At 37.7% G+C, this 72089-nt stretch overlaps 1 non-coding gene across 1 annotated transcript; it reads right to left on the bottom strand.

The window, feature by feature from the left end:
• Nucleotides 1-48938: 48938 nt before the first annotated feature.
• Nucleotides 48939-49046, bottom strand: LOC112745491 (small nucleolar RNA R71). Its single transcript, XR_003173417.1, has one exon. It is a non-coding gene; the product is annotated as a small nucleolar RNA R71 (small nucleolar RNA).
• Nucleotides 49047-72089: the final 23043 nt, after the last annotated feature.

Genomic DNA, 72089 nt, shown 5'->3' with positions numbered 1-72089 from the left:
TCCCACTTGAATATGGGCTACTGGAGACGGATGGTCAACTTAGAGCTCTTTGTGGCATTAAGAGTAAGAGGAAGATGGCCAGTGGTAAGAATTGTCAAGCAAGGTTCAACATGGTTGTGTGCTCAAAGTTTAAATGCAAAGGTTGGTGTAAAGCTCAACTGAATGGGTCTAGGAAGTTGTTTGGCCACTTACGTGAGAATTCAGACTGCTTGCCACCCGGATGGAACAATATTGCTCAACCAAAAGACGGGTGCAAAGGCAAGGTCTAGGACCCCGGAATCCATTTTGGCAATCAACACTCTTGGGGCCCTGTCACTTGCTTTAACTTACTTGAAGGCTTTCTGCGCCAAGTTTGGGACCCCGGAGGTTACCGGAAGTACAAACATTGGTGGAGATTCCTGGATGAATACAAGCATAAGCCACCATAATAGGGAGCTCACCAAATGTCCAACTTAAGGACTTTAACTAAAAGTGCTAGGTGGGAGACAACCCACCGTAGTATGATCGTTCCTATTTCATTTTTTAGTTTTATTTGTTTTTGAGTTTTATTTTATTTTATTATATTGAACCTGGAGTTTTGCATCACATTCATATTAACACTACATTCTGCATTTTTTCAGATAAAAAAAAAAAGATTTTCGCACGAGACGCGACTGCGTTGCCGACGCGTCCGCGTCGTATGTGCGTTTGGAATAAAATGAGGTTGAAAAGAGAGTCACGCGAAAGCGTGGCAGGAGGCGCGCCATTAGCACAAATTGACTCCACGCGACCGTGTCACCCACGCAGCCACGTGACCTGAAATCGGCGTAAAAAGGGTGTATGGCAGAAAGTTGAGCTGGAGTTGGGCTGGACTCGTGCTGGAAGCCCAAGCCCTACCACGTGAACGCGTGGCCCACGCGTCCGCGTCATTTTTAAAAGAAAGGCCACTCACGCGATCGCGTCGACCACGCAATCGCGTCACCCAGAATTTTGGCAAAAAAAGTTTCGAACAGAGAGTTGCGCGACCGCGAGGCTGCACTCGCGCCAATCGCACAAAACAAGCCACGCGATCGCGTGATCCATGCATCCGCGTCGTCTGACCTTATCACGCACCACGCGACCGCGTCACTTACGCGTCCGCGTCACAAGCGGCGCACAGAATATCCAGATCAGCCAATTTTCTTATCTTTTCTTATCTAATCCTTATTTTTCTTATCTTTTCTTATTTCTTTCTTCTTCCTTTCTTATTTTCTTTCACCTCCATTTTATTTTACTTAATTTATTTACATATATTCATTCATTGGATTTTAAATTTGTGCATATTTTTATTTTCTTTTCTGAATTTTTTATTTTTCTATTGGTGTTAAAAATTTTTTATTCAACTGTTGCATCTTTTCTTGAATTTATTTTGGTAACTTATTTTACACTGTGGGATGATATTAATTATCTGCCAATGCCAATCTTTTATGATACTTGCAGTCCATTTGTATTGACATGAGCTTGTATTGATACTTTCATTATCCACACTCATCCCCTATACAAATTTTATACCACTGGTATGCCATGGCTTCTATTGTTTTCTCACTTACATGTTGTAGCTACCATGTAAATAAGACCCTTTTCATTTGGCATTAACCCAACCATACTTCATTTATTTTCTTATCTCTATTATTGGGTTACTTTTCTTCCCTTTTTTCTTTCAGGATGGCCACCAGGAAGAGAACCGGAAGACGTTTACATGGGGAGACAGACAAGTCCATCTGCACAATCCTTAGAGAAAAGCAACAGTTGAAACAACCCGTCCACCTGCACATCTAAGCATGCACCGAGGATGGTGTAATCTTTAACTGTGGGGAGGTCGATACCGATCTCCGTGGGTTAGTACATTCCTGTCTCAACACCAATGTTTTAATTTTCTTTGTTAAATTAGTTGTTGCATTTGCATATTTATTTGATTTTATGCATTTAGTTACTGCTTGGTTAAAGTAATAAAATTCTTTTAAGACCCTATCTTTAAAAATTTTCACAAATTTAAATTGAAAAAAAAAATTTGTTAAAACTTGTTTGAAGTTGTATTTGGAACATGGTCTTTGAGCCAAAGAACACACAGCCTGTGAGATTTTGAGCTTATTTATATGGTTACACTATTTAACCATAAATATTTTATTCCTGTGTGTTTCCTTCTCTATGATTGTAATCCATATTTTGTTCCAATCTATATGTCCATTATTTAGTGTATTTACATGCTTGCATATGATTGAGGCCATTATTTAATTTTAGCTCACTTATCCCAAATAAGCCTACCCTTTAAATCACTCTTGTCAGCCACTTTGAGCCTTGTAAACTTCCATTTATTCTATATTTTACCACATCACTAGCCTTAAGTGGAAAATAAATTAATTATCCCAATTGAATCTTTGGTTAGCTTAAGATAGAGATTGTGCATCAACTAAGTGTGGGAAAACTATGGGAACATGGGTTAATAAGGGAATGTATTATATTTTTAATTTGATAAAATATTTGGAATTTGGGTACCTACTCATGTGAGACTAGAAAAATTAAAAATCCATGTGCATTGATAAGTTATGTTTATTTTTCTATAAAAAAAAGAGAAAAAGAAAAAAATATATATATATATAAATAAATAAGGGGACAAAATTACCCCAATGTTAAGTTAATGAAAAATCAATGCACATGTGATAAATTAAAAAGAAAAAAAAAGTTGATACATGAGTATGTGATGTAAAAGTGGGAATTTTGGGTAGCTAGGCATGATTTTAGAGTTATATAGAGTATATGTATGTTAGGTGAAAGCTTAGGTTAATTAAAGATTCAATTTATAAAGCTCACTTAGCCATATACATATACCCTTACCCTTGCCTTAGCCCCATTACAACCTTGAAAAGACCTCATGATGTTTGCATTGATATACTAAATATTGTTGATTGGTTAGGTGAAAAACAAATTTTAGAAAGCATGACTAGAGAAGAATAGAGTGATTGACCCTATACACTTGAGAGATTAGAGTGATATACACTACTAGTAAGGGTTCAAGGCTTAATTCTATGTTCCCTACTTTCATGAGCTATCTTCTTACAAGTTTACTTGCTTTTTATTGTATGATTTAAATTAGTGGAATTTGAATTACTTTTGTCTTATAGAACTTATTTACTCTTAACCAAGTAAGTAAAATCATTTAGCATGTAGTTGCATTCATAGGTTGCATTTCATGCATTCCACCATTCCTCTTCATCTTTATAGCTTCTCTTGAGCTTAGCATGAGGACATGCTAATGTTTAAGTATGAGAAGGTTGATAAACCGCTATTTTATGGTTTATCTTGTGCTCAATTGAGTGAATTTTATCAACTCTTTACCCACTTATTCATAATATTTGCATGGTTTTATATTTCCTTCCTGATTTTGTGCTATGATTGAAAACATGCTTCTTTGATCTTATATTTGCTTATTATTAATCCTCTCTTATTATCATTAGATGCCTTGATATGTCTGTTAAGTGATTTCAGAGATTACAGGGTAAGAATGGCTCAGAGGATGGAAAGGAAGCATGCAAAAGTGGAAGGAATACAAGAAGCTGGAGAAATTGCTAAGCTGTCCAGCCTGACCTCTTCGCACTCAAACGACTCTAACTTTAGCTACAAAGGTCCAAACGACGCGGTTCCAGTTGTGTTGGAAAGCTAACATCCGAGGATTCGATTCGATATATAATATGCCATAGTTTCTTTGACGCTAGGCGACGCGACCGCGTGACCCATGCGGCCGCGTTGCAGTGACGGAAATTCAGCATGTTTGAATTCGCAACCAGCGAATTCTCGGCTGTCTCTGACCTAGTTTGCGGCCCAGAAAACACAGATTAGAGGCTATAAAGTGAAGGAATGCATCCATTTATAAACAGGCTTTCACATTCACAATTTTAGGAGTAGATATAGTTTTTAGAGAGAGAGGCTCTCTCCTCTCTCTTAGGATTAGGATTTAGGACTTCTCTTAGTTTTATGAGTGACTCTCAATCCCAGGTTCAATGTTCTTTTTATTTATTTCTCTAATTTAATTTATATGTGAAATTTAAGTTCTTTTGTGAATGCAATTCGAGGTATTTTCAGTCTTAATTTTGCTTTGCTTTATTTATATGAATGCTTTTAATTTAGATATCTTCCCTTTTGGTCTTGGTTAAGAAATCAGTAACTCAGGAATTATCCAAGTCAATAGCATAATTGATAATTGTTATCCTTGCTAATTAAATTGATGTTCAATAATCCCAATCTTTTCTTAGGAATTAACTAGGATTCAAAGTTCTGACTAATTAGTCCCTTGACTTTCCTTTGCTTTAGTGAAGGTTAACTAAGTGGAATTAAGATTTAAATTTCATTATTATTGATAAGGATAACTAAGTCTGGACTTCTAATTTCTCATACCTTGCCAAAAGTTTATTTTTCAGTTATTTATTTATTTTTATTGCTTTGAAAATATACCTGTGCCCATTGCCCAAACTCCAAATTTCCCCAATTTACAAACTCATAACCAATAATAAGAACATACCTCCCTACAATTCCTTGAGAAGACGACCCGAGGTTTGAATACTCGGTTAACAATTTTTAAGGGGTTTGTTACTTGTGACAACCAAAACATTTGTACGAAGGGATTTCTGTCAGTTTAGAGACTATATCTACAACGCGACTGTTTTTATCAAATTCTTTACTGGCAAAAATCCTAACGTCACTAAACTAGAGAGATGAGATGTAGAGGAACAAGGATTTGTAAAGGAAAAGTAAATCAAAGCAAGAATTAAACCTAGATCCAAGAAATCTTAATCTAGCCTAATCCTAATTCTAGAGAGAAGAGAGAGCTTCTCTCTCTAGAAACTAACTAGAGCATTCCTTGCAAAATTCAATTATGACTTTCCCCCCATTTGACTCCTTTCGATTTCTGCATATAATAGGCTCTGGAAACAGTTGGATTTGGGCTTGGAAAGCCCAGAATTCGCCCCAGCGTTTTCACTTTAATGTAGTCACGTGCGAGCATCGACGCGTACATGTGAGTCATGCGTACGCGTCGCTTGGCAATTTGCGTTCCACGCGTACGCGCCACCTGGCAACTTTCCTCTTCCACGCGTGCGCGTCTGCTACGCGTGCTCGTGGGGTGAATTTCTCAAATCCTTGATTTTCCATGATTTCTCCACTTTGCATGCTTTTCTCTCCATTCCTTTGATTCATTCGTAGCCTTTTCAACCTAAAATCGCTATCACACACATCAAGGAATCTAGTGGAACAAAGTTGAATTAAAATTAACCAATTAAGGACCTAAAAAGCATCTTTTCACTCTTAAGTGCAAATTAGGGAGAGTATATAACACCATGCTATTTGGGTGAATAAATGTGGGAAAAGGGTGATAAAATCTCCTAAATTAAGCATAGAATGCACCACCAAATAGTGGTGCGTCAACCGTTTTAACAAAAATAATAATCTTAACTGCTCAAGATGGATTCAAAATTTAGAAGTTTTAATTTGAAAATATAAATGTGAAATTTGATTTCAGTGAATTATTCTGAGTTGGAAAATGTTTTTCTTTCGAAATTTTTTTTTTAAAAATGCATATTGCCGCTTAAGTTGGCAGTACTGGCTTTAGTTTGTCCAGTGCCGCATATTTTGAAAAATAATATTTTGAAGATTGATTTATTATTTTGAAAGGACAAAAATAATTTAAAATTTAAAACGGGGCATTAATCTTAAAGGTTTTTGCCCAAAGTGGGCCAAACGGGCTAAAAATGCTAACGGGTTGGACCGGACTCAAACCAAGCCCAAGGCCCAACATATATAAGCTCATTTAATGAGCTTTTTAGCTCATTTCTTCCCCCCAAAAGAGAGAGAGCCGCGGTTTTTGATGAGAGGAGAAGAGGGGAGTGGTTGCTATTCACCTCCACCTTCCGGGAGCCAAAACTTTTGATCCGGATCTCCGATTGACGAGCCGTTTGCGGCCATGCAAAGCTCTCGACGAGTTCTTCCTTTCTATCTAAAGAAATTATGTATGATCTCATGTCTCCATCCCGAGTTTCCAGCCCTAGATTCTGCACGTTTTTATGTTTGGTTTTTGAATAGATTTTGTGGTTTTGGTTGTTTAGGTGATCTCTAGTAGCGGGTAATTACCCCTAATCTCATTGGATAAGGTAAGGTTTCACTAAACCCTTGTGTTTAGTTATTTTGTGTATCTTAGGTTTTGATTTTAGGTGATATATGTGTTGTTAGTTTGAGCTTTGGTGTTGTTGAAGTTGGTTGAGGCTTTGGATCAAGCTTGGTGGCTTCGTTTTGGTGTTTGGTGCATTTGGAAATCAGTCAAGGTATGGTTTCGGTTTTTTTTATGTAATATGTAATGTTTCTGGACACTTAGGCTAGTGACCCATAGAATAGGATTGAATTAAATTGGTTGTTGGAATTGTTGTATGATGATGTATGAGGATTTGATGATTTGAGTTGTTGATGAATTGAAATATTGATGTTGATAGTATGGTATTGAGGATTGAGATTGAAATTGATTATGATGATTGTTGGAAATGGTGGAATGGAATTTGATTAATGTGTTGATTTGAAAAAATGAATGTATTGTTATGTATTTGATAATGGAAATTGATGAATGTGGTTGGTGAAGGAATGATTATAGTGTTATATATTTGATATTTGAGGTTGAAGATATTGAAAGGTAAGTTATGAGGTAAATTGGAGTTGGTATGGTTTTGCTCTGATTTTGGTTGACATATTTTGAAAGTTGAGGTTTGGTAAAATTCTGCGTAATCTATTTTCTGACAGCAGCTTCGAACGCTTTTTGGAAATGATCTAACCATCACAATTAAATGGGATTAATTTTTTTCGAATATTTTTTATGTGTAGAAAATTCCTGGAAATTTTGGTTAAAGTTTAACGGTTAGATTACGAGATATAAATTTTTGAAATTTGTTACTTCAAAGCTGATTTTCTGCTGCTACATAATCAAACCAGCAACTTTCGAAGCCTATATCTCCCAATCCTGACCATAATTTTGCGTGGGACCAAAGAACATTGAGAATCTCACTATTTTCTTGTTTGTGTCAAAATTTCAGACTATTATAAATTTTGTAGAAGGAGTTGTGCTCGTTTTAAAAATAGAGCTCTTAGCTATTTTGACAGCAAAACTAGTTTTTGAAAGTATACTTGTAATCAGTATAACTCTCTTCATAAAAATGATTTTTCTATGAGACTTTGACTGATGTAAAGAACTATGAGTCTAGTTTATTTCTGGAAAATTTCAGATAAATCAAATGAAAATATGATTTTTGGTGGATTTTCTAAGAACAGGGTAGCTTGCTGTCTTGGTGTAGAGATTACAAACATAAAATCAGTTTTTGCAAGGGAAATGGTTTTCCTTTTTATTGTATTCAACTAAACTATTTCAACTGGATTTGAATCTATAGGATACTTCCGTTATGAGTCTAGAGACGGAGATTTTGGCTTGTAAACTTCTGTAACACCTATTTAAGACTTTTTGGCTTGTTTTTGGATGTTAAATGTGGAGAAGGTCTTGGGTGGTTTATTTGGGTTTTACTTTAAAAATTTAGCAAACGGAGGTTTAGGTTTCTGGTGTATTGAGGATGAGTTTGGATGAGAGAGAAGGAAGAATAGCGAACTTGGTGATTACTGACAGTGACTTGAGAAATTGATGAACTAATGAGTTCGAAATGGAATTAAGAACTGACATTGGATATGGAAGGAAAGTGTGCAGGGCTTATAACCCTGGCGTAGCAGGTTTCTCTGCTGCATGAGTAAATGTTGTTGAAAGTAATTTGAGATGAGAAATGGTGATGTTTGATGATGATTTGAGGATGAAGTTATTGGATTGTTGATAGTGTGCGGAGCCTATATCTCTGGCGTGGTAGATTGCTCTGCTGCATGACCAGTTGTTGTTGAAAGTGTGCGGAGCCTATATCTCCGGCGTGACAGATTGTTCTGTTGCATGACTAGTTTTGTTGAGAGTGTGCGGGGCCTATATCCCCGGCGTAGCAGATAGTTCTGTGGCATGATTTGTTGTGGTTATTTCCTTCTCTGCTGTAGAAAGTGTGCGGGGCCTATATCCCTGGCGTAGTAGACTCCCTACTACATGAGTGTGCAGGGCACTATATCCCTGGCGTAGCAGAAGAGCTACTGCATGAGTGTGCAGGGCACTATATCCCTAGCGTGACAGAAAAGGCTACATCCGGGAGGATGTGTAGGGTTGGAATTTATGGACCGACAAGTGATATCACGAGCCAATAGGACAGGTATTCATCATGTGCATCTACTATGTGTTTTGTTTGCTTTGCCTAATTGCATCTCTTGCCTAAATGAATAATATGCTTATTTTCTAGTTGTTCTTCTTGCTGTACATGTATATTATTTGTGTTTTACTTGCTTGCATTAATTGTGATTGTCTGGTGCTGAGGAGGTTAAGTAGGCGGTGGCGATGGAATCGCATGGAGGTTAGGGTGGTGAAGGTTGTGGGATACAGCGGTGTGATTAGTATTAGTTAGAATTTTCCTAAGTTTAGTTAACCCTGTTTATGGTTTATGGCTTAATTTATTTATTTTGTTCTAAGCTTGAATATCCGTATGTGATGTGAAGTTCTAGGATTTCCTTTGGCGTCCCGGAGCCTTACATCTTACATCATTGGGCACTGTTACCATACTGAGAACATCCGGTTCTCATTCCATACTTTGTTGTTGTTTTTCAGATGCAGGTCGTAATCTACTTCGGTGAGATTGCGGATATGGTGACAGAGCGGAGTATGGTTCGTTCCTTGTTTATTTCTATTTTACTTTCGTCATAGTATTCTCTCACCTTTTGTATATTTATCTTTATGGCCTTAAAGGCTTATTTGAGAGATAGGTTGTATAAGCTGTTTTAATTCTAAAATTCTGTATCTTTCTATTTGTAACTAGTCAGCTTAAACTCCGCAAGCTGCGACTAGTTCTCTATGAATATTATATTATTATGTTTATATATGTTTTATTCTCTTATACCTATACCTTGTATCTTATGTGTTAGCTTCGTGTGAGTGTTTCACACTTTTGTAATTCTGTCTTTGAACTTAATCCTTCATCAGCTTCTAAAATATATTATTCCCTTCTATATAAAAATATGTATAAGCCTTAGGACTATCGTAACCTCTGATTAACCTTTGCTTTACGGTTAGAGATAAGGCTTAGGGTAATTAGGGTGTTACAAATAATATTTTGGAATCAAGGAAAGTCTTCGTTTATTGGTAGTTTCTTTTGGCCTTTTGGAGCTTGATACAATGTATTATTGCTCTATTTGTTTGTCACATGAGATGATTTATGACAGCATAGTATAATTTTGTGATTTATGTTGCTTTCTCACTGAATATTGGGTATATAATTATGGACTAATAGTGAAATGGTATCTAAGATCAAACGCTTTGAATTGATTGCTAATGTGTTGTTATCTAACCATCAGAATAATCAATCTAACTCAAAGTTCTATTTTTAGACACTAATTGGAGGTGTGAATCTCTTGGAGATCAAATTAATAGACTTGTAAATTTTTTTAAGATTTGTTATCATTATTCCTTGACTAGTGTTTATATGTATATATATCAAGTACATAATAAAAATAAGTTAAATAATACATTTGCCAATGAGTTATAGCTCAAATGACAATTAATTTTTAATATGCACAATAAGGGTATGTGTATATATACAGAAGCACATACACGCGTGAAGTGTCTGTATAATATTGTCACTTATTTTTATAACTCATCTTTAAATGCTTTTTATTAAGTACAAATTATTGTTCTTTTTCTTAATTAAATAAGTTTTAATTCTCTCTTTATTATATTTTATAATTTATATTAATAATTTAAATTTAAAATTCAGAGTTTAAAATAAACTTAATTTTTTTTAACTTTTATTATCAGGTTAATTTGTATGGGATGTTGCAATTCTTAATTTAAGAAAGAAGCTAAATATTGGATTTATTTTGCTATGAAAAAAATATTTAAATCTATATAATATAATATATAATTACTATGGCTAAAATGTTAGGGAAGAATCTATTTACAAATTCATGCACATAGAAGATAACGTTGTTCAGTTTTCAAAATAATAGAGTATAGGAACACGATTAATTTTTGTGACAGCAAAATAATAGAGATGATTGATTTTGTGACATAGATTAAGATTTGAGAGAAAACAAAGCTGAAACTTGCATGTCCTTGTAATATAGTAAAGCACATTTGCCAAAAGTTTAATTTATATGGAGTGAGAAAGAAGTATCTCTTGGAAAAAAATTATCATTTCAAATGAATATGCTCCCTTCTTTGTTGTCTTGAATTCTTCATCAGACTTGTCAATTCAAAATTCAATATAATATTATATAGCTAATTAAAGATACTACTCTATGTTATGTTACATACCATATTCCTACTCCTTAGTAGTATGCTTCCTTTTTCATCTCTTGTTATATTTCTTTTCCCTAATTCATCACCTTGAATAGGAAGAGGAAAAAATAAAAAAAGGAAACATCATTTTCATATGGAGAAAACTCTTTTCTATATCCTGATGTCTCTCAATTATTATTGACTATATATGTCTATCTACCTTAATTAATTATATAAAGACTAAGATGCATTTTATACCATGGAAGAAGCTAAGGTTTATACATATGTAAATTGTAAGGTTGTGAAGATTTTATTACAATTTTCTTGAATTGATAAGTTAGTTATATCAATTTTAAATTTGGAGATATTTAATTATTGTTAGATAATATATAATTTGGGTAAAAGGTGCCAAAGAAAATCCAAAACTTATCAAAGGGGTATATTCTTTAAGAAAGAAGACAAATATTGAATTTATGTTCCTATGAAAAAAAATATTTAAATTTATATAATATAATATATAATTACTATGGCTGAAAAGTTAGGAAAGAATTTCTTTACAAATTCATGCACATAGAAGATAACGTTGTTTAGTTTTCAGAAAAATCGAGTGTAAGAACATGATTGATTTTTGTGACAGAAAAATAATAGATGATTGATTTTGTGACAGAGATTAAGATTTGAGAGAAAAAAAAGTTGAAACTTGCGTGTACTTGTAACATAACAAGGCACATTTGCCAAAAATTTATTTTATTTGGAGTGAGAAAGAAATATCTCTTAGAAAAAAAATTTCACTTCAAATGAATATGCTCCCTTTTTTGTTGTTTTGAATTTTTTATCAGACTTGTTAATTTAAAATTCAATATAATATTATATAGCTAACTCAATATACTACTCTATGTTATGTTTCATACCATATTCCTACTCCTTAGTAGTATGCTTCCTTTTTCATCTCTTGTTATAATTCTTTTTTTCTAATTCATCACCTTGAATAGGAAGAGGAAAAAACAAAAAAGGAAACATCATTTTTATATGGAGAAAACTCTTTAATATATCCTAATGTCTCTCAATTATTATTGACTATATATGTCTATCTACCTTAATTAATTATATAAAGACTAAGATGCATTTTACACTATGGAAGAAGCTAAGGTTCATACATATGTAAATTGTAAGGTTGTGAAGATTATATTACAATTTTCTTTAATTAATAAGTTACGTATATCAATTTTAATTTTGGAGATATTTAATTATTGTTAGATAATATATAATTTGGGTGAAAGGTGCCAAAGAAAATCCAAAACTTATCAAAGGGAGTATATTCTTTAAGAAAGAAGACGAATATTGGATTTATTTTGCTACGAAAAAAATATTTAAATTTATATAATATAATATATAGTTTGTAACATCCAGCATTTTTGAAAATCTTAATATGAATAAATTGTGATTTTATCTTATTAAATTTAAACTTTATAATTATTCTATTAGAAATAATTAAATGGATTCGTAGATAATTTTATTTTGAATCAATTAATATTCTTAAGTAATTTTATCATAATGGAGTATTTTGCATAATTCTAGTAATTGAAAAATAAGAAAGAATTGTATAGTTTAATTTAAGTAACTTCTGTTATGAATATGTTATGACTTATTAATTTGAACTCTTTATTTTATAAACTGAACTATTAAGAGTAAGTAAATTAGTTTTACTAATATTTGGAGTTAATTAAATTAATATTCTTGTGTAATTTTATAATTGTTATTTCATATAATTTGAAATTAAAATTTAGTAATGGAAGCATTATATAATTTAATTTAAGAAATTTCTATTATGAATAAACTATGGTTTATTTTATTAATTTGAGCTCTTAGAGATTAATTTATTAGGAATGATTAAATTGATTTTTATAAATATTTTGAGTTTAAGTTAATTAATGTTTAAGTACAATTTTATTATAATTAGTTATTCTATACAAATTGAAATTAGAGTTTCGATAATAAAAATAATAATAATAATGAAAAATGATATCATTTAATTTGAATAATTAATATTTTTGAGTTTAGACTGCATTTTATAAAATGTGATTAATATGTTCATTTTATAATTTAAATTAATAATAATTATGTAAACTCAATGATATATTGATAAATAAAATTTTCTATGCTCCGAAAATAATATTTACAGTATTATATTTAAATCCTAAATTGTTATTCTATCTCTAATATTTTATAAAATTATTATAGAATAAACAACCATTTGTACCCATGAAAGATGAAAACACTGATATATGTACCTACACTAAATCAAAACTAAACTTGTACCCATGCAAGATGTCGTTCGTGAGACAAAATTACCCTGTCTTTGGAGAGTTGGAGTGCCACGTAGGGTACTTTTGTCACACAGAAGGCATTTTGCGTGGATACAAATTTAGTTTCGATCTAGTATGGGTACATATGTCAGTGTTTTCATTTATTATACTACTCATATATATTTTACCTAAACCCTAAATTCCTAATTAAAAACCTAATTTTTCCCTAAATTAAGAAAACACACGCGCAAACACATTCAGAATGGGAAAGAAAGGAAATAGGGGAAGCTCGAAGGGGATGATGGAGAAAGGAAGAGAGGAAGGAGGAAGGAACGGTACCGGTTGAGGACTCGCCGCCATCACTGTTGCCATTGTTGCACGAGGAAAGGGAGAGACTCGTAGTGGAAGATGCGAGAGAGAACCTAACGCGAAGAGAGAATGATGCATGAGAGGGAGACAGAGGTCGCGATGGAGCTGTCCCGTCGCCTACGCCGCACCCTACCACTGTCGTCGAGCTTCCACAGCCGCCGTGTTTCACCGCTGTTAAGGGTGTCTCTACCACTGAACCTTGGCCAATGCTACTGCCATTGTACGCGAGAGGAAGAAGAGCAGAGAGACAAAACACGACAGAGGGAGAGGAGAAGGGGGCTGTTGTTGTTGTCCCCAAAATTCCTGGTCGCCGTCATTGTTCATGGTGAGTTAATCGTGCCTAGCTACCATAATCACCACCTCTGAACCTTATTTGCTCTGTAACAACCCTTTGTTTGCCTCTGATATTCCTAGCTCTGTTGTGTTTGTTGGAATTATCACAGTTGAAGCTTGTCACCGGAGAAGATAAGCTGCCGCGCCATCCTGTTCGTTCTAACACCAAACCTCCCATTTGTAATCTTGTAATGCTTCCATTCATGCTCTGTTTAACACCCTATTTCTTTGCTATGTTTTTATCTTAATTTCAATAGTTGATATCTCCATTTTAGTATCGCTGTATTCTACTGGAACTGTCGAAATTGTGGTTGCTGTGAGTGGGATTAAAAATGGTGCTGCTGCTGCCGTCTCGGTTATGTTGGAGTTTTTGTTGCTGTTGTGAGTTCAAAGTAAGTGGATTTATCGTGGTTAATTCCTGCGGGTTCAGCTAATCGAGGTATGGGGTTTAATTTAAATAGTTTTAATTTAAGAATGCCCGCAAAATTTATTGGATAACTGCAAATAGGTTTAATTGTGGTGAGTAATTGATTGATTATATGGATATTGAATTGTGGTTGCGAATGTGATTGAATTTGTTGAGTTTGTGAAATTGGTTAATTATTTGTGGATTGTAAGAACCGGGTTTTTCACGAATAAAATCATTTAAATACCCAAATTAGATTCCAAAATGTTAGGATGTGAATTTGGGTATTTAAATATGATTTTTGGACTCAGTAGGTCTTTCCGAGTCAAAAAACGTGTTTTCTGCAAAAAACCATGAAAAACTGTGAATCGACAGTTGAACCGGTCGAACCGGTTTAATTCTGCCCGGTACTGTGTGAGAAAAAGTGAAAAGAGTCAAAAACCTTAGAAAAATATTAGAAATGGAAAACCGGGCGTTAGTGTTAAGGGTTTGGCCCAAAGTTAGGTCGAACGGACTAAAAACGCTAACGGGTTGGACCAAGCCCAAGTTGGGCCCAAGCCCAAGTTGGGCCCAAGCCCAACTTATATAAGTCTCTTTTAATGAGCTTTCAGCTCATTTTCATTAAAGAGAGAGAGGGAGTTCGGTTATGAGAGAAGAGAGAAGAGAAGCTATGGGAGCACTATTCATCCTCCACTTCCGGGAGTCATAACTTGAGCTACGGACCTCCGATTGACGAGCCGTTTGTGGCAAGGCGAAGCTCTTGACGAGCTCTTCTTTTTTATCTAAAGAAATCTGGTAAGAGCTTGCATCTTACTCTCCAGTTTCGTGCCCTAAGTTTCTGTACGTTTTAGGTTTGGTTTTTGAGCAAGTTTTGTGGTTTTGCTTGTCTAGGTAGTCTCTAGTAGTGAGTAATTGTTGGATTTTACCCCTAATATCATTGGGTAAGGTAAGGTTTCACTAAACTCTTGTGTTTAGTTTTTTTATGTATCTTAGGTTTTGATTTTAGTGATATATGTGTTGTTAGTTTGAGCTTTGGTGTTTGTTGGAGTTGGTTGAGGCTTTGGATCAAGTTTGGAGGTTTTGTTTTGGTGTTTGGAGCATTTGAGAATCGACCAAGGTATGGTTTCGATTTTCTTTATGTAACATGTAATGTTTCTGGAAACATAGGCTAGTTGACTCTAAGATAGGATTGAATGTTATTGGTGTATGACTATTTAAATATGAATTGATGTTAAGTGATGGTTGTATTGGATTAGTGTGGTTGATGATGATTATTAGAAATTGTTGGTGTTAATGAGTATTGATGATTGGTGTTGTGGATGAGGGTTGTTGATATGATTGTTGAGTTGTTAAATGTTGAGGTATGATGAATTATGATGAATGGATGAACTTTAGATATGTTGATGAAAGTGTTGCATGGTAATTGATGATTTCGAATGGGTGATAAATGGCTATATTGATGTTGGTAGTTGGATATGGGGGATTGATGTTGAAATTGATGTTAGAATAATGATTGTGAATGTTTTGGTTGGACAATTGTTTGAAATGTTATATATTTGAGAATTGAGATTGAGAATGTTGAAGTGTGATGGAAAAATAGGTGTGAATGATGAATGGTAATCTAAAGGGGTAGGTTGTGTTGTAATTGGAAGTTTGATATTGTCGTGGTTGGATGTGGTTTGTGAGAGTTGGTAAATTGAGATATGTGAATTGGGTTGGATTTAGAGTTGTTGAATGGCTTAGAGGTTTTTGAGATTGAAAAAATGGTTGAAGTAGTATTTGCTATGAATTTTGGTTTGTTATGGTATGATTGATATGTGATTGATTTGGTTTTGGATTGAGATTAGCTAAAAATTTGAGGTTATGAGGCTTTGGGTAAAAATGGATTTTGGGTGAACTTTGTCTGATCATAACTTTTGACTCGGTTTGCAAAATCTGTTGAATTTAGTTTAGAATTAAATATTATTGAAAACCCTTCGATTTGATATAAAGTTTGTAAAATTTGGAATTTTGTAGAGGAAGTTATGATCATTCAAAGATTGGTGTCAAAATCCAAAAATTCTGCAGGGTTGCATAATTTTGGGATTTCTGGTATGTGCACACGCACAGCCTTATGCACATGCACACACCAATGGAGTTTTACAACCTGTGCGTACGTACACGTTGGGAAGGTCAGTCTGTTGGGGGCGCTAGCACAGCTTATGCGAGTGAGCAGACTTGTGAATTTTCGTACCTGTGCGTACGCACACCTCTGTGCGTACGCACACTTTAAAAATTTTCTTGGGCGTGCACGCGCACACCCCCGTGTGTATGCACACGCCCTGTTTCTCAAATTTAAAACTTGTTTTCAACTATTTTACCTTCCCAACAAGCTTGTAAGCTTCTGTGACACCATTTTAAGACTCTTGGGCTTATTTTTGGGTATTAGAACATGGAAAAGGTCCTAGGAGGTTTGAGTTGGTAGTATTTTGGAAAGTTAGAGAACTGAGGCTTAGGTCTCTGGTGTAATGAGAATGGGTTTGGTTGAGTGAGTAGGAAGAAGGGTACAAGAATCGAGAGATTGACGAACTAGCGAGTTCGGAATGGAGAGTTATGAATTGATTACGGTTGTGATGAGATGAGAACTTGGAAAGAAATGAATATGGTTAATGGAGTGAGTATGAGTGGAAGTGTGCTATGAGCAGTGACCTATGTGATTATGATATGTATTATTCTCCGTCGTAGAGGCTGTGGTAGTCTCCCGTGTATGTTCGGATGTGAGAGTTTAAGCTAGGCTTCTCACTCATATTTCTTGCAACCAGAGGAAGGTGGTAGGGCACGCTCCCTCAGAATATTTCCCTCTGAAAGGAGAAGGTGGTAGGGCACTCATCTCTCGGAATTATTCCTCCTGAAAATGCGATTTCTCTTTGATTGCAAGGTGGTAGGGCACTAACCCATGGAATCATACCGCAACCAGAGGAAGGTGGTAGGGCACTCATCCCTCGGAATTATTCCTCCTTATGCGCAATAGAGAGACTGATCCGGGAGTTGTCGGCCGAATTTTCTGTCGGGTTTGGCATTAATCGACATGTGATATCACAGCCAATAGGACAGACAATCATCATGTGCATTTTCTATATGCTTGCTTGCTTGGTTTACTTGAGTTTGCCTAATTGTATAACATGCCTACTTGCTTCGTGAATTACTTGTTGTAATTGTATACTATCTGTGTTTTACTTGCTTGTATTTATATTGTGATTGTCTGGTGCTGAGGAGGTTAGGTAGGCGGTGGCGATGGATCGTGATGACATGTCACCATGTCATGTTTTTCTATGCTTTTTCATACAAGAAATTGATAATTAGTGCTTAAATATTACATTCTTTTATGCTTAAATGGTATATTTCCTTGATCTTTTAATTTTATAAATTTGGTAGGAAATAAGAAGAAAAAGAAGCACAAAATAAGCTAAAAAGGAGAAAAAAAGAACTTTGGGGCACACTTTGAAGTTGGAGCACACTTTGGAGCCTTAGGCCACGCTTTTAAAAGCGTGGCCCATGACCAAATCAAGGAAAAATCACAACCAGCACTCAAAGCTCAGTTCACTAAGTGAACTTAACTTTGCCGTACAAGAAACTTAGCTTGGAGGCAAGAATTTTCGCTAAGTTAAAAGTTGGGCGTTTACAGCATGACCATGCCTCCTTCAAAGGGCCATAACTTGAGCTACAGACGTCCAATTGATGTGCTTCCAGTTGCGTTGGAAAGCTGACATTCAGAGCTTTCCAACGATGTATCATAGTCCATATTTGGCATGAAATTGAGGCAAGAGTGAAAGGCATCTTTAAGGGCTAAAAATAAGCAAAAAAATCAGCCAATGCTTTCACCAAGGCTCGAAGGGGGAGACACAAGGAAAGCAAGGCAAGAGCAAAATAGTGCTCAGTTCACTTTTCCAACTTAGCTTTATCGGGCTCCTCCTCAAAGAAAATCAAAGTGTAACATTTGGAAAAGGCTTCAACAAGGGTTCGAACCAAGCACCCAAGGGACCAAGTGGAGCGCTACACAAAGCACTCAAAGGAAAGCTCAGTTAACTTTTCCAACTGAGCACCCCTTTTCCCCACATTTTGGCACGCCCAAAGGCACCAAGGAGCAAGCATGATGCGCAACAATTTGGCACACTAAGGGGCTGGGACGCACAAAATGGCACGGACAAGCACAACTTGAAAGCTAAGTTGGGTTTTCCAACTGAGCTTTCCCCTGGGAGCAACACCCATGGACCAAAAATTGAATAAAAATTCCATTTAAATTCAATTCTTCTCCAAATTGAATCAAGGCCAACCAAACCCATTTCTCCTCAGATCCAAAGCAAGCAAAGCCCACATCATCACTCAAAGGCACAAGAACAAGCTAGAATTAGGATTTTCATTTAATTTGTTTTTCATTTCAATTTTATTTTATTTTCATTTTGTAAAAAGCCTATATAAAGGCATCACTATCATCTTCAAAAGGGGAGCTCGATTAGAAAGTATTAGAGGCTAGCTCCAATAGGGAGTTTTGCACTCTTTACTTTTTATTTTGCTTTCTCTCTTATTTTTTTTTCTGTCTTGAAATTTGGATTGAGATTGGAAGGAATTCTGTTTTCATTCTCCATCTGCAGCTTCTTCTTCTACTCTTTCTGCAATTTACTTTTCTTTATTTCTTTTGCAATTGTTCTTGTTGGATCAAGGAAGGATTTGAGATCTAGACTTGTTATCTAGTCTCTTTCACTCCTGAGATCTTGAACCACCTTTAAATTGCTGCAAATTAAGCATTGCTTTTCTATTTTTAAAATTCTCCAAGCATTTTTACTTTCTGTTGCATTGCTTCCAATTTACATTTCCTGCAATTGCTCTAAATTCTTATTCACTGAAATTTTGCTTCTCTGTTTACATTGCTTCCAGCACCCCAGCCCCTTTACTTTTCATGCAATTTACATTTCTTGTCATTTAAGATTCTTGCAATTTACTTTTCTTGTTCTTTAAGTTTCTGCACATTTACTTTCTGCACTTTAAATTTCTTATCATTTACATTCTGTTGGCTACAAATTCACATAATTCACTCAATGTTAGCTTGACTAAACTAATCACCCACTAAAGTTGCTTGATCCATCAATCCCTGTGGGATCGACCTCACTCTAAGTGAGTTTTACTACTTGATACGACCCGGTACACTTGCCGGTGAGTTTTGGGTGTTTTGGAAAATTCAGTTTTCCACAAAAATACCATCAGATCGCACGGAGGTTAGGTTGGTGAGGGCTGTGGGATACAGCGGTATGATTAGTACTAGTTAGAATTTCCCTAAGTTTAGATAACCCAGTTTATGGTTTAAGTTCATTATATATTTATTTATTTTTGTTCTAAGCTTGAATATCCGTATGTGATGTGAAGTTCTATGATTACCTTCGGCGTCCCAGAGCCTTACATATTACATCATTGGGAACTGTTACCATACTGAGAACCTCCGGTTCTCATTCCATACGTTGTTGTTATTTTTCAGATGCAGGTCGCAACCCACCACCGTGAGTTGGGTGATGATAGCAGAGCGGAGGATCTTATTCTATTCTGTTGTCATTTTGGTTATTTTTAACTTGTACTCTCACTTTTGTATTTTGTTTTGTGTAGAGGCTTTTATTTGAGAGAACAAAACTTGTATACGCCTTTTGAACTACAGTCTTCTAGTTGTCTGTATATATGGCTAGCCGGCTTAAACTCCGCGAGCTGTGACTAGATTCTTATAATATTATGCTATGATATTTTACTATGCTGTATTTATTTCTTGTACTTTAAGTTAGTAGCTTCGCTAGTACATTTTGCGCTTTTCAAATCCTGTTTTTGAGCTATACCCTTCATCAGGCTTCTAGAATATATTATTTCTTTCTATATATAAACATATATAAGCCTTAGGACTGTCGTAACCTCTTATTAACCTTTGTTTTACGGCTAGAGGTAAGGCTTAGGGTAATTGGAGTGTTACATAGATTGTGAATTGTTGATGAATGGTTGTTGAGCATCTTAGATTTTGATGGGTTATATTGGATTTGTTTCTGTTGAGCTGTTATTTGATATATTGTAATGGCAATGAACTTGGTTGGTGGTTGATTTGGAATTAATTTTGAGGGGTATTAAAAGGTTGGATTTTGAATACTAAACGGTTTGCTGAAAATCAGATTTTCTTGAAATTAAACGACAAGTTTGAAAGTGAATCAGTAACTCAATAGTGATTGAAATGATAAGAGATTAAAATTTAAGTAAATTATATTAAGTGTAATTGTTAAAATTCAATTTTGAAGGTTTCATATTAACTGGAACATTAGTTCTAATTTTTCAAAGTTAAATCGTGGGATCTAATTTTCTGCATTATTTTAAACGAAGTTATAAACTTTGAACATCTATAACTAATTTTGTGATGATCAGAATTGCTTGGGACCAAATCTGGATTAAGCTTGGGAATATAAGGAGCTGGATTGGTGAATTGAGACCTTTCTATTATGTTTTATAATTTTTGGTGAATTTTTGAATTGTGGTTGTCAAATCTGATTTTTCTGCAGAACGCTTAACACAACAGCAACTTGTTTTTTTTACTGAAAATCCTCCAGTTTGAATTTCAAAATGAAACCAATTTTAAATGAAACTCCAGTCCTATTAATTTAATTTGATAAAAAATCAGAATTGTTGGAGTTGTGGTTTTAAAGATATGGATTTTTGAAATAAGATGCGTTATGCAGTGTAAAGATCAGGTTCTGTTTTCTAAGTCAGTAACTTTCAGACTTTATAATCTTTAATTCTAGATGGATATTGAGGTGCAACCTATTGGTGGTGAAATTTGAGTATGTTTAGAATATATGATTTAGATTTCAGGGTTTTTCATGTTTTAATAAGTGAGTTATGGGACTTGGAAGAGGTTTTGTTCAATGGTTTTTAAAATAGAATTCTGCAGAACTTCCAAGCTACGTAACTCCTTCATTAAAAATAGTATTGACCTGGAACCAATTTAGAAAGAAACCTGGATAAGTTAAGTTTAACTATATTAATTTTGAAGGTGGATGGATTTAATTTGGATTTATATGGAATTTTGAATATTGAACGCTGCTGATGTTTTCTGGTTTTTAAGCACTGCAGAGTAGTCACAGTTTTCCTTCTATTCCTAAAGCTAGAGTAAGCGAAAAATTATGATTTTTAGTTTAATAAAAAACTTAATCTGAGACGGTCGTATGGACATAAAGTTGGTGCAATTTCGAATTCATTTGGTATTTTAAAAACAAAATTGAAATTTGGCTGCCGATGTTGTTTTGGTGACTACTTTGGGTATGGGATTTAAGAATTGATTTTTATACTATTATCAAGTATTTTGAGAATATATTATTGTGATACTTGTTGAAAAAAGGTTAGTAAATTGTTGAGAAAGAGAGAACCCATAAGGGTGGCTAAGTTCTATTTTTAGAGGAGGTTATATCCGAATTTTTATAAAAGTACAAGGTTGTAATTAAAATGAATATTTAAGGCTTATTTAATGATGATGAATTTACTGATTATTTTGAGAAAAGATATTTAGTTTATGAGGTTGTTGGTAAGGGCGTGGGTTTTATCCCGCTTGCGTATTTGCAATTATGAAAGAAAAAGGAAAGAGTAAAGTACTTATTATATGTTTATTTGTTGCATTGAGGTAACCCAAGAGATGTTTGTTTATTTATCTGTTGCTTGAGACAACCCAAGAGATGTTTGTTTATTTATCTGTTGCTTGAGGCAACCCAAGAGCTTCTATAGGGAAACTAGGATACCTACAGCAATTTTCCGTTCCCAAGAGTATATATTTCCTGCGAGTAGAAAGCAGAGGCTGTCTCAATAGAGCTGCTAATAATTATATGCGCATTTATTTGAATACAAAATTGTATCCGGGAAATTGTGGACTCGTGACCAGATAAATGTCGGAAATGCGGGTGCCAACCGACACATGAGCTCATGGCTTGTACTAGGACTAGACATTCATCATATGCATCTATGTGACATTATGTAGGTGTGCATATTGTAATTAGTTTGCCTATGTGAATAATTCTATTTAATTGTTAATTGCTATACTTGATGTAATTGCTCTTGATTGTGTTTGAACCTCATTACTTGTGTTTGTAACTAATTGTTTGGATTGTGGTGATTGGATGTTGATTGAGTTGTTTGGGCCTGAGGCCGTGACTGGTATGTTTGAGGTCTAGTTCTATATAAAGTATCTGACTAATTCAGCATAGACTTAATGAACCTATGCTTGGAATAGGATGATCATTTATACTGCGTACGTAATTTCTTTTATGTTTATGGTCTAGTAAAGTATGAAAAAATAAACTCTTACAACATAGACTTAATTGAACCTATGCTTGGGATAAGTTGGTTATTCATACAGTCTAGAAAAACTTTTAAGATTTTTATAAAGAAAAATATGGGATTAAGATTTTGGATTAGTTAACTGATGCTTTAAATAAGGATTTGGATTTTTGGATGTTAAACCATTAGTTTTCAAAAATATTCATAAGGCAAGCAATGGTTACTGCGAATGAAAACAATTTCCTTTTAAATATCTCTAAACGAACTTAACTATTTTCGTATTATTCTTTACTTTCATGGCAGTCTCGACCTCTACTGAGAAGTTGTGGTTTGGTTCTCACCCCCAAATTTTCCACCCTTTCAGTGATACAGGTTTGAAGACGCAATAGGATGTTGCGAGCGATTAGTAGGTTTTCTTTGGGATTTTAAATGCTTTCATAGAGTTCCCTCGCTGTTGTCCCTTGAGATTTTATTTTACATAAAGGGGTAGGTATGGTATATTGTATTTGAGTTCCATTTTATTTCTTTTGTATAAGATTTATTATCAATAGTATTTATGTGATTATTATTATTTGAAATGTTTATCATTGATATATGACTTCAAAGCATAAAAACAAAATTTTTCGGTATTCTCTTAAAACTAAAATGCGAAATCGATATTAAGGCTCAGTAATTAAGTAGTTAACATAAGAAAAGGTAAGGTAATGTTCTTTTTAGTAGAAATACCCTACCTTAAGTAAGGTATTTTGCTGGACGCGTTTTGACGAGTGAGTGTGTGGGGCTTCGGCTATCATCCCTATCGTCAAAGGCAAAACTGCGAGACCTTCTGTGCCAAAGCGGACAATATCGTGCTAGCGGGTGGTTTGGGCTGTTACAGATGGTATCAGAGCTTTACACCTAGGATATAAAGCAGATGTGGCGAGGTGCTACGTGATACACTCGAAAACTGTCTCTCAACAATTTCCTACCGGCAAGTGCACCGGATTGTCGTCAAGTAAAACTCACTGTAGAGTGAGGTCGAATCCTACAGGGATTGGTTAGTTGATCAATGTTAATTGGAGAATTGTGCTAGTTGAGCAAAATCAAAAATGGGTTGATATTGCAGAATGTAAATTTGGGAGAAAACTTAAATTGCAAGAAATTAAATGACAAAAATTAAAGTGCGAGAAATTAATTGACAAAAGCTTAAATTGCAAGAAATTAAATGGGAATGGGGATTAAGCATGAAATTAAAGAGCAGAAGGTAATGAGAATGGGTAAGATCAGAGTAGGGAATTCATTGGGTTTTGGGATATATTGAACTCTCCGGATCAAATCATTTTCCTCTCTTCCTCAATCAATGCATTCATTGTCATTGCTTGGCAATCTTAAATGATTGGATCCCAATGTCTTGGCTCACCAATCTCTCTAAGAATGAACAATAGCCCAATGTCTTGATTTAATTGCTCATTGGAAGAGTTGAAGTTCGGTCACCAATTATACCACACAAATTCATAGATCAAAGTATTGGTAAGAATAAATGTCACAATATCCATCCAACCCCCAATCTAATCCAATGTGAGAAAGTAATTCTAGCATGAATTCCTCATCCCTCTCTCAAGGATCCGAAGAATTCCAATTACGGATAGCTTCTTTGTCAAGACAATTATCCAATTGAATTAAGATCGAAAGCTTTCTAACAAAAATCAAGAGAAAAGAAAGAGGAAGAAGATGAAAATGACTATTGATCCATTGAATTACAATAGAGCTTCCTAACCCAATGAAAGGGGTTAGTTGTTCATAGCTCTCAAAATGGAAAATGGAATTGAAAGATACATTGTTGAATTGAAAGCATTGCCGAAAAATTAAAATCCGCCAAAAAGTAAAAGTGCTCTTTAACATAAATTCTAAGATATTTATACACTTTCTTCCATTGGTCTTCAATCTCTGAATTGGGCTTTTAGCCTTGATTGAATTGGGTGGAAGTTGCCCCAATTGATTTCCCTTGCTATTGAGAAGAGATCTATTTGAATTACACAATTTTGCTCCTCACGTTGGAGTCCATGCTTGAAAAAACCAGTTCTGCTTGCTGTCATTGGCGTTTGACTCAACGTTGGAGTGCCAACGTTCTTCTACCCACTCGTATGCGTGACTTGCGCGTTTGCACCCTTGGGGTCAGAATGCGCATCCACACGTGCGCGTACCTCACGCGTGCGTGTGGATGCAAAAATCCCATTTTCAGTTTTAAAAACATGTAGAAGAGCGTTGGCCTCAACATTGGACTGGAAATGTTCCCTCCAACATTGGCCTATCCACGCGTGCGCGTGCTGTACACGTGCGCGTGGATTCTCAAAAGTTAAGCCCACGTATACGCGCCACAGACGCGTACGTGTCGTTGCGCTTTTTCCAATTCAGAAGTTTGGGATCAAAATCACACACATTGGCCACCAACGTTTGAGGTAGTGTTTGGGGTCCAACGTTACCCATCCACGCATGCGCGTCAACTATGCGTGCGCGTGGATTGTCAGAATTTCTAGTCCATGTGTACGCGTACAGCACGCGTACGCATCACTACAGATTTTCAAAATCTCCAGAAAGCTCATTTATTCACAACATTGGGGGTAACGTTGGATTGCCAATGTTCCCTCCAACGTGGGGACTAGCAAATTATGCAGAACCTTGCTCTGCTTCTTTCTCAATGTTTGAGGCAGTGTTGGTGGTCTAACTTGGCTGCCAACATTGCTTCTTGTTCATTCTTTTCGTGTTCCTTCTTCAACTTCCTCCCATGCTTTCCTTCACCTATCATCAACCAATACATGCATCAAAGCCTTGGTAAAGTCATGAGAATTCTCGTCATTCTTAGCACACAAGTAATTATAGCATAATTCTCATGAAATTACATCAAATTAACCATGGTTAGATAAAGCTAGGCATACATAAATTTCTAACCTAATTTCTTACTTATAACTCAAGAAAGTGCATAAAACCTATTAAAAACAAAGAAAAAGGCTAGTGAAACTAGCCTAAGATGCCCTGGTATCACAACACCAAACTTAAATCTTGCTTGTCCCTAAGCAAGCACTGAATTATTGAGAAGAAAGAATGAAACAGAAAGTGATGTTCATATCAGCAAGTCATTATAGTAGTTCATGGGGTTTTATGCAGACAATGTTGTAGCTCACTTCTTATTGATCCTTAGGAATAGAATGTCTTTGTTAAGCATCAACTAACATACTGCTATGACCTCTTATTATTTACTCATCTTCAGTAATTGCTTTTCTTTATTTTCTTTTTCTGTGAACTTATTCTTTGATTCTAGCAGCTCAGTGTCATGTGTTGTAGCAGCTTCTTAGCTTATTTGTACTCAACACATATTCACTACAGACACTTGGCTCACAATTCTTCTTAAGACATTGATGCCTAGCACCTCTTTGGGTTACTAAATGCCTTGTAACTAGGTTGCTCTTGATAGTGGATTTTTGGTTGATAATCCCGGGTTAGTTAACTCAAGTTACCAATAGTTAAAGCATTCCATAGAACCTAATCATCCAAGCAGATCCTAGTACAAAGACACCACAGGCATATGTCCTAAGGTCCAAGTTATTGGTGTCTAGCCTTATTCTTTGATTTCTTCTGTTTTTGTTGCCACTTTTGGCTTTTCTTTTTCTTTCTTTTTATTTGTTTTTCTTTCATCCAAGGACTTTTATTTGCTAAGATTCATAAACAGCATGCTAGTTTACACTATAAGGGGGACAGTCTACCCTTTTATTCATTATAAGTGAGCTACTACACAATCATGCATATATACCACCACTTACTGTTATTTCACTTCCTTGCCAAAAAGGAAATATTCCACTTCTGTTCAAACATTTCTTTTATTCAAACTGAAAAAGGGTAGGGGACAAGACAAGCATTTAAACAAGTGAAAGTGAAAGCACACACACCTAGGCTAGCACATTTATTGCAAAATCAAACACAACTGAATGCAGGATGACTTAAACTAAAGGTTAAATATCGACATGGGCACAATTAGACTTCCAATTTACACATTCTAAAGCAGAAATAGTTAAGCAACAACACAACCTCTTGTAGTCCAGTTGCTTCCTTTCTGTCATCACCATCTTTGGCTTTTGTATCCTTTTTTATCTTCTTAGCTGATGGTGTGTATTCCTTCCAAGAGATTGATTGAATTCCTGCAAAGTTATTGGAAGTTGCTTGTTCCCCAAGCACTTGAGAGATTGTTAGCATGCATGTATGTTTGTAGGCTTCTGAACTTAGATTGGTGTGTGAACACCAAACTCAGTTTCTTGCCTTATGCAGCAAATTGAGTCTATGCAGGAAACATCAAGTACTTTTATTTAAGAAAGTAAACTGTGAACTAGAAAACAGCTATGAACTAGATAATAAACTAGAAACTAAAAAACAAATAACTTTTGAGTTATTTCTCTGATTGTTTGGAGCTGATAACTAGTTATGCTGACGGTGCAATGTGTTCTTAATAAAATCCATGGTGGAACACCAAACTTAGAATTACAAATTCACCCTTAAATTTCTTTGGTGTGCAACACCAAACTTAGCTCCTTGCAATGTAGATAAATCTTCTTACTCTCTTATTGACAAGCTATGAAAAGAGAATTACCTTTGGTTGGGTTGCCTCCCAACAAACGCTCTTTTAACGTCACTAGCTTGACGGTTGACTCTCTCAGTCGAGTCTGTATTTTGTCTTGGGCCTTTCCTTCATATCACCCAGATAGTGCTTGAGCCTTTGTCCATTTACAGTGAAGGTCTCTTGTGATTTTTCTTCCATAATTTCTATATGTCCATAAGGAAAGACCTTGGTGATAAGAAAAGGGCCTGACCACCTTGATCTTAATTTCCCAGGGAAAAGTTTCAGTCTGGAGTTGTAAAGTAGCACTTTCTGTCCTTCCTCAAAGCTTCTTGGTGCTATCTTGAGGTCGTGTTTTTCCTTTGCCTTTTCCTTGCACATTTTGGCGTTTTCATAGGCTTGGATTCTGAATTCTTCCAATTCTTAGAGTTGCAAGAGCCTCCTTTCACCAGCAGCTTGGCTATCAAAATTCAACAACTTGAGAGCCCAGAAAGCTTTGTGTTCAAGCTCTAATGGCAGGTGACAAGCCTTACCATACACCAGTTGATATGGAGACATCCCAATTGGTGTCTTAAAGGCTGCCCTGTATGCCCAAAGAGCATTATCCAGCTTCTTCGACCAGTCTTTTCTTGAAGCTTCCACTGTCTTTTCCAAGATCCTTTTTAGCTCTCTGTTGGATACCTCTGTCTGGCCACTTGTTTGGGGGTGATAGGGTGTGGCAACCTTGTGCTTCACCCCATATCTCAGGAGGAGGGTCTCTAGTGGCCTATTGCAAAAATGGCTTCCTCCATCACTGATGAGTGCTTTGAGAACTCCAAACCGGCTAAAGATATTCTTTCTGAGGAAGTTCAAGACCACTTTGTTATCATTTGTAGGTGTCGCAATGGCCTCCACCCATTTGGACACATAGTCCACTGCCACCAAAATGTAGTTGTTTGAGTATGAAGTTAGGAATGGTCTCATAAAATCAATCTCCCATACGTCAAACAGCTCAAGTTCCAAGATGAATTGCTGTGGCATCTCATTTTTCTTTGGCAGATTTCCAGCCCGCTGACATTCATTACAGTTCTTCACTAGCTCTCGTGCATCTTTGAAGATGGTGGGCCAAAAGAACTGCAATGCAAGACTTTTTCTGCGGTTCTTTCTCCTCCAAAATGGCCTACATAGCAAGAACCATGACAATTTCAAAAAACTTCCCTTCCTTCCTCCTCTGAAATACATCTTCTGAGCAATCCATCCGAACATTTTTTGAATAAGTATGGCTCATCCCAAATGAAATACTTTGCATCATTGATGAGTTTCCTCTTTTGATGCTTGTTGATCATTGAAGGAACTTCCCCAGTAGCCTTAAAATTAGCAATGTCTGCGAACCAGGGTGCCTTATGAACCAGCATTAATTGCTCATCAGGGAAGAATTCATTGACACTTGATTTGTGGGTGATACCTTCTTCACAGGGAATTCTAGACAAATCATATGCTACTTTGTTCTCCACTCCTTTCTTGTCTTTAATCTCAATGTTGAATTCCTGCAATAGCAAAATCCACCTTATCAATCTTGGTTTTGACTCTTGTTTTGCAAGTAAATATTTTAGTGCTGCATGATCAATAAAAACAATAACTTTAGATCCAATGAGATATGATCTAAACTTGTCAAATGCAAACACTATTGCCAGTAGTTCTTTCTCAGTCGTGGTATAATTCCTTTGAGTTTCATTCAAAACCTTGCTGGCATAATATATAACATGCACTAAATTGCCTTTCCTCTACCCCATCACTGCCCCAACAGCAAAGTCTGATGCATCACACACCAGTTCAAAAGGCAAATTCAAATCAGGTGGGGCAATAATAGGTGCTGAGAAAAGTTCTCTTTTCAGTGTTTCAAATGCTATTGTGCATTTTTTATCAAACACAAAAGGTGTATCAGAAACTAATAGGTTGCTCAAAGGCTTTGCAATTTTGAAAAACTCTCTGATAAACCTTCTGTAGAAACCAGCATGGCCTAAAAAACTCCTAATTGCCTGACATTACTAGGTGGAGGTAATTTCTCAATTAATTCCACCTTAGCTTTGTCTACTTCTATGCCTTTTTCTGAAATTTTATGGCCAAGGACAATCCCCTCTGTCACCATAAAGTGGCATTTCTCCCAGTTTAGAACTAGGTTTGTCTCTTGGCACCTTTTTAACACTAAGGCAAGATGATTTAGGCAATTGGGCAAGGAATCTCCAAAAACTGAAAAATCGTCCATGAAGACTTCAATGAATTTTTCAATCATGTCTGAGAAAATAGACAACATGCATCTTTGGAAAATTGCAAGAGCATTGTACAATCCAAAAGGCATGCGCCTGTAAGCAAAAACTCCATATGGATAGATAAATGAGGTTTTCTCTTGATCTCTAGGGTAAACCACTATTTGATTATATCCCGAGTATCCATAAAGAAAACAGTAATATGCATGTCCTACCAATCTCTCCAGCATCTGATCCATGAAATGGAATGGAAAATGATCTTTTCTAGTTGCCTCATTGAGTTTCCTATAGTCGATGCACACCCTCCATCCTATTACTATTCTTGTGGGGATGAGTTCGTTATTCTCATTGGGTACAACTATGATCCCTCCTTTCTTTGGAACCACATGGATAGGGCTCATCCATGGGCTGTCTGAAATGGGATAGATTACTCCTGCCTGCCATAGCTTTATAACCTCTTTTTGGACCACTTCTTTCATGATAGAATTCAATTTTCTTTGGGCTTGAATGGAGGGTCTGGCATCATCTTCTAGCAAGATCTTATGCATGCATATGGATGAGCTTATCCCTTTTAAGTCAGCAAGGGTCCATCCGATGGCATCTTGGTGATTTTACAGCACCTTGATTAATTCCTCTTCATGTTCTTGACTAAGGGCAGAATTGATGATCACTAGGTAACTTCCATCACTTCTCAAGTATGCATACTTGAGAGTAGGAGGCAATGCTTTCAACTCTAGTTTGGGTGCTTCTTTCTCCTTTTTCTTCTCCTCCGATGTGCTTGGAATAGAAACTTTAGCTGAATTGACATCAGCAACCTCAACATTTAACATGGAATTGTCCTCTGTCAATCTTTCAAGTGCTTCTTCAAAGGTTTCTTGAACCATAGTTTCCACTGCATCCAACCTCATACACTCTCCTAGTGACTCTTGTGGATAGTGATAAACCACTATTTTAAAATTTATATTGTGTTTAATTGTGTGGTTTTATCATGATCCTTACCCACTTATTCATTAAATTAGCATGCATTTAGATTTCCTTCTTGAATTTATTACATGTTTGAAAACTACTTCCTAGAGACTTTAATTATTTATTTTTAATTCTCCTTTATTTCATTCGATGCCGTGATCTGTGTGTTGAGTGATTCAGACTTTACAGGGCATAAATGATTTGGAGATTGGAAAGAAAGATAGCAAAAATGGAAGGAACACAAGAATTTGAGGAGATAACCAGCGAGAAGTGACGCGGTCGCATGACTCACGCGACCGCGCGAAGGAGAGCAAATCGCAGTGACGCAGCCGCATGGCTCACGCGGCCGCGCGGATTGGAAAAGCTCAGGCAACGCGGTAGCGTGGACGACGCGAACGCGTGGCAAGGAAAAATGCGAATGACGCGTCCGCATGGATGACGCGATCGCGTGACATGTGCGATCTGCATAATCTGCAGAATTCGTTGGGGGCGATTTTGGACCTTAATTCAACCCAATTTTTGGCCCAGAACAGCAAACTAGAGCCGGAGAATATGCAGAAACGAAAAGAGAACATTCATTCTATACAGTTAACATTTTTTAGATCTAGTTTTACTCCCTTAGATTTTTCTCTCTAGGTTTTAGAGTTTTAATTTTCAATTGATCTTAGCATTGGAACATTGAGAAGGGTTATTTCCTCATCAAGACTTCGTCATTCTAGTTCATTTTCTCAACTTGGTTTTATTCTTCCATGTTCTTTGTTTTGTTCAATTTTGTCATTTAGATACTTTTATGATTATTTAATGCAAGGATTATTTCTTTTTAATTCAATTTCAATTCCAATAATCATGTCTTCTTTTAATTCCCTTTCATGTGTTATGGATTTATTATTTACAATGAGTGAGTAGTTTCCTCACTTGATGGGGAGTTGATTAAAAGGAACTCTTGAGTTGGAAGGATTGAAGGAAAATTTATAATTGGGTTAACTGTTGGATTGCTATCCTGCCACCAACGCCAATCCCTTTGAATTAAGTGGGTTGCAACTTGTGAACAGATCTAACATTCCAACTTGTTTGACTTTCCCTTACCTAGTAAAGGATAACCAAACAGAGCAACCACTAATTATAAATTAATCTTACAATTATTCCATCAATAGTAGAAGTTCCAACGAATCAACTCCCAATCAAGGCTTTTATTCATATTATTTAAATTTTCTCAATTTAAATTCCAGTTTACTTAACTCAACTTCTTGGAACATCTGATTAATAAGATAGCACACTTTTCTGCAACTCGTTGGGAGACGACCTTGGACTTAAAACTCCCAGTAATTTTTAATTTAACTCTCTGTGACATATTTCTAAATTGATAGGCAGATTTTCGGTGAGTTAAGAACTATACTTGCAACGTAACCATTTTAATAATTTTTAATTCACCAGCTTCTGCATCTCATCAATTTTTGGCGCCGTTGCCGGGGAGTTGCAATAGAGTGCTAAATTTATTAATTAGAATTTATTTCTTTGCATTTTATTTTATTTTGCTACTATGAGCTGCAGTTTTCTTCCATCAAATGACGCGTTCACTTCCTGATCCGCGCTTGCTAATATTCGATCCTGAAATTGAAAGGACTATTTCACGAATAAAGCGAGAATAGCGCCGGTTAGCCCACTCTGAGGGCGGATCTGAAAGTGAACTTGAGGAAGAAACCAGCCCCCGTTCTACTGATTCGGTTGTTTTACGTGCAGAAGACATGGCAGCTAGGAGAGTTACCATCCAAGAGGAAGGAGCCCCTGATTTTACAATGCAACCCTTTCAAGCGCATCATCCAGCGGTAGGTACAGATTTTGAAATAAAGACCACACTGCTAAATTTGATGCCCAAGTTTCATGGCTTACCTGCTCAAGAGCCTATCAAGCACTTGAGAGACTTCCAGGCAACCTGTTCTACAGTCAGGCGTGATGGCACTGATGAAACTTCAATTTTGCTGAAAGCTTTCCTGTTTTCTCTTGAGGGAAAGGCAAGGGAGTGGTACTACACTCAACCTCTGACAAATGTATCCAACTGGGATACACTCAGAAAGGAGTTTCTGGAGAAATTCTTTCCATCAGAAGTCACTGATAAACTGAGGAAGGATATTTCCACAATTGTTCACGATGACAATGAAACTCTCTTTGAATACTGGGAGTGCTTCAATAATCTTCTGGAAGCATGCCCCCACCACATGATTGACAAGATCGTGCTACTCAGCTATATCACACAGGGTATGAGGCCCCAAGATAAGACCACATTAGAAAGTGCCAGTAATGGGTCTATGAAGAAGTACAAGACCACGGATGAGGCTTGGCAACTGATCAGTGATTTTGCTGAATCTACTAGGAACCACAGACAGAAGCAAGGCCGTTCAAAAGCTGTTGGAGAAGTGTCCTCTAGCAGAGAGACTGCTGCTTTAACTCAAAGCATCTGTGAAATGACCAACTTACTGAAGCAAATGCAATTGAATCAACAACAAGCTCAGCAAGCTCAACCTCCTCCACCACAGCAAACCCAACAACTAGTCCCACAAAGAATTTGCGGAATCTGTGCTGATTATAGCCATTACACTGATGAATGCCCGCAGCTCCAACAAGAAGACAACATGGTAGCATCCACTCACAACTTCTATGACCGCCCCAACCAAGGGTACAATCAAAGTGGAAATAACAACCATGGATGGCAGGACAATTCAAACCAAAATTGGAGGGACAACAATAACAGAGAAGGCAGAGATAATCAGGAAAATCAGAGGTGGAATAATAATAACAACAGGCAGCAAAATCAACCTTACAGAGCACCCCACCTGAGGCAAAACCAAGGACCACAGAACAATCAACAGCAGACCTCTCAATTTACCCATTCTTCTTTATCTTCTAATGAAGAGCTACTGCAATCTTTTGAGCGAAGACAAGAGACCATGGAAAATAACATCATGAATAGTATTAATGCCAGTCTGAATGGTCTCACCTCTAGTCTGCAAGCTTTTATGACACAGCTTGGATCAACACAAAATTCCAGTAACCAACCTTCAAGCACCACTGGAATCCCCTCTCAACCATTACCCAATCCAAAGGGAGGCATTAATGCCATCACCCTGAGGTCCAGAACCACACTGCAGGAGAGGAATCGGGAGGAACCAAGCTCACCAGAATACGCCTCAACTGAAGAGGTGGTAGAAATCGAAGATGTTGAAGAGGAAGAGGATATACAGGACATAGCTGAAAAAGAGATAGCTCAACCACAGGAGAAAGCACCAAAAGGTGCAGGCACCACAGAAAACACTACTCCCATTCCATTTCCACAACTTGCAAGGAAGCCCAGGAAGCAGCTGGAACCCGATCCTAAAATGGTAGAGATATTCAAAAAGGTTGAGGTAACTGTCCCCCTTTTTGATGTTATTCAGCAGGTACCTAAATATGCAAAGTTTCTAAAAGACTTATGTATTCATAAAGACAAAATTAATGAATTAGAAACTATTCCTTTAGGTAGTTCTATATCTGCTTTAATGGGAGGATTACCTGAAAAATGTAGTGATCCAGGTCTTTGTATAGTTAGCTGTACTATTGGTGGTGTAGTAATTTATGATTGCATGTGCGATTTAAGAGCATGTGTTAGTATAATACCTTTGTCTATATATGATGTTTTGAGGCTCCCTCCCTTAAAAAGGTCAGCAGCTCGTTTTGTGTTAGCAGATAAAAGCATTATTACGGTGGCCGGAGTTGCTGAAGATGTTTTGGTGAACATTAAAGGGCTCACATTTCCCACTGATTTTTATATCTTGGAGATGCCCCATAATGATTCAGATAAGCCATCATCGATCCTGCTTGGAAGACCATTCCTGAAGACATCAAAATTCAAATTAGATGCTTTCTCAGGGACATACTCCTTTGAAATAGATGGCCGTATAGTAATCTTCAATCTGAATGGAGTCATTGACAGCCCCCCAGAGGATCGTTCTATCTTCCAGTGTGATGTCATAGACGAAAGTGTAGCTGAAGTTCACAAGGAAGAGTTTGAAGAGAGGCACACTGGACAAGGTCCAAGTGTGGGGACCCTCTTAACTGACAGTGAAGGCACTTCGCCATTTTTACAAGCCCCAGATAATCCAGAGCCTGCCCATGATCAAAAGTTAGAATTGAAACCCCTCCCTCCACATCTCAAATATGCGTATCTTGAGGATGAGCAGAAGCTTCCAGTCATTATCGCAAGGGAACTGACTTCTCAACAAGAAGAGCAGTTACTTGATGTACTGAGGAGGCATAAGAAGGCAATTGGGTGGAGTTTGGCAGACATAGTTGGAATCAACCCTCAAGTATGTGAGCACAGAATATTTTTAGAAGAGGGAGCAAGACCTGTCCGTCAACCCCAAAGAAGATTGAATCCCACCATCTTGGAGGTTGTCAAAAAGGAAGTGACCAGACTATTGGAAGCAGGTATCATATATCCCATTTCAGACAGCGAATGGGTAAGCCCAGTACAAGTGGTGCCCAAGAAGTCTGGAGTCACTACAGTGAAGAGGGAGCATGGAGAGCTCATAGCAACTCGAGTTTAGAATGCTTGGAGAGTCTGCATTGATTACAGGCGTCTCAACCAAGCTACCCGTAAGGATCACTACCCACTTTCATTCATTGATCAAATGCTGGATCGCCTGTCAGGTAAATCACATTATTGCTTTTTAGATGGTTACACAGGTTATTTCCAGATTCATATAGCTCCGGAGGATCAGGAAAAGACTACTTTTACATGTCCTTTTGGGACTTATGCTTACAAGAGAATGCCCTTTGGCTTGTGCAATGCACCAGCTACTTTCTAAAGGTGCATGATAAGTCTTTTCTCTGATCTTATTGAGGACTGTATGGAAGTTTTTATGGACGATTTTAGCGTTTATGGTGATTCTTTTAGCCTTTGCTTAGATGGATTATCTAGAGTATTAGATAGATGTGTTCATACAAACCTTGTATTGAATTTCGAAAAATGCCACTTTATGGTTAAACAAGGGATTGTATTAGGACATGTGGTATCTAATAATGGCATTTCTGTAGACCCAGCAAAGGTGAATGTTATTTCTAGTTTACCTTACCCCTCTTCTGTGAGGGAAGTCCGTTCGTTCCTTGGCCATGCAGGTTTCTACAGGAGATTTATTAAGGACTTTAGTAAGGTGGCACTTCCCTTATCCAGATTACTGCAGAAGGATATTGAGTTCGAGTTCAGTGAGGATTGCAAACAAGCGTTTGATAAGCTGAAGACTGCTCTGACTTAAGCTCCAATTGTGAGAGGACCAGACTGGAGCCAGCTGTTTGAAATCATGTGCGATGCTTCCAACCATGCAGTAGGAGCAGCGCTGGCTCAGCGTGAAGGTAAGGATCTTTTTGTTATTGCCTATGCGTCTAAGACTTTAGACACTGCCCAGTCCAATTATACTACTACTGAGAAAGAGCTTCTTGCTATTGTTTTTGCTCTGGATAAATTTCGGGCTTATTTACTTGGTACTAGAGTAGTAGTGTATTCGGACCATGCAGCTCTAAAGTATCTATTAGCTAAAAAGGAATCCAAACCAAGACTTATACGTTGGATACTGCTGTAACAAGAATTTGATTTAGAAATAAAGGATAGGAGTGGTAATCAGAATTTAGTAGCAGACCACTTGAGTCACCTTGAACATATTAAGGATGATTCTACTCCTATAGATGATAATTTTCCTTTTGATAACCTGCAAGCAGTATTTGAGGTAATCCCTTGGTATGCACCTGTTGCTAATTATTTAGTTCGTCGCACATTTCCTCCAAATTTTTCTAAGCATCAAAGAGACAAGCTGAAAAGCGAGTCTAAATATTATATATGGGATGACCCATATTTATGGAGATGTGGCGCTGACCAGATAATTAGACGTTGTGTGCCTCAATCAGAATTCCAGTCCATTTTAGAGGCCTGTCACTCATCTGAGAGTGGAGGACATTTTGGCCCTCAAAGAACAGCTAGGAAGATCTTAGACTGTGGATTCTGGTGGCCTACTCTTTTTAGAGACGCTGCTGAGTTTTGTAAATCTTGTCTCCCATGCCAGAAATTTGGTAATATATCGAGGAGGGATGAGATGCCTCAACAATATATGCTTTTCTGTGAAATTTTTGATGTTTGGGGCATTGACTTCATGGGTCCATTTCCAAATTCTAATGGATATTTTTATATATTGTTAGCTGTGGATTATGTTTCCAAATGGGTGGAAGCAATTCCTACCCGCACTGATGATGCTAACACTGTTGTTTCCTTTTGTGAGAAACCATATTATATGTCGCTTTGGATCACCACGAGCGATCGTGAGCGATCAAGGCACCCATTTTTGTAACAAGAGACTAACAGGATTGATGAAGAAGCATGGGATAATTCATAAAGTTGCAACAGCTTATCATCCCCAAACTAATGGGCAAGCCGAGGTGTCAAACAGAGAAATTAAGCGTATCTTGCAAAAGATAGTAAAGCCACATAGAAAAGACTGGAGCATCAGGCTGCAAGATGCACTGTAGGCATACAGAACAGCATACAAGACACCCATTGGGATGAGTCCCTTCCACTTGGTTTATGGAAAAGCTTGGCATCTCCCAGTTGAGGTAGAACACAGAGCTTTTTGGACAGTTAAGGAGTGCAACATGGGAATTGAGAAAGCCGGAGCTGAAAGGAAGTTGCAACTGCAGGAACTGGAGAACCTTCGCCTAGAAGCTTATGAGAACTCCAGAATTTACAAGGAAAAGATGAAGGCTATACATGATCAGCATATCAAGAAGAAAGAGTTCCTACCTGGAGATTTTGTCCTCCTTTACAAATCTCGACCAAGGCTCATGCCAGGTAAGTTGAGATCAAAATCGGAAGGTCCATACAGACTAGAGAAGGCTGAGCCGTACGGAGTTTATCACCTAAGCCATCCGTCAAACTCTGACCTTATTAAAGTTAATGGACAACGCCTGAAGCTGTACCATGGTAAGAAGGTGCAGAAAAACAAGGAGCTTGAGATTTTCCGCTTGGAAGATCCCCACATAGCAGCAGATTGAGCTAGTGGAGCGTCCAACTTACGGACGTTAAAGCAAAGTGCTAGGTGGGAGACAACCCACCATGGTATGATCGTTCTTTTCTTTGTTTTTCCTATTCAATAACTCTTCTCTTTATTAGTACTTTTGTGCATTTGCATTTACATGTCTTTATATTTCTTCCATTTACAAAAAAAAAAAAAAAATTTCGCTACGCGACGCGATCGCATCAGCGACGCGTCTGCGTCGCAAGAGGAGTGAAGAAAAAAAATAAATGAATAGAGAGTCACGTTGGAGCATGGCAGGAGGCGTGCCAATGGCACAAATCGACCCACGCAACCGCGTCACTGACGCGTCCGCCTCGCATGGGAACCATGGCCTTCCACGCGACAGCGTGCTCCACGCGGTCGCGTGCCCTGAATTTCCGACGTAAAAGGGTGCACACTGAAATATTGTGCAAGAGTAATGCTGGATTGGTGCTGGAAGCACAATCCTTAACACGCGACCGCGTCACCAACGCGGCCGCGTCATCCATCTTTTGACGCACCCTCACGCGATCGCGTGACCCACGCGATCGCGTCACCCCAATTTGGCAATTGAATCGTTTTGAACAGAGAGTTGTGCTGGTGCGAGGCCGCACTCGCGCCAGACGCATAACATGGGTCATGCAACCGCGTGACCGATGCGATCGTGTCACCACACTGGAAGCGCACCCACGCGAATGCGTGCCCCACACGGCCGCGTCGTATGCGCCGCACAGCTCAACCTAACTTACCAGATTATCTTATCTTTCTCTCTTCCAAATCCTAATTTTCCTTTTCCCTCCTTATTCCTTCTTTCCCCCTTCCTCTTTCTATCTCACCTTTCACTCTCTATCTCTTTCACCTCCATTAACAAGGTTTTATTCTCTTATCCCCTCCCTCTTCCTATCATTCTTATTATTCTATAAATATTTTCTTCTCTTTTCTTTCTCTTTTCATTATTCATATTTTCCTTCTTTTTCTTTCCCTTTTTACATGGTGTTAGAAATTTTCTTTTGAGTCATCATCTCTCATTATATGCTTGTGGATTGTTGCAAATTGTTTGACATTTATTCTATTTAAGGGATTGCTTGCATGTTCATCTTTATATTTTCTATACCTTATTCACCATGCATGCTATGTGTTTGTAAAAATGCTCATATGGCGTTATGCACTTCTCTATGTTGTTATACATTTCAATGCTTGCTTTTCACAACTTTCCCTTATTATTTTATTAATTGAATTTAATTGTCAATACAAACGTGATGGTTTGTTACGAATTATTGCTTGGTCTATGCTACTCATGCCCTTTGCCAGCATGCCAATAAACACCTTGCATTCACTTGTTTTTATCTGCACTAGCTATTTTCCATTGATGGCTTTTCATATGTACTCGAGAGCATGTGTTAATGTCATTTACATTTTACTGTGCCCCCTTCAACCTCTTTTCCGTTTCCTTCCTTGCTGTCTATCTCTTTGAATTTAATTTACTTTCTCTTCCCTTCTTTCAGGATGGCCACCAAGAAAGGAAAGGAGAAAGCAACTTCCAAACCACCAGCTAGAAGAGGAACTAAAAGAGCATTAGTGGCAGAGCCTTCTTCAACTGCAGTCAAGCCCTCAACAAAAAGAGTTAAGAGGATAATAAAGGTTGATGAAAAGGAGAAAGCCTTTCCAACAAAAGACACTGCGCGATTTTTCAATCGCTACTGTGAGCAGATGTTTCCTATCCTGCCAGAAAGGAATTATAACAATGAATACCTTCTTATCCTCCCGCCCAATATTTCTACCTTTGTTGAGCCGCAAATTTAACGACGACATTGGGGTTTCCTACGGAGACAGCCAAGGCAGGTCAATCTTTCTTGGGTAGTTGAGTTCTACTCCAACTTCTACATGCCGACCCTGCAGTCTGTTTATGTCCGGCAGAAGCAAGTCTCCATCACAAAAGAGGCCATTCAACAAGCTCTGAATCTTCCTCCTATTCCAGAAGGAATGGACGCCTTTCAAGAAGCCAAACTTAAGCGCCAGAGGTACCAATTTGACTGGGACTCCGTTCTCGGAGTCATCGCATTACCTGGCAGTCCTTGGATCTATGGATACCACCGTACCCGCCCTAAGAGAATCTTGGCTTCAGCACTCACCTTGGAGGATCGCGTATGGGCACAGATCATGTCTCATTACGTCTTCCCGAGCACCCACGAGTCCTCCTTCACTGCGGACATGGCTGTTCTACTATGGTGCATCCTTACAGACCAACCTCTGAATCTCTCAAGACATATCCGGAATGCTATGGGACACGTACAAATTGCGGGCAATTTACCTTTCCCCGCTATGGTCTCAGATCTTGTCTCAGCAGCCGGAGTCTCCTACAGAGCTGGGGACACCAAAGCCGTGCTTCCACGGGATGATCAGTATGTCCCTAACGGGAAATACCTCAGACTTCCAGCAGCCACTACAAATCTTCCTACTGCTCCAGTTGAAGACAATCCTCCTTCAACACCACAAGCACCTACAACTGATGCATTGCTCCAGCAGATAATCGAACGGTTGGATCGGCAAGAACAGAAAGCTAAGAAATGAGCGCCGATTCAAACACCTCAAGGAGCTACTCAAGGGACACTTCAAGGAATCGGATACCCCGGACTCCACTTCTTTCACCAGCACAGGGAGCCATGACGGCCCCGACTGTGGAGATACTGCTACCAGCCCACCCCTGTTCCTAACAGATGGCACCGAGGACAGTGCAAAGCCTTAAATGTGGGGAGGTCGGTCAGTACCTGACTTCCGGAGGTAATTTCTCTTCTCTAGCACCAATAATTAGGATATGTTAGTTAGATTTTCTTTCCTTTATAAAATAGAATAAATTGCATAGGTTAGGATAGTTGCATGCATGTTCTACTTGATTGAAAAGACAATAAGTTTCTTTTAAGACTCTATCTTTGGAACAAAATTTCACTAATTTTTCAAAAATTTTTACGATAAATTTGCTTGAGTTGTATTTGGAACATAATATTTGAGCTAAAGAATACACAACCTGTGAAAGATTTGAGCCTTTATGTATGGTTACATTATTTAACCATAATTATTTTATTTCTGTGTGTTTACTTCTCTATGATTGTGATCTATATTTTGTTTTATCTTATATGTCCAATATTTATTATATTTACATGCTTGCACATGATTGAGGCCATTATTTGTTTAAACTCACTTATCCAAATTAAGCCTACCCTTTTAAATTACCTTTGTTAACCACTTTGAGCGTTTAAATCCCATTTGTTCGATATTTTACCACATTACTAACCTTAAGCCGAAAAACAATTGTATATCTCAAATTGAATCTTTGGTTAGCTTAAGATAGAATTGTGTGTGCTAGTTAAGTATAGGAAATTGTGGGAACAAAAGTTATTAAGGGAATGTGTCATGAAAATTTAAGGGGAATTTGGATACCTACTCATGTGAAAATATAAGAATGAAAAATCTATGTGCATTGATAAGCTTTATTTATTTTAATGAAAAAAATGAAAAATTAATAAATAAGGGGACAAAATTACCCCAATGTTAAATTCAAAATTCGAAGATCAGTGCACATATGATATAATCAAAATACTAAGTTGATACATGAGTAGGGATTGAAAAAGGGAACTCTGGGTAGCTAGGTATAAACTTTAAAGATTACATTAAGTGAATACAAGTTAGGTTGGAGCTTGGGTTAATTAAAGATTCAATTTATTAGCTCACTTGACCAAATATACACCCCTACCTATACCTTAGCCCCATTACAACCTTGAAAAGACCTCATGATGTTTGCATTAGTATGTTAACTGATGTTGATTGGTTAGGAGAAGAACAAAAGTTAGAAAGCATGATTAGAGAAAGATAGAGTGATCACCCTATACACTAGAGATTAGAGCGTACATACATTATCAGTGAGGGTTCAATGCTTGAATTTTCATGTTCCCTGCTTTCATCAGCTATCTTCTTGCACTTTTATCTGTTTTATTGTGTAATGATAAAATTAGTGGAATTTGATTTGTAATTGTTTTGAAGAGCTTATTTACTTTTGATCAAGTGGACAAGAATCATATAGTTGCATTTATTTATATACATATAGGCTTGCATTGCATTTCATGAGTTTCTACATTTTCATGCTCATTTCCTTATCTCCTTCAATTAAGCATGAGGACATGCTAATGTTTAAGTGTGGAGAGGTTAATAAACCACTATTTTATGATTTATATTGTGTTTAATTGTGTGGTTTTATCATGATCCTTACCCACTTATTCATTAAATTAGTATGCATTTAGATTTTCTTCCTGAATTTATTACATGTTTGAAAACTGCTTCCTAGAGACTTTAATTATTTATTTTTAATTCTCTTTTATTCCATTCGATGTCGTGATCTGTGTGTTGAGTGTTTCAGACTTTACAGGGCATAAATGAGTTGGAGATTGGAAAGGAAGCTAGCAAAAATGGAAGGAACACAAGAATTTGAGGAGATAACCAGCGAGAAGTGACGCGGTCGCATGACTCACGCGACCGCACGAAGGAGAGCAAATCGCAGTGACGCGGCCGCATGGCTCACGCGGCCGCGCGGATTGGAAAAGCTCAGGCGACGCGGTAGCGTGGACGACGCGAACGCGTGGCAAGGAAAAACGCGAATGACGCGTCCGCATGGATGACGCGATCGCGTGACATGTGCGATCGGCATAATCTGCAGAATTCATTGGGGGCGATTTTGGACCTTAATTTGACCCAATTTTCGGCCCAGAACAGTAGACTAGAGCTGGAGAATATGCAGAAACAAAAAGAGAACAATCATTCTATACAGTTAACAGTTTTTAGATCTAGTTTTACTCCCTTAGGTTTTTCTCTCTAGGTTTTAGAGTTTTAATTTTCAATTGGTCTTAGCATTGGAACATTGAGAAGGGTTATTTCCTCATCAAGACTTCGTCATTCTAGTTCGTTTTCTCAACTTGGTTTTATTCTTCCATGTTCTTTGTTTTGTTCAATTTTGTCATTCAGATACTTTTATGATTATTTAATGCAAGGATTATTTCTTTTTAATTCAATTTCAATTCCAATAATCATGTCTTCTTTTAATTCCCTTTCATGTGTTATGGATTTATTATTTACAATGAGTGAGTAGTTTCTTCACTTGATGGAGAGTTGATTAAAAGGAACTCTTGAGTTGGAAGGATTGAAGGAAAATTTGTAATTGGGTTAACTGTTGGATTGCTATCCTGCCACCAACGCCAATCCCTTTGAATTAAGTGGGTTGCAACTTGTGAACAGATCTAGCATTCCAGCTTGTTTGACTTTCCCTTACTTAGTAAAGGATAACCAAACAGAACAACCATTAATTATAAATTAATCTTACAATCACTCCATCAATAGTAGAAATTCCAACCAATCAACTCCCAGTCAAGGCTTTTATTCATATTATTTAAAATTTCCTCAATTTACATTCCCATTTACTTAGCTCAACTTCTTGGAACATCTGATTAATAAGATAGCGCACTTTTCTGCAACTCATTGGGAGACGACCTGGGACTTAAAACTTCCAGTAATTTTTAATTTAACTCTCTGTGACATATTTCTAAATTGATAGGCAGATTTTCGGTGAGTTAAGAACTATACTTGCAACGTAACCATTTTAATAATTTTTAATTCACCAGCTTCTGCATCTCATTAGATAGCTCATGGCCTTGAATACATTGAACACCATTCTCTCATCATGTAGCTTGAGGGTAAGTTCACCCTTTTGGACATCAATGATGGCTCCAGCAGTAGCTAAAAATGGCCTCCCAAAAATTATTGAAGCCTTAGCTTCTTCCTCCATATCCAACACCACAAAGTCAACATGGAAGATGAAGTCTCCTACTTTCACTAACAAATCTTCTACTATTCCATGAGAGAATTTGAATGATCGATCTGCCAATCGGAGGGCCATTCTTGTTTGTTTGGCTTCCTCAATCTTCATTCTTTTCATCATTGTCAAGGACATCAAATTTATACTAGCTCCAAAGTCACATAAGGCTTTTTCAACTGTTATTTTCCCTATGATGCAGGGAATTTGGAAGCTTCCTGGGTCCTTCAATTTTTAAGGTAGCTTGTATTGGATGATAGCACTACATTCCTCAGTTAATACCACAGTTTCATCATTCCTCCAGCTTCTCTTCTTGGTCATTAATTCCTTTAGAAACTTAGCATAGAGTGGCATTTGCTCTAGTACTTCAACCAAGGGAATGTTGATCTGAAGTTTCTTGAAAATCTCCAAAAATTTGGAGAATTGGCTGTCCTTTGCATTCTTCATTAGGCGCTGAGGGTAAGGAGCCTTTGGGACATATAGCCTTAGAACTTCTTTTTCTTCTGATGGATTGGGAGCAGGTGTTTGTGCTTCTTCCTTGTCATCTGAACTACCCTCTGCTTTCTCCTCGTGAGTCTCCCTTGAATTCTCTGTCAATTCCCTTCCACTTTTGAGGGTAATAGCTTTGCATTCCTCTCTTGAAGTTATCTTGGTGGAATTACCGGAACTGTAGCCAGGGGCTTGCTTGGACAAGTATCCAACTTGTGCTTCAATTTTTTGAGTGGCAGCATCTTGATTTTGCAGATTGGATCTTACTTCTTCCCTGAATTTTTTTATGTCTTCAGACTCCTTGCAAAGATTTGCAAGCATAGCTTCCATTTTGGACATTCTATCATCATCATGTAGTGATGGTTGGTTGGAATTGGGGTGTTGAGAGTGGTTATTGTATTTTTGGTATGGTGGCTATGAATAAATATTTTGTGTGGTTTGGTATGGTCTTTGGTTGGAATGTTGGTGAGTGGAGTTGTTATACTGGTTTGAGTTATGGGGACTGTAGTCTTGGCCTTGGTTTTGTTGGTTTCCCCACCGAAAGTTTGGGTGGTTCCTCCAACCTGGGTTATAGGTTTTAGAATATGGATCGTGAGCTTGCCTAGATGAATTTCCAAGGTAATTAGCTTCCTCCCAGTTAACTCCTTCTTCTGTTTCCAACTCTCCTTGAGGTGATGGTTGAGTGTAGATGGCTTCTCTATTTGCCTGGTCAATTCAGCCAGTTGCTTGGTGATCATCTTATTCTGGGCCAGGATTGCATCCATATGGTTTAACTCCATGACTCCCCTGTTGTTGCTTCTGTCTGAGGCATAAAAATACTCATTGTCAGCCACTGTCTCTATAACATCAATGGCTTCTTCAATGGTCTTCTTCTTGTTAAAGGAACCTCCAGATGAGTGGTTTACATCTTTCTTTGATTCACAATTCAGTCCTTCATAAAAGATATGAAGTTGCACCCACTCATTGAACATATCAGGGGCATTTCCTTGTCAAATCTTTGAACCTCTTCCATGCTTCATAAATAGTCTTACCATCCTGCTGTCTGAATGTCTGCACTTCAGTTCTTAGCCTGTTTACTTTTTGTGGAGGGTAGAACCTTGCTAAGAATTTATTCACTACATCTTTCCAAGTTGTCAATCTTTCCTTGGGAAATGATTTTAACCATTTTGATGCCTTGTCCCTCAAAGAAAATGGAAACAGTAACATTCTATAGGTATCAGGATGAACACCATTAGATTTAACTGTGTCACATATCCTTAGGAATTTAGTGAGATGCTCATTAGGGTCCTCTTGGGCACTCCCTCCAAAAGAACAGTTGTTCTGGACTAAAGTTATGAGCTGAGGCTACAATTCGAAATTATTAGCATGGATAGTTGGCTTTTGAATGCTGCTACCACATTTTCTTGGGTTTGGATTGATGTAGGAGCCTAGAACTCTCCTCTCTTGTCCAGCAGGGTTGGCTGCTCCTCCTCTGGCATGATTGTTCACCTCTCCTTCATGATGGTTTTCTATATCATCCTCCATGGTTATATCCAAGTCTTCCTCCTCTTCTTCTGCACCAACAGCCCTCTTTCCTCTTGCTTCCTTCCTTAATCTCAGGAAGGTTCTTTCTGGTTCACTGATGAGCGGATAATTTATACGCTTTTTGGCATTATTTTTAGTATGTTTTTAGTATATTTTAGTTAGTTTTTATTATGTTTTTATTAGTTTTTAATTAAAAATCACATTTCTAGACTTTACTATGAGTTTGTGTGTTTTTCTGTGATTTCAGGTATTTTCTGGCTGAAATTGAGGGACCTGACCAAAAATCTGATTCAGAGGCTGAAAAAAGACTGCAGATGTTGTTGGATTCTGACCTCCCTGCAGTCAAAGTGGATTTTCTGGAGCTACAGAAGCCCAATTGGTGCGCTCTCAATTGCGTTGGAAAGTAGACATCCTGGGCTTTCCAGAAATATATAATAGTCCATACTTTGCTCGAGATTTGATGGCCCAAACTAGCATTCTAAGTCAGCATAAAAATTCTGGCGTCAAAACGCCAAAACTGGCATGAAAGCTGGAGTTAAACACCCAAACTGGCACAAAAGCTAGCATTTAATTCCAAGAAAAGTCTCTACATGTGAAAGCTTCAATGCTCAGTCCAAACACACACCAAGTGGGCCCGGAAGAAGATTTCTGCATTAATTACCTATTTCTGTAAACCCTAGGCTACTAGTTTTCTATAAATAGGACCTTTTGCTAGACTTTTAGACATATACTTTTGATCTTGGAATACTTTTCATCTTTGGGAGGCTGGCCATTCGGCCATGCCTAGACCCTCTTGTTCTTATGTATTTTCAACGGTGGAGTTTCTACACACCATAGATTAAGGTGTGGAGTTCTGCTGTTCCTCATGAATTAATGCAAAGTACTATTATTTTTCTATTCAATTAACGCCTACTTCTTCTCTAAGATATACACTCGTTCTTCAACTTGATGAATGTGATGATTCGTGACACTCATCATCATTCTCACCTATGAACGCGTGCTTGACAATTACTTCCGTTCTACTTGCAATAGCTTGAGTGCGTATCTCTTAGCCTCCTGGTTCATGACGCATGGTTGCCTCGCCTGACAATTGAGCCTTCCATTCCATGAGATCAGAGTCTTCGTGGTATAGGCTAGAATCAATTGGCATCATTCTTAAGATCCGGAAAGTCTAAACCTTTTCTGTGGTATTCCGAGTAGGATCTGGGAAGGGATGACTGTGACGAGCTTCAAACTCGCGAATGTTGGGCATAGTGACAGACGCAAAAGGATCAATGGATCCTATTCCAACATGATCGAGAACCAACAGCTGATTAGCCGTGCGGTGACAGCGCATTTGGACATTTTTCACTGAGAGGACGGGAGGTAGCCATTGACAATGGTGAAACCCAATATAAGCTTGCCATGGAAAGGAGTATGAGTGATTGGATGAAAACAATAGGAAAGCAGAAGTTCAGGAGGAACAAAGCATCTTCATACGCTTATCTGAAATTCTCAACAATGAATTACATAAGTATCTCTATCTTATTTTATGTTATATTTATTTTTTAAATATCTTAAACTCCATAACCTTTTGAATTCACCTGACTGAGATTTACAAAATGACCATAGCTTGCTTCAAGCCGACAATCTCCGTGGGATCGACCCTTACTCATGTAAGGTTTATTACTTGGACGACCCAGTGCACTTGCTGGTTAGTTGTGCGGAGTTGTGACAAAGAGTTGAGATTACAATTGTGCGTACCAAGTTGTTGGCGCCATTGATGATCACAATTTCGTGCACCAAGTTTTTGGCGCCGTTGCCGGGGATTGTTCGAGTTTGGACAACTGACGGTTCATCTTGTTGCTCAGATTAGGTAATTTTATTTTATGCTTTTTACTTTTTATTTTTCAAAAAATTTCAAAAAAGAATGTATTTCTATTCTGTTCTTCAGAGTTTTTAAGAATGAATTCTAGAGATTCATGATGATTTGTTGAAGTCTGGCTGGCTGTGAAGCCATGTCTAATCTTTTGGACTGAGGTTTCAACTTATCATCACAAGAGCTTGTTGATTTCTATCAATCTTGCTATTCAATGTAATGATCTACTAAAGCTTGGCTGGCCATTGGCCATGTCTAGTGTTTTGGACCGAAGCTTTCACTGAAAGCTTGGCTGGCTAGTAAGCCATGTCTAATTCCTGGACCGGAGTTTTAACATTGCATGATTCCTGGAATTCTTATTAAAAATTTTGAATTTCTTTATTTTCTTTTCCAAATAATTTTCGAAAAATCACAAAAAAAATTATAAAATCTTAAGATCAAAAATATTTTATGTTTCTTGTTTGAGTCTAGTGTCTAATTTTAAGTTTGGTGTCGATTGCATGTCTTTATTCTTCTTGCATTTTTCGAATATATGCATTATGTTCTTCATTAATCTTCAAGTTGTTCTTGATGATTTCCTTGCTCTGATCTTTAAATTCTCTTGTTTTGTGTGTTTTATTGTTTTTTTATATGTACTCTAAATTTGTTAGTGTCTCTAATATGAAAATTTCTAAGTTTGGTGTCTTGCATGCATTGTTTATTTGATCTTAGTTTTACATGATTAGTTTTATTTTGTTGGTTCTCATCATTAAAAAAAAATTTCAAAATTATGTCTTTTCAAGTCAATAATACAGAGAATTGAAGATTCAGAATAGTCAGCAGAGGAATTACACAGAAAAAGCTGGGCGTTCAAAACACCCAATGAGGAAGGAAAACTGGCGTTTAAACGCCAGTCAGGGTACCTGGCTGGGCGTTAAAAGCCAAAAAAGGTAGTATTTTGGGCGTTAAATGCCAGAATGGATACCATTCTGGGCGTTTAACGCCAGGATGGCATAAGAGGGAAGATTTTGTTTTTTAAATCAAATCTTTTTTAAACTTTCATAATTTTTCAAAATCAAATTTTTTTTCAAATCATATCTTTTCAATCATATCTTTTCAAAATCAATTTCTTTTCATTTTTTTTCGAAAATCCTTGCTACAATTCATGATTTAATTCAAAATTTTCAAGTTGTTACTTGCCTATTAAGAAAGGATCAAATTTTAAATTCTAGAATCATGTCTTTTAATTTCTTGTTAGTCAAGTAATCAACTTTAATTTTAAAACTTTCTTTATTTAATTTGATTTTCAATCATATCTTCTCAATCACATCTTTTTCAAAATAATTTTCAATCATATCTTTTTGATTTCTAATTTCAAAATCTTTTTCAAAATCACCTAACTACTTTCTCAACTTTAATTTTCGAAAATCATCAATCAATTTTTCAAAATTTCTTTCGATTATTTCAAAATCTTTTTAAATTTAATTTCGAAAATTCTTCCCCTCTTCTCACATCCTTCTATTTAAGGACTAGCACTCTTCCTCAATGTGCAATTCGGACTCCCTCTCTCTATAAGTTTGAATTCTCTCCTCTCTACCTCCTCCTTTTATTCTTCTTTTCCTCTGACATCTCAAAGAATCTCTATACTGTGACATAGAGGATTCCATACTTTCTTCTCCTCTCTTTCATATGAGCAGGAGCAAGGACAAAGACATTCTTGTTGAAGCTGATCCTGAACCTGAAAGGACCTTGAAGAGAAAGCTAAGAGAAGCTAAAGTACAACTCTCTGGAGAGGACCTAACAGAAATTTTCAAACAAGAAGAAGCCATGGCAACCGAAAACAACAATGCCAACAACGTAAGGAAGGTGCTTGGTGACTTTACTGCACCTACTCCTAACCTCTATGGGAGAAGCATCTCAATCCCTGCCATTGGAGCAAACAACTTTGAGCTTAAGCCTCAATTAGTTTCTCTAATGCAACAGAATTGCAAGTTTCATGGACTTCCATTAGAATATCCTCATCAGTTCTTAGCTGAATTCTTGCAAATCTGTGACACTGTCAAGACCAATGGGGTTGACCCTGAGGTCTACAGACTTATGCTCTTCCCTTTTGCTGTAAGAGACAGAGCTAGGATATGGTTGGACTCACAACCTAAAGAAAGCCTGAACTCTTGGGAAAAGTTGGTCAATGCCTTCTTGGCAAAGTTTTTTCCACCTCAAAAATTGAGTAAGCTTAGAGTGGAAGTCCAAACCTTCAGACAGAAGGAAGGTGAATCCCTCTATGAAGCTTGGGAAAGATACAAGCAATTGATCAAAAGGTGTCCTTCTGACATGCTTTCAGAATGGAGCATCATAGGTATCTTCTATGATGGTCTGTCTGAACTGTCCAAGATGTCATTAGACAGCTCTGCTGGAGGATCTCTTCATCTGAAGAAGATACCTGCAGAAGCTCAGGAACTCATTGAGATGGTTGCAAATAACCAATTCATGTACACCTCTGAAAGGAATCCTATGAATAATGGGATAAATCAGAAGAAAGGAGTTCTTGAGATTGATACTCTGAATGCCATATTGGCTCAAAACAAAATATTGACCAAGCAAGTCAATATGATTTCTCAGAGTCTGTCTGGAATGCAAGCAGCAACATGCAGTACCAAAGAAGCTTCATCTGAAGAAGAAGCTTATGATCTTGAGAACCCATCAATGGAAGAGGTGAATTACATGGGAGAACCCTATGGAAACACCTATAATCTTTCATGGAGAAATCATCCAAATCTCTCATGGAAGGACCAACAGAGACCTCAACAAGGCTTCAACAACAGTAATGGTGGAAGAAATAGGTTTAGCAATAGCAAGCCTTTTCCATCATCTTCTCAGCAACAGACAGAGAATTCTAAGCATAGCCATTCTGACTTAGCAACCATAGTCTCTGATCTAATTAAAACCACTCAAAGTTTCATGACTGAAACAAGATCCTCCATTAGAAATTTGGAGGCACAAGTGGGTCAGCTGAGTAAGAAAGTTACTGAACTCCTTTCTAGTACTCTCCCAAGCAATACAGAAGAGAACCCAAAGAGAGAATGCAAGGCCATAAACACGTCCCACATGGCCGAATGCATAGAGGAGGGAAAGGCAGTGATTTCCACTGAGGAAGACCTCAATGGGCGTCCACTGGCCTCCAAGGAGTTCTCTAATGAGGAACCATGGGAATATGAGGCTCACACTGAGACCATAGAGATTCCATTGAATTTACTTCTGCCATTCATGAGCTCTGATGAGTATTCTTCCTCTGAAGAGGATGAAGATGTTACTGAAGAACAAGTTGCTAAGTACCTTGGAGCAATCATGCAGTTAAATGCCAAGTTATTTGGCAATGAGACTTGGGAGGATGAACCCCCCTTGCTCACCAAAGAACTGGATGACTTGACTAGGCAGAGATTACCTCAAAAGAGACAGGATCCTGGAAAGTTCTCAATACCTTGTACCATAGGCACCATGACATTTGAGAAGGCTCTGTGTGACCTAGGGTCAATGACATTGGGATTTTTTTCAGTAAAGAAGTTCATAAAAACAGTCGCGTTGTAGATATAGTCTCTAAACCGACAGAAATCCCTTCGTACAAACATTTTGGTTGTCAAAAGTAACAAACCCCTTTAAAATTGATAACCGAGTATTTAAACCTCGGGTCGTCTTCTCAAGGAATTGCAGAGAAGTATGTTCTTATTATTAGTTATGGAGACTGTGAATTTGGGGTTTTGAGAATAGGGAGCAAGTAATTTAAATTGCAATTAAAATAAATAAATAACTGTAAAATAAACTTTTGACAAGGTATGAGAAATTGGAAGTCCTATCCCAGTTATCCTTATCAACAATAATGAAAATTGACTCTTGATTCCACTTAGTTAACCTTTACTAGAGCAAGGGAAGGTCAAGTGACTAATTAGTTTGATCTTCAAATCCTAGTTAATCCCTAAGGAAAGATTGGGATTATCGAAGTTCAGTTCAATTAGCAAAGATAACAATTATCACTTATGTTGAGTTAAGATAACTCCTGAGTTACTAATTTCTTAACCAAAGCCAAGAATGTAGAAAGCTAAATTAAAATCATAAATATCTGGAATACCTCAAATAAAATACATTCAAAGCAGTAAAATTTAACATGGAAAAGTTCATAAGCCAATTGGGCAACATAAATCAAATACAAATAAAAGCATTAGAGTCAATAAAAATAGAAGCGAAAGTAAATAGAAAGGGACATTGAACCTGGGATCGAGAGTCACTCCTAAAACTAAGAGAAGTCCTAAATCCTAATCCTAAGAAAGAGAGAGGAGAGAACCTCTCTCTCTAAAACTACATCTAAAACATGAAAAGTGAATTATGAGAGCCTTCCTTTGAATGGATGCATTCCTACACTTTATAGCCTCTAATCTGTGTATTTTGTACTTGGATCTGGGCCAAAAGGGCTTCAGAAACCGCTGGGGGCGTATTCTGTGAATTCTGGTACGTGGCCTTTGTCACGTGTCCGCGTGGGTCACGCGGTCACGTCATTCGGAGCATTTCCTAACCACGCGGTCGCGTCAGTCACGCGTCCGCGTCATATATGTTCTGCTTAAGGCACGCGGTCGCGTCAGTCATGCGGCCGCGTCGCTGCTTCTTTGCTTCTGGCACGCGATCGCGTCAGTCATGCGATCGCGTGGATGCCAGTTCCTTCAGGAACTCCGTTTCGCACTTCCCTTCCATTTTTGTACGTTTCCTTTTCCATTCTTTAAGTCATTCTGCCTTGGAAAATCTAAAATTACTCAACACACTAATCATGACATCGAATGGAAATAAAGGTAGTTAAAATAATTAATTTTAAAGCTTAGGAAACATGTTTTTCACATACATCACATAATAAGGAAGGGAAAGTAAAACCATGCAATTAATGTGAATAAGTGGGTGAAGAGTTGATAAAATCCACTCAATTAAGCACAAGATAAACCATTAAATAATGGTTTATCAACCTCCCCACACTTAAACATTAGCATGTCCTCATGCTAAGCTCGAGAGAACTATAAAAGAATGAAGAGGAAATTAGTAACAAATGTTTTGGTTGTCCCAAGTAACAAACCCCTTTGAAATTGATAACCGAGTATTCAAACCTCGGGTCGTCTTCTCAAGGAATTGCAAGGAAGTATGTTCTTATTATTGGTTATGAGTTTTGTAAATTGGGGGGTTTTGGAGCTTGGGCAATGAGCACAGATATATTTAAATAACAAATAAATAAATAAATAACTGTAAAATAAACTTTTGGCAAGGTATGAGAAATTGGAAGTCCAGTCTAGTTATCCTTATCAATGATGATGAAAACTGAATCTTAATTCCACTTAGTTAACCTTTGCTATAACAAGGGAAGGTCAAGCGACTAATTAGTTAGATCTTTGAATCCTAGTTAATTCCTAAGAAAAGATTGGGATTATTGAAGATCAATTCAATTAGCAAGGATAACAATTATCAATTATGCTATTGAGTTGGATAATTCCTGAGTTACTGATTTCTTAACTAAGACCAAAAGGGAAAATATCTAAATTAAATTAAAAGCATTCATATAAATAAAGCAAAGCAAAATTAAGTCTGAAAATACCTCGAATTGCATTCACAAAAGAACTTAAATCTGACATACAAATTAAATTGGAGAAATAAATAAAAAGAACATTGAACCTGAGATTGAGAGTCACTCCTAAAACTAAGAGAAGTCCTAAATCCTAATCCTAAGAGAGAGGAGAGAACCTCTCTCTCTAAAAAACTACATCTACTCCTAAAAATTGTGAATTATGAGAGACTCCTCATGAATGGATGCATTCCCCCACTTTATAGCCTCTAATCTGTGTTTTCTGAGCTGCAAACTGGGTCAGAAACAGCCCAGAATTCGCTGGTCCTGAATTCAACCACGCTGGATTTCCGTCACTGCAATGCGGCCGCATGGGTCATGCAGTCGCATCACCTAGCATCAGGGTAACTATGGCATATTATATATCAAATCGAAGCCCCGGACGTTAGCTTTCCAACGCAACTAGAACCGTGTCATTTGGACCTCTGTAGCTAAAGTTATAGCCGTTTGAGTGCGAAGAGGTCAGGCTGGACAACTTAGCAGTTTCTCCAACTTCTTGTATTCCTTCCACTTTTGCATGCTTCCTTTCCATCCTCTGAGCCATTCCTGCCCTGTAATCTCTGAAATCACTCAACACACATATCAAGGTATCTAATGGTAATAAGAGAGGATTAATATTAGCAATTATAAGTCCAAAGAAGCATGTTTTCAATCAAAGCACATAATTAGGAAGGCAAGTGTAAAACCATGCAAATAGTATGAATAAGTGGGTAAAGAGTTGATAAAAACTACTCAAATGAGCACAAGATAAACCATGAAATAGAGGTTTATCAACCTTCCCACACTTACATTAGCATGTCCTCATGCTAAGCTCAAGAGAAACTATAAAGAAATGAAGAGGAATGGTAGAATGTATGAAATGCAGCCTATGTATATGAAAATGCAACTACATGCTAAGATGTTTCTACCTACTTGGTTAAAAATAAACAAATCTTTCAAGAACAAATATGAACTGGATTTCACTAATTCAAATCATAAAAATGAAGCACAAATAGACTTGTAAGAAGAAAATAGCTTATGAAAGCAGGGAACACGGAATTGAGCATCGAACCCTTACTGGTAGTGTATACACTCTAATCACTCAGGTGTTTAAGGTTCGATCTCTCAATTCTCTACTAACCTTGCTTTCTAAGGCTTGCTCTTCATCTAACAATCAACACAAATTGAATGCACAGATACACATATCAAGAGGTCTTTTAAGGGTTGTAATGGGGTTAGGGTCAAGGTAGGATTGTATTTGGCCAAGTGGACTAAAATCTGAATCCTTAATTAACTTAAACTTTCAACCTAACTTAAACAATCCATGTAATCATAATACAAAAACCTAACTGTCCATTAACCATGTTTTCCATGTATTCATGCATTCAAATTTCAAGTGCAGTACATATGCATTGCTTTCAACACTTAACTTTGGGGCATTTTGTCCCCTTTTACTTATTTGCTCTTTTTCTTTTCTTTTTCTCACACTTTTTCTTCTTCTTTTCCTTTTTTTTTATATTATATATATTTTTTTCTTTTTTTTTCAATGCATATGGTTAAATTATTGAATGCATGAACATGTCCTAAACATTTCTTTCACAAGTTCTTCAAAATTCTAACATACTCAATTCTCAAACCAAATATTTTCAATCTCAATTTTCCCACACTTAAATTATAAGCACTCTCACTAGTCTAAGCTAACCAAGGATTCAAATTAAGGACATTATTGTTTTCCGCTTAGAGTTAGTGATGAGCTAAAGTAAAGAACAAAGGGGTAAAATAGGCTCAAAATTGGTTTGCAATGGATAATGAAAGGGTTAAGGCCATATGGGTGTGTAAGCTCAGTGAAATAAGGCCTCAATCATGTAAGTGTATGCATACATCAAATAATAGAAATATAGAATTAAGCAAGACAAAGATCACAATTTTAGAGAGAAAAATACACACTTCAAAAATAAAATATTGGTTGAAAAATGCAACCAATTCAAATAGGCTCAAAATCTCACAGGTTTTTGTGTGTTCGAGTTCTAAATCATGTTCCAGTATAATATCACTTCAAACAAGTGTAACATTAAATTTTATTCAAATTAGTGAAATACTCTTAAAAGGTTTCTTGAAAAAGAAAATATTACTTCAACCAAGTGGTAAAGTATGCAAAAAAATTCAAATAATCATGCAATTAAATATGCAAATGCAGCAATTAACAAAGAAAATATTGGTGTTGAAAAGAAGGTAACTAACCCCTGGAAGTTGGTATCGACCTCCCCACACTTAAAAATTGCACCGTCCTCGGTGTATGCTGAGATATGCAGGTGGACGGGTTGTTCCAACTGATGCTTTTCTTCAAAGAATGTGCAGATGGACTTGTTTGTCTCCCCTTTTAGAAGTGTCTCCCTTTTGCCGTCTTCAATGGCCAGCCTGAAAGAAGAGAAAAAGAAGAAAAGTAACCCAAAAGATAGAAAATAAATAAAATATGGGTGTTAATGCCAGATGATAAAGGTCTCATTTACATGGAAGCTTCAACATGTACGTGAGAAAACAATAGAAGCTATGGCATACCAGTGGTGCAAAATTTGCAACAATGGGGAAGAGAGTGGGTAATGAAAGACAATGTAAGTGCATGTCAATGCAAAAGGAATATCAGTAATATAAAAATTAGCATTGATTTAAATAATATTACCCAATCAGAATAAAACAAGTCATGAAGCACCCAAAATAATTCAAGAGAAAATGCAACAGTTAAATAAGAAAATTTTAACACCAAAGGAGAAATAATTAATTTTAGAAAAGAAAATAAAAATATGCACAAAATTAAGATGCAATGAATTAAATATGCAAATAAATTAAGTAAAATAAAATGGAGGTGAAAGAAAATAAGAAAGGAAGAAGAAAGAAATAAGAAAAGATAAGAAAAATAAGGATTAGAGAAGAAAAGATAAAAAATTTGGCTGATCTGGATATTCTGTGCGCCGCTTGTGACGCGGACGCGTGAGTGACGCGGTCGCGTGGTGCACGATAAGGTCAGGCGACGCGGACGCGTGGGTCACGCGATCGCGTGACCTGATTTGTGCGATTGGCTCGAGTACAGCCTTGCGTTCGCGCAACTCTGTTTAAATACATATTGCCAAAAATCTGGGTGACACGATCGCGTGGGGCATGCGATCGCGTGAGTGGCCCTATTTTCAATATGACGCGGACGCGTGGGGCACGCGTTCGCGTGGGAGGGCTTGGGCTTCCAGCACGAGTCCAGCCCAACTCCAGCACAACTTTCATCCATGCACCATTTTGACGTCGATTTTCAGGTCACGTGGCCGCGTGGGTGACACGGTCGCGTGGGAGGCCAAAGTTCCCATGTGACGCGGACGCGTCGGCGACGCGGTCACGTGGGTCGATTTGTGCCACTGGCACGCCTCCAGCCACGCTCCAGCGTGACTCTCTGTTCGTTTTTATTTTCTCCCCTCTCCTTGCGATGCGGGCGCGTCGCTGATGCGGTCGCGTCGCGTGGCATTTTTTTTTAATCTGAAAAGAAAATGCAGAATGCAGTGTTAAGATGAATGTGATGCAAAACTCCAGGTTCAATAAAATAAAATAAAACTCAAAAACAAATAAAACTAAATAAAAATGAAAAAGAAACGATCATACCACGGTGGGTTGTCTCCCACCTAGCACTTTTAGTTATTGTCCTTAAGTTGGACATTTGGGGAATCCTTTGTTATGGTGGCTTGTGCCTGAACTCATCCAGGAATCTCCACCAATGTTTATGATTCCAATGTCCTCCGGGATCCCAAACTAGGCGCAGAAAGCCTTCAAGTAAGTTAAAGTATGTGACAAGGCCCCAAGAGTGCTGATTTCTAGATTGGATTCCGGGGTCCCAAATCTTGCTTTTGCACCCGTCTTCTTGTTGATCATCGTGATTCCATCCGGGTGGTAGGCAATCTGAATTCTCACTAAAGCGTCCAAACAACTTCCTAGACCCATTCAGTTGAGCTTTACACCAACCTTTGCATTTAAACTTAAAGCTTCTAACCATGATGAACCTTGCAGGATAATTCTTACCACCGACCATCTTCCTCTTACTCTTAATGCCACAAAGAGCTCTAAGTTGACCATCCGTCTCTAGTAATCCATATTCAAGTGGGATTAGAAAGCTAAGGGATATGAAATTTACCCACTTGAATGTTGTGAAGGATGATGGCAACTTAGGGGGAGGGATTTCCAACAACTTTGGCAAGGTAATTTCAAACTCCACTCCCTTGTGCTCTTCTTTGACATCTTCTACCTCTTGATCAACCTCTACAAAATCTTCAACCATGATCTGCCTTGGAGGTTGTACAATCTTCTCAACATCAACATCAAACACCGTGGAAGGAGGCTCTGTGACTGGACTTTCCAATGGAGGTACATCATCTCTTAAGTCTGCAACCACTTCTTCCTTTTTAATAATTGCTGCTTTGTCCAGTTGTTAAAGTATGAAATCGTACTCATCCTCGATGTTTTTCTTCCCATGACAACTCCTTTCAACTATTCTTTCATCTTCAAGGGTCTCTCCTACCCTTACCCGTAGGGCCTCCTCTAGCTCTTTATGAAGTATGGATTCTGCCAAAATAAGAAAGGAGGTGAAAGAAAATAAGAAAGGAAGAAGAAAGAAATAAGAAAAGATAAGAAAAATAAGGATTAGAGAAGAAAAGATAAGAAATTTGGCTGATCTGGATATTCTGTGCGCCGCTTGTGACGCGGTCGTATGAGTTACGCGGTCGCGTGGTGCGCGATAAGGTCAGGTGACGCGGACGCGTGGGTCACACGATTGCATGGCCTGTTTTGTGCGATTGGCGTGAGTGCAGCCTCACGGTCACACAACTCTCTGTTCGAAACTCTTTTTGCCAAAATTCTTGGTGACGCGATCGCGTGAGTTGCCTTTCTTTTAAAAATGACGCGGACGCGTGTGGCATGCGTTCGCGTGGTAGGGCTTGGGCTTCCAGCACGAGTCCATCCCAACTCCAGCTCAACTTTCTGCCATACACCCTTTTTACGCCGATTTCAGGTCACGCGGCCGCGTGGCTGATGCGGTCGCGTGGTAGGCTATTTTTCCAAATGATGTGGATGCGTCATCGACGTGGTCGCGCGGAGTCAATTTGTGCTAATGGCGCGCCTCCAGCCACACCTTCGCGTGACTTTCTGTTCAACCTCATTTTCTTCCAAACGCACATACGACGCGGACGCGTCGACGACGCAGTTGCGTCGCGTGCGAAAATTCTTTTTTTTTATCTGAAAAAATGCAGAATGTAGTGTTAATATGAATGTGATGCAAAACTCCAGGTTCAATATAATAAAATAAAATAAAACTCGAAAACAAATAAAACTAAATAAAAATAAAAAATGAACGATCATACCATGGTGGGTTGTCTCCCACCTAGCACTTTTAGTTAAAGTCCTTAAGTTGGACATTTGGTGAGCTCCCTGTTATGGTGGCTTATGCTTGTACTGATCCAGGAATCCCCACCAATGTTTGTACTTCCAGTAACCTCCGGGGTCCCAAACTAAGCATGTAAAGCCCTTAAGAAGCTTCAAACAGATTCTTAGGCTCCCGGGGTAACAAGTGTCAGAGCAGATTCCAGGATCCCAAACTTTACTTTTACACCCGTTTTTGTCTCGATCTGCATTTTTCTAGCCGGGTGAAAGGTGATCTGAATTCTCACTGCAGCGACCAAACAGCTTCCTAGACCCATTCAGTTGAGCTTTATACCAACCTTTGCATTTGAACTTAAAGCTTCCAACCGTGATGAACCTTGCAGGACAATTCTTACCACTGGCCATCTTCCTCTTACTCTTAATATCACAAAGAGCTCTAAGTTGACCATCCGTCTCCAGTAGCCCATATTCAAGTGGGGTTAGAAAGCTAAGGGATATGAATTTTACCCACTTGAATGTTGTGAAGGATGATGGCAACTTAGGGGGAGGCATCTTTAATGGAATTACAAGCTCCACTCCCTTGTGCTCTTTTCTGATAACTATCGCCTCTTTGCAAGCTTCTTCAATTTCAACCTCTTCCTTTTGGCAGCTCTCTTCCAATTCAATCTCCTCTTCATTGCTTTCCAAGGGCATGGGAGGTTGTGCTTCTTCTTCTTGAATCTCCATCACTTGATCAACCTCTTCCAAGTCTTCAACTGTGATATGCCTTGGAGGTTGTACACCCTCCTCAACATCAATTGCAACCGTCTTGGAAGGAGGCTCTATGTTTTGACTTTCCCATGGAGGTTCAGCATCTCCTAAGTCTTCAACCAATTCTTCTTCTTCAATAATCCCGGCTTCCTCTACTTGTTCCAGTACAAAGTCATGCTCCGTACTGTTCACTGGAGTTTCTAGTATCTCCTTCATACTACGTTCTCCATTAGATTGTCCACATGAAGCCATGGGGGTTCCTTGAGTGTCCGAACGTCGGGAAGCTAATTGACTCATTATTGCTTGCCCCAATTGATGAATGGTTGCCTGACATCGATCCACTGTTTCCTTGAGACGATCCTTTGTCTCTTGATGCACTCGGCTTTCATAAATAGGATCATAGTGCTCTTGGATTGATGGATATAGAGATGGTGAATATTGAAGTGGTGGTTCTTGTGAGTAATTGGGTTGGAATTGGGGTGGTTCTATATATGGTTCATATGGCTCATAAGGTGGTTGGTATGGTGGTTGAGGGTTGGGGTTATATGGAAGTGAATGGCAGAAAGGGGCTTGTGAGTATGGTGGTCCAAAGTTATGTTGAGGAAAGGGTTCATAGGCATATGGTGGTGGTTGTTGATAGTCCATTGGAGGTGGTTATTGCCATGAGGGTTGATCAAATCCTTGTGGCTCCTCCCATCTTTGATTGTTCCAACCTTGATGCCTATTTTCATTATAGTTTCCATTCCTTACAACAACATTGGAACCAAACTTGAAACCAAAGGGGTGAGAATTCATTGTATATAATAAAAATTAAAAACAAAAATAAATAAACAACCAAAAGAAATTTTTTTTATTAAATATTTACAATAACCAATAATAAGGCACACGTTTGCAATTCCCCGGCAACGGCGCCATTTTGACATCGGGATTTTTGCCAGTAAAGAAGTTCATAAAAGCAGTCGCGTTGTAGATATAGTCTCTAAACCGACAGAAATCCCTTCGTACAAACGTTTTGGTTATCACAAGTAACAAACCCCTTTAAAATTTATAACCGAGTATTTAAACCTCGGGTCGTCTTCTCAAGGAATTGCAGGGAAGTATGTTCTTATTATTGGTTATGGAGACTGTGAATTTGGGGTTTTGAGAATAGGGTGCAAGTAATTTAAATTGCAATTAAAATAAATAAATAACTGTAAAATAAACTTTTGGCAAGGTATGAGAAATTGGAAGTCCTAGCCCAGTTATCCTTATCAACAATAATGAAAATTGACTCTTGATTCCACTTAGTTAACCTTTACTAGAGCAAGGGAAGGTCAAGTGACTAATTAGTTTGATCTTCAAATCCTAGTTAATCCCTAAGGAAAGATTGGGATTATCGAAGTTCAGTTCAATTAGCAAAGATAACAATTATCACTTATGTTGAGTTAAGATAACTCCTGAGTTACTAATTTCTTAACCAAAGGCAAGAATGTAGAAAGCTAAATTAAAATCATAAATATCTGGAATACCTCAAATAAAATACATTCAAAGCAGTAAAATCTAACATGGAAAAGTTCATAAGCCAATTGGGCAACATAAATCAAATACAAATAAAAGCATTAGAGTCAATAAAAATAGAAGCGAAAGTAAATAGAAAGGGACATTGAACCTGGGATCGAGAGTCACTCCTAAAACTAAGAGAAGTCCTAAATCCTAATCCTAAGAGAGAGAGAGGAGAGAACTTCTCTCCCTAAAACTACATCTAAAACATGAAAAGTGAATTATGAGAGCCTTCCTTTGAATGGATGCATTCCTACACTTTATAGCCTCTAATCTGTGTGTTTTGTACTTGGATCTGGGCCAAAAGGGCTTCAAAAACCGCTGGGGGCGTATTCTGTGAATTTTGGTACGTGGCCTCTGTCACGCGTCCGCGTGGGTCACGCGGTCGCATCATTCGGAGCATTTCCTAGCCACGCGGTCGCGTCAGCCATGCGGTCGCGTCAGTCACGCGTCTGTGTCATATACGTTCTGCTTAAGGCGCGCGGTCGCGTCAGTCATGCGGCCGCGTCGCTTCTTCTTTGCTTCTGGCACGCGATCGCGTCAGTCATGCGATCGCGTGGATGCCAGTTCCTTCAGGAACTCCGTTTCGCACTTCCCTTCTATTTTTGTACGTTTCCTTTTCCATTCTTTAAGTCATTCTGCCTTGGAAAATCTGAAACTACTCAACACACTAATCACGGCATCGAATGGAAATAAAGGTAGTTAAAATAATTAATTTTAAAGCTTAGGAAACATGTTTTTCACATACATCACATAATAAGGAAGGGAAAGTAAAACCATGCAATTAATGTGAATAAGTGGGTGAAGAGTTGATAAAATCCACTCAATTAAGCACAAGATAAACCATAAAATAGTGGTTTATCAGTCAAGCATAAACCTCATGCCTCTCTCTGTAATGGGGAAGCTAGGGATCCTTGAGGTACAAGCTGCAAGAATCTCATTAGAGATGGTAGACAATTCAAGGAAACAGGCTTATGGACTTGTAGAGGATGTCTTGGTAAAGATTGAAGACCACTACATCCCTGTTGATTTCATAATTTTAGACACTGGGAAGTGTATGGATGAATCTATCATCCTTGGCAGACCCTTCCTAGCCACAGCAAAAGATGTGATTGATGTTGAGAGAGGAGAATTAGTCCTTCAAGTGAATGAGGACTCCCTTGTGTTTAAAGCTAAAGGATTTTCCTCTGTAGTCATGGAGAGGAAGCATGAAAAGATTCTCTCAATGCAGAGTCAAACAGAGCCCCCACATTCAAACTCTAAGTTTGGTGTTGGGAGGCCATCATCATGCTCTGAGTATCTGTAAGGCTCTATGAGAGCCCACTGTCAAGCTACTGACATTAAAGAAGCGCTTGTTGGGAGGCAACCCAATTTTATTATATATATTTATTTTCCATTGTTATTTTATGTTTTCTGTAGGTTGATGATCATGTGAAGCCACAAAAATAACTGAAAAAGCAAAAACAGAATGAAAAAGCAGTATTAAAAACAGCACACCCTGGAGGAGAAGCTTACTGGCGTTTAAACAGCACACCTTGAAGGAGAAGCTTACTGGCGCTTAAACGCTAGTAAGGGTAGCAGAATGGGCGTTAAACGCCCAGCCTGGCACCATTCTGGGCGTTTAACACCAGAAATGGGCACAGAGCTGGCGTTTAACGCCAGAAAAGGGCACAGAGCTGGCGTTAAACGCCAGAAAGGGGAGAAAAGATGGCGTTAAACGACAGAATTCGGCAGCAACATGGCGTTTAACGCTAGGATTGGCAAGCAAGGGGCGTTTACACGCCAACATGGTGCAGGGATGAGAAATCCTTGACACCTCAGGATCTGTGGACCCCACAGGATCCCCACCTACCTCTCTCTCTCTCTTTTTCACACCTTTCTATAACACTCTTTCCCAAATACCCTTCACCAATCACCTCAATACCTCTTCCCCAAAACCCCCTCTCCTATCAAATCCTACCCTCTTCTCCATAATCCCTTCACCAATCCACATCCATCCATTATAAAACCCCACCTACCTCACCATTCAAATTCAAACCACTTTCCCTCCCAAACCCACCCATACATGGCCGAACCCTACCCCTCTCTCCACTCCTATATAAACCCATCTTCACTCATTCATTTTCACACATCATACACACTACTAATCCCCCTTGGACAAACCACAAAACCCCCCTCCATCTCCTCTATTTCTTCCTCTTCTACTCTTTTCTTTCTTCTTTTTCTCGAGGACGAGCAAACCTTCTAAGTTTGGTATAGTAAAAGCTAAAAGCTTTTTATTTTTCCATAACCATTTATGGCACCTAAGGCCAGAGAAACCTCTAGAAAGAGGAAAGGGAATGCAAAAGCTTCCACCTCCGAGTCATGGGAGATGGAGAGATTTATCTCAAGAGTGCATCAAGACCACTTCTATGAAGTTGTGGCCAAGAATAAAATAATCCCCGAGGTCCCTTTCAAACTCAAAATGGGTGAATATCCGGAGATCCGACATGAGATTCGAAGAAGAGGTTGGAAAATTCTCACCAACCCCATTCAACAAGTCGGGATCTTAATGGTTCAAGAGTTCTATGCCAATGCATGGATCACCAAGAACCATCATCAAAGTGTGAACCCGGACCCAAAGAATTGGCTTACAATGGTTCAGGAGAAATGCTTAGATTTCAGTCTGAAAAATGTAAGGTTGGTATTCAACTTGCCCATGATGCAAGAAGATGCACGCCCCTATACTAGAAGGGTTAACTTTGATCAAAGGTTGGACCAAGTCCTCATAGACATTTGTGAAGAGGGCACTCAATGGAAGAGAGATTCAAGAGGGAAGCCGGTTCAACTAAGAAGGCATGACCTCAAGCCTGTGGCTAGGGGATGGTTGGAGTTCATCCAACGCTAAATCATTCCCACTAGCAACTAGTCTGAAGTTACTATAGACCGGGCTATCATGATCCATAGCATCATGATTGGAGAGGAAGTAGAAGTTCATGAGGTTATATCCCTAGAACTCTACAAGGTGGCAGACAAGTCCTCTACTTTGGAAAAGTTAGCCTTCCCTCATCTCATTTGTCACTTCTGCAATTCAGCTGGAATTGACATAAAAGAAGACATCTTCATTGATGAGGACAAGTCCATCACCAAGAAAAGGATGAGCAAACAAGAGATCTCACTCATGGGCAAGAGCATGAGGAAATTCCTCATCATGAAATCCCTGAGATGCCTCAAGGGATGCATTTTCCTCCACAAAACTATTGGGAGCTAATCAACACCTCCCTAGGAGAACTAAGTTCCAATATGGGACAACTAAGGGTGGAGCACCAAGAGCATTCCATCCTCCTCCATGAAATTAGAGAAGACGAAAGAGTCATGAGGGAGGAGCAAAAAAGGCAAGGAAGAGACATTGAGGAGCTTAAGCACTCCATAAGATCTTCAAGAGGAAGAACTAGCCGCCATCACTAAGGTGGACCCGTTCTTTAATTTTCTTGTTCTTTATTTTCTGTTTTTCAAAAATTATGCTTTGTGTTTTATTTATGTTTGTGTCTTTATTACATGATCATTACTGTCTTAGTGTCTATACCTTGAAGCTATGAATGTCCTATGAATCCATCACCTTTCTTAAATAAAAAGTGTTTTAACTGCAAAAGAAAAAGAAATACTAGAATTTTGAATTTTAAAATAGTTTAATTATTTGATGTGGTGGCAATACTTTTTGTTTTCTGAATGAATGCTTGAACAGTGCATGTTTTTGAATTGTTGTTTATGAATGTTAAAATTGTTGGCTCTTGAAAGAATAAAAAAAAAGGAGAAATGTTATTGATAATCTGAAAAATCATAAAATTGATTCTTGAAACAAGAAAAAGCAGTGAAAAGCTTGCAGAAAAAAAAGAGAGGCGAAAAAAATAAATAAAAAAAAAGAAAGAGAAAAAAAGAGAAACAAAAAGCAAGCAGAAAAAGCCAATAGCCCTTTAAACCAAAAGGCAAGGGTAAAATAAAAAGGATCCAAGGCTTTGAGCATTAGTGGATAGGAGAGCCCATAAGAATAAAATCCTGGCCTAAGCGGCTAAACCAAGATGTCCCTAACCATGTGCTTGTGGCGTGAAGGTGTCAAGTGAAAAGCTTGAGACTGAGCGGTTAAAGTCGTGGTCCAAAGCAAAAAGAGTGTGCTTAAGAGCTCTGGACACCTCTAATTGGGGACTCTAGCAAAGCTGAGTCACAATCTGAAAAGGTTCACCCAGTTATGTGTCTGTGGCATTTATGTATCCGGTGGTAATACTGGAAAACAAAATGCTTAGGGTCACGGCCAAGACTCATAAAGTCACTGTGTTCAAGAATCAACAAACTGAATTAGGAGAATCAATAACACTATCTAAATTCTGAGTTCCTATAGATGCCAATCATTCTAAACTTCAAAGGATAAAGTGAGATGCCAAAACTGTTCAGAAGCAAAAAAGCTAATAGCCCCGCTCATCTAATTAAGACTGATCTTCATAGATGTTTTTGGAATTCATTGTCTATTCTCTTTTTTTATCCTAATTGATTTTCAGTTGCTTGGGGACAAGCAACAATTTAAGATTGGTGTTGTGATGAGCGGATAATTTATACGCTTTTTGGCATTGTTTTTAGTATGTTTTTAGTATATTTTAGTTAGTTTTTATTATGTTTTTATTAGTTTTTAATTAAAAATTACATTTCTGGACTTTACTATGAGTTTGTGTATTTTCTGTGATTTCAGGTATTTTCTGGCTGAAATTGAGGGACCTGAGCAAAAATCTTATTCAGAGGCTGAAAAAGGACTGCAGATGCTGTTGGATTCTGACCTCCCTGCACTCGAAGTGGAGTTTCTGGAGCTACAATTACGTTGGAAAGTAGACATCCTGGGCTTTCCAGCAATATATAATAGTTCATATTTTGTCCGAGATTTGATGGCCCAAATCGGCGTTCCAAGTCAGCATAAAAATTCTAGCGTCAAAACGCCAGAACTGGCATGAAAGTTGGAGTTAAACGCCTAAACTGGCACAAAAGCTGGCGTTTAACTCCAAGAAAAGTCTCTACATGTGAAAGCTTCAATGCTCAGCCCAAGCACACACCAAGTGGGCCCGAAAGAAAATTTCTACATTAATTACCTATTTCGGTAAACCCTAGGTTACTAGTTTTCTATAAATAGGACCTTTTGCTAGACTTTTAGACATATACTTTTGATCTTGGAATACTTTTCATCTTTGGGAGGCTGGCCATTCGGCTATGCCTAGACCCTCTTGTTCTTATGTATTTTCAACGGTGGAGTTTCTACACACCATAGATTAAGGTGTGGAGCTCTGCTGTTCCTCATGAATTAATGTAAAGTACTATTATTTTTCTATTCAATTTACGCCTACTTCTTCTCTAAGATATACACTCGTTCTTCAACTTGATGAATGTGATGATTAATAACACTCATCATCATTCTCACCTATGAACGCGTGCCTGACAACCACTTCTGTTCTACTTTCAATAGCTTGAGTGCGTATCTCTTAGCCTCCTGGTTCATGACACATGGTTGCCTCGCCTGACAGCCGAGCCTTCCATTCCATGAGATTAGAGTCTTCGTGGTATAGGCTAGAATCAATTGGTAGCATTCTTGAAATCCGGAAAGTCTAAACCTTGTCTGTGGTATTCTGAGTAGGATCTGGGAAGGGATGACTGTGACGAGCTTCAAACTCGCGAGTGTTGGGCGTAGTGACAGACGCAAAAGGATCAACGGACCCTATTCCAATATGATCGAGAACCAACAACTGATTAGCCGTGCGGTGACAACGCATTTGTACCATTTTCACTGAGAGGATGGCAGGTAGCCATTGACAATGGTGAAACCCAACATAAGCTTGCCATGGAAAGGAGTATGAGTGATTGGATGAAGACAATAGGAAAGCAGAAGTTCAAGAAGAACAAAGCATCTTCATACGCTTATCTGAAATTCTCACCAATGAATTACATAAGTATCTCTATCTTATTTTATGTTTTATTTATCTTTTAAATATCTTAAACTCCATAACCATTTGAATTCACCTGACTGAGATTTACAAGATGACCATAGCTTGCTTCAAGCCGACAATCTCCGTGGGATCGACCCTTACTCACGTAAGGTTTATTACTTGGATGACCCAGTGCACTTGCTGGTTAGTTGTGCAGAGTTGTGACAAAGAGTTGAGATTACAATTGTTCGTATCAAGTTGTTGGCACCATTGATGATCACAATTTCGTGCATCATTCACTATCAAAAGAGGTTGAGGTTTCCTTTCTCCTCCCTGTTATACAATGGACAAGTACAAGAAACAGCAAATGCAGAGTCCACTATTTCACTAGCCTTTTTCAATTGTTTTCATTAAGTTTCATGCATTTCGTAGGTAATAAGTAAGTATTTGGATGAGAAATTCATGCTTGTCTTGATTCAATCAAATATTGTTAATTTTGTGCATTTTCATGAGATTTATGCAAAGAATTGTTTGATGCTATGAATAATGCATCATCTTGAGAATTATAGCAAACTTTGATGCAAATGTTTGGTTGATGATAGGTGGAAAGGAAGCTAAGAAAAGGAAAGGCAAAGAAGCAACAAGAAGGCCATGAAAGGAAGCAAAGGGAAGCAATGTTGGAGCCAAAGTTGGTGCTCCAACGTTGCTGGAAATGTTGCTCCTCACAGCCTGAAGGAGTCTACTTCAAAAAAGAATAACTTGAGCTACAGAGCTCCAAATGAGGTGATTCCAAAGGCATTGGAAAGTAGGAATCCAGAGATTTCCAAGCTTATATGGAACTACATGGTGGAAACTAAAATTGAGGGAGAAAACTTCCCCGAAAAGTGCATAGACGAACATGCTTCCAACCTGTAGTAAGGCCAGCTGACCTCTACACCTTCAATGGAGTATAACTCGAGCTATGGAGCTCCAAATGATGCGCTTCGAATGGCATTAAAAGGTATACATTCAGGGATTTCCAACAATATATAATAGTATAGGGTGGACAATACATTTGACCTTTCGAATCTGGAATTTTTACCAACATTGGTGTAAACGTTAGTGTGCCAACGTTGCCTCCAACGTTGCACACCGATGCCAGCGACCCTGTCCCCTTCAAAGGAGCATAACTTGAGTTGTAAATGTTCAATTGAGGTGATTCTAGTTCGGTTAAAAAGCTGACATTCAGAGCTTTCCAACCATATATAATAGTCTATTGTGGGCATGAAATCGGCAACGACGCCATAAACTTGGTACACTCGAAAACTGTCTCTCAATAATTTCCTACCGGCATGTGCACCGGATTGTCGTCAAGTAAAACTCACTGTAGAGTGAGGTCGAATCCCACAGGGATTGGTTGGTTGATCAATTTTAATTGGAGAATTGTGCTAGTTGAGCGAAATCAAAATTGGGTTGAGATTGCGGAATGTAAATTTGGCAGGAAACATAAATTGCAAGAAATTAAATAAAAAAAATTAAAGTACGAGAAATTAAATGACAGAATCTTAAATTGCAAGAAATTAAATGGGAATGGGGATTAAGCATGAAATTAAAGAGCAGAATGTAATGAGAATGGGTAAGATCGGAGTAGGGAATTCATTGGGTTTTGGGAGATATTGAACTCTAAGGATCAAATCATTTTTCTCTCTTCCTCAATCAATGTATTCATTGACATTGCTTGGCAATCTTAGATGATTGGATCCCAATGTCTTGGCTCACCAATCTCTCTAAGCATGATCGATTGCCAATGTCTTGATTTAATTGCTCATGGGAAGAGTTGAAGTCCGGTCACTGATTATACCACACAAATTCATAGATCAAAGTATTGGTAGGATTAAATGTCACAATATCCATCCAACCCCCAATCTAATCCAATGTGAGAAAGCAATTCTAGCATGAATTCTTCATCCCTCTCTCAAGGATCCGAAGAATTCCAATTATGGATAGCTTCTTTGTCAAGACAACTATCCAATTAAATTAAGATCGAAAGCTTTCTAACAAAAATCAAGAGAAAAGAAAAAGGAAGAAGATGAAAATGACTATTGATCCATTGAATTACAATAGAGCTCCCTAACCCAATGAAAGGGGTTAGTTGTTCATAGCTCTCAAAATGGAAAATGGAATTGAAAGATACATTGGTGAATTGAAAGAATTACCAAAAAATTAAAATCCGCTGAAAAGTAAAAGTGCTCTCTAACTTAAATTCTAAGCTATTTATAAACTTTCTTCCATTAATCTTTAATCTCTGAATTGGGCTTTTGGCCTTGATTGAATTGGGTGGAAGTTGCTCCAATTGGTTTCCCTTGCTGTTGGGAAGAGATCTGTTTGAATTACACAATTCTGTTGCTCATGTTGGAGTCCACGTTTGATGGCCAACGTTGACTCAAACGCATCTCTGAAAAACCAGTTCTGCTTGCTGTCATTAGCGTTTGACTCAACGTTAAAGTGCCAACGTTCTTCTACCCACGCGTACGCATGCCTTGCGCATTTGCGCCCTTGGGGTCACAATGCGCATCCACGCATGAGCGTGGATGTAAAAATCCCATTTCCAGTTTTAAAAACATGTAGAAGAGCGTTGGCCTCATCGTTGGACTGGCAACGTTCCCTCCAACGTTGGCCTATCCACGCTTACACGTGATGTACGCATGCACGTAGATTCTCAAAAGTTAAGCCCACGCGTACAGGCCCTAGATGCGTACGCGTCGTTATGCTTTTTCAAATTCATAAGTTTGGGATCAAAATCGCGCACGTTGGCCACCAACATTTGAGGTAGCGTTTAGGTCCAACGTTACCCATCCACGCGTGCGCGTCAGCTACGCGTGCGCATGGATTGTCAGAATTTCCAGTCCACACGTGCGCATGGATTGTCAGAATTTCCAGTCCACACGTGTGCGTTGCTGCAGATTTTCAAAATCTCCAGAAAGCTCATTTATTCACAATGTTGGGGGTAACGTTGGATTGCCAACGTTCTCTCCAACATGGGCACCAGCAAATTATGTAGAACTTTACTCTGCTTCTTTCTCAACGTTTGAGGCAACGTTGGTGGTCCAACTTGGCCACCGATGTTGCTTTTTGTTCATTCTTTTCATGTTCCTTCTTCAACTTCCTCCCATGCTTTCCTTCACCTATCATCAACCAATCCATGCATCAAAGCCTTGCTAAAGTCATGAGAATTCTCATCATTCTTAGCACACAAGTAATTATAGCATAATTCTCATGAAATTACATAAAATTAATTATGGTTAGATGAATCTAGGCATACATGAATTTCTAACCCAATTGTTTACTTATAACTCAAGAAAGTGCATAAACCTATTAAAAACAATGAAAAAGGCTAGTGAAACTAGCCTAAGTTGCCCTGGCATCACTACGACTTCTAAAAATAAAATTTATATATGTAATATAGTGAAAAAGATTTATAACTAGGAGCCTTTGAAGAGAAGTTAAAATCAAAAATGGTAAAACAAAAAGCGCAACACTCACAATACGTAAACGATAAACAGAAAAGATAAGAGAAGATAATATAGATATAACCGAAAGAGATTTCCAAGGTACAAATATTAAAGCTCAAGACTCGGCTCGCGAAGATAAACCTGCTTGAGCACATAAGTATATAACATATATATAAGAGAACCCAAGAATAGACCCAAAATACAGAGTTACAGAACCTATTTCTCCAGAATAACCTCTACGAGGAAGTTAATACATCAGTACATAAGTAGTGGAGATAAAAGTATCTTTATATATACATATATTCAAAATAAAGTCCCAAAGACAAGGATCTCCGCTATCAAAAGCTTTTAGTATGCCTCATCGAGGTGCCTCACGTCTTGCATCTGAAAACCACAAAATATGTATGGGATGAGAACTAGAGGTTCTCAGCATGGTAACGGTGCCCACATAACTAATATATAAGGTCCCGGAAAAGCCAAAGGCAATCCTAGAACTTCTGACAATCGATTCAAACTTAAAACTAACATTTTAAACCATAATCAGTGTGAGGTATCTAAGGATTCCTGGTTCTATCTAACTTCCTAACTTAACCCCTAAGCTCTTCATCTCTTTCTCCAATCCTCTGAAACACCGATGCGTAGACAGACAAAGCAGACAATATCGTTCTAGCAGGTGGTCTGGGCTGTCATAGATGGTATTAGAGCCGGAGCCAGGATTGATGTGCCAGCGAAGGCGCTGGGCTCCCTTAGGGGGTGGATTGTAAGGTCCCACATCGGTTGGGGAGGGGAACGAAGCATGCCTTATAAGGGTGTGGATATCTCTCCCTAGCATGACGCGTTTTGACTTGTGAGTGTGGGGGCTTCGGCTATCATCCCTATCATCAAAGGCAAAACCGTGAGGCCTTGTGTGCCAAAGCGGACAATATCGTGCTAGCGGGTGGTCTGGGCTGTTACAGAAAACAAAGCTGAAACTTGCATGTGATTGTAACATAATAAGGCACATTTGCCAAAAATTTATTTTATTTGGAGTGAGAAAGAGGTATCTCTGGGAAAAGAAATTTATCATTTCAAATGAATCTGCTCCCTTCTTTGTTATCTTGAATTTTTCATCAGACTTGCCCATTCAAAATTCAGTATAATATTATATAGGTAAGTTGAATATACTACTCTATGTTATGTTACATACGATGTTCCTACTCCTTAGTAGTATGCTTTCTTTTTCATCTCTTGTTATATTTCTTTTTCTTAATTCATCACCTTGAATAGGAAGAGGAAAAAACAAAAAAAAAAAGAGGAAACATTATTTCCAAATGGAGAAAAACCTTTTCTATATCCTCATATCTCTAAATTATTATTGACTATATATGTCTATTTATCTTAATTAATTATATAAAGACTAAGATGCATTTTACACCATGGAAGAAGCTAAGGTTCATACATATATTGGATTTATTTTTCTATGAAAAAATATTTGAATTTATATAATATAATATATAATTACTATGGCTGAAAAGTTTTGGAGAAATCTCTTTACAAATTTATCCACATAGAAGATAACGTTGTTCAGTTTTCAGAAGAATATAGTGTAGGAACATGATTAATTTTTGTAATAGAGAAATAATTGAGATGATTGATTTTGTGACAGAGATTAAGACTTGAGAGAAAACAAAGCTGAAACTTGCATGTGCTTGTAACATAAAAAGGCACATTTGCCAAAAATTTATTTTATTTGTAGTGAAAAAGAAGTATCTCTTGAAAAAAAATTATCACTTTAAATGAATCTGTTCCATTTTGTTGTCTTGAATTTTTCATCAAACTTGTCAATTAAAAATTCAATATAATATTATATAGCTAATTGAATATACTACTCTATGTTATGTTACATACCATGTTCCTACTCCTTAGTAGTATGCTTTCTTTCTCATCTCTTGTTATATTTCTTTTTTCTAATTCATCACCTTGAATAGAAAGAGAAAAAACAAAAAAACAAAAACATCATTTTCATTTGGAGAAAACCTTTTTCTATATCCTTATGTCTCAAAATTGTTATTGACTATATATGTCTATCTACCTTAATTACTTATATAAAGACTAAGATGCATTTTACACCATGAAAGAAGCTAAGGTTCATACATATGTAAATTGTAAGGTTGTGAAAATTCTATTACAATTTTTTTGAATTAATAATTTACGTATATTAATTTTAAATTTGGAGATATTTAATTATTGTTATATAATATATAATTTGGGTGAAAGGTGCTAAAGAAAATCCAAAGTTTATTAAAGGGGGTTTATTCTTTAAGAAAGAAGACAAATATTAGATTTATTTTGCTAAGAAAAAAATATTTAATACAAATATTATTTGAACATGATTGATTTTTGTGACAGAGAAATAATAGAGATGATTGATTTTGTGACAAAGATTAATATTTGAGAGATAACAAAGCTGAAACTTGCATGTGCTTGTAATATAATAAGGCACATTTGCCAAAAATTTATTTTATTTAGAGTGAGAAAGAAGTATCTCTTGCAAAAAAAATTATCACTTCAAATGAATCTGCTCCCTCTTTCTTGCCTTGAATTTTTCGTCAGACTTGTCAATTCAAAATTCAATATAATATTA

This window comes from Arachis hypogaea, chromosome 14 (genome assembly GCF_003086295.3).
Source record: "Arachis hypogaea cultivar Tifrunner chromosome 14, arahy.Tifrunner.gnm2.J5K5, whole genome shotgun sequence".
NCBI classification, from domain to species: domain Eukaryota; kingdom Viridiplantae; phylum Streptophyta; class Magnoliopsida; order Fabales; family Fabaceae; genus Arachis; species Arachis hypogaea.
Note: the sequence above shows the minus strand (reverse complement) of the source record. Positions and strands in the feature narration are given on the sequence as shown.